The following is a 72,089-nucleotide window of genomic DNA, read 5'->3' on the forward strand; positions in this document are numbered from 1 at the left end:
AAGAAACGGCAGACCTCAGATATGATTGGCTGGCTGGGAAGCCGTGCAGGCCGTGGTATGTAAATTTCAGGGCTAAGTGTCTCAGTCCTCACAGAGGATTGGCTGCCTGGGGACCTGGCAGTAATATATAGAAATAGTATGATTAAGCAGAAATACTATAAAAAGCAGAAATACTATAATTTTACAGAAATACTATAATTTAGCACAAATACTATATTGTCACGGGGGTGTGGGGAAGGAGGACCCAGGCGCAGTGCTCTGTGTATAAACAGTGCGTTTATTTACAGTGTGTGGAAATAACAACAAATTCCCGTGCTTTCCCCAGACTCCCGTGTTGTGTCTTCTCCCACTGTTTGTGCTCTCCGCTCCCGTGTCTCAGCACTCCCCGTGCTGGCTGCTGTCTGGCACTCCACCCCTCTCCTCTGGACACAATAGAAGCAGCCGTCAGGACACATACAATCGCGGGCATACACACACACTAACCAAGCACAACTGGATGACTGACGTGGAGTCTCACGCAATGATCCCGCGTCGGTGGGAGCTCCAAGACTCTCTTAAGTAGCCAGAACCAAAACAAGCAAAAACAACAAACAACAAACCCTCCCAGGTCACAGTCCCAAAGTCAGACCGCGCATCCCGCAGCGGCGCATCCCGCTCGCCGATCTCCCCCGGCTGCGGCGCGGGCTCCTCCCGCTCGCCGAGGTCCCCCGGCTAGGGCGCGGGCTCCACTCGCTCGCCGAGCTCCGGCGCGGGCTCCACCTGCTCGCCGAGCAGCGGCGCTGGCTTCTCCTGCTCGCCGAGCAGCGGCGCGGGCTCCTTTGGCAGCGGCGCTGGCTTCTCCTGCTCGCCGGGCAGCGGCGCTGGCTCCACCAGCTCGCTGAGCTCCTCCGGCAGCAGCGCTGGCTCCACCGGCTCGCTGAGCTCCTCCGGCAGCGGCGCTGGCTCCACCGGCTCGCCGAGCAACTGCTCGGGCAGTGCGAGCTCCACCGGCTCGCCGAGCTCCTGCTCGGGCAGTGCGAGCTCCTCCGGCTCGCCAAGCTCCTGCTCGGGCAGGGCAGGTCCGGGTGGTGACGTAGCAGCCGGTGAAGAAGATGGCAGAAGGGTGACTGCAGGCGGATGAGATGACGGCGGTGCCACAGCTGCAGATGTTGAAGCAGCGAGTGGTGTGGAGACCTCTGACCGAGGTGATGTTACCTGCGCTGTCGGCTCGTCCACTGCAGACACAAAACCAGATGGGGAGGGAAATGGAAAATTGTCCGTACTACTCACCACAGCCGACTCTTGAGAAGTTCGTGGATTAGGCTGCGGTGAGGAAAGCCGGTGGAGCGAACGTCGTTTCCGTGTAGACGTCAGGGCCGGCATCTCAGGCTGTGAATCCACCAGCGGTCCGGGCCGGTGAGCAGCCTGAGGAGGAGAGTGGAGGTGGAGGGTGGAAAGCAGGAAGTCCAGGACAACTGGATTGAGGGAGTCCACCAGCCAGGGGAATTTAACAAGCTTCTCCACATATGTACAAGCATAGAGCAAAAGGGGAAGCAACACCAAAAATACATAAGATATAACTAGTCCATAACTGCTCATGGATCCTGGGTTGCTCAGACGAAGAACCCTGACATATATTAAGCACAAATCCTATAAAAAGCAGAAATACTATAATTTAGCAGAAATACTACATTAAGCACAAATACTATATTAAGCACAAATACTATAAAAAGCAGAAATACTATAAAAAGCAGAAATATTATAATTTAGCAGAAATACTATAATTTAGCAGAAATACTATAATTTAGCAGAAATACTATATTAAGCACAAATACTATATTAAGCACAAATCCTATAAAAAGCAGAAATACTATAATTTAGCAGAAATACTATATTAAGCACAAATCCTATAAAAAGCAGAAATACTATAATTTAGCAGAAATACTATTAAAAGCAGAAATACTATAAAAAGCAGAAATACTATAATTTAGCAGAAATATTATATTAAGCACAAATACTATAAAAAGCAGAAATACTATAATTTACCAGAAATACTATATTAAGTAAAAATCCTATAAAAAGCAGAAATCCTATAAAAAGCAGAAATACTATAAAAAGCAGAAATATTATAATTTAGCAGAAATACTATAATTTAGCAGAAATACTATAATTTAGCAGAAATACTATATTAAGCACAAATACTATATTAAGCACAAATCCTATAAAAAGCAGAAATACTATAATTTAGCAGAAATACTATTAAAAGCAGAAATACTATAAAAAGCAGAAATACTATAATTTAGCAGAAATATTATATTAAGCACAAATACTATAAAAAGCAGAAATACTATAATTTACCAGAAATACTATATTAAGTAAAAATCCTATAAAAAGCAGAAATCCTATAAAAAGCAGAAATCCTATAAAAAGCAGAAATACTATTAAAAACAGAAATACTATAATTTAGCAGAAATACTATTAAAAGCAGAAATCCTATAAAAATCAGAAATACTATAATTTAGCAGAAATATTATATTAAGCACAAATACTATAAAAAGCAGAAATACTATAATTTAGCAGAAATACTATATTAAGTAAAAATCCTATAAAAAGCAGGAATCCTATAAAAAGCAGAAATACTATAAAAAGCAGAAATACTATTAAAAACAGAAATACTATATTAAGCAGAAATACTACAAAAAGCAGAAATACTACAAAAAGCAGAAATACTATAAAAAGCAGAAATACTATTAAAAACAGAAATACTATATTAAGCAGAAATACTACAAAAATCAGAAATACTATAAAAAGCAAGAATACTTTCATTTAGCAGAAATATTATAAAAAGCAGAAATACAATCATTTAGAAATACTATAACACACACACACACACAGAAAGAGAGAGAAGCAAGTTTTTAGGTCAGTCAAGCAGCCTGGGAGCTGCTAAATTTGAATCCACCAATCAGAGAGGCTGTGTACTTTTTCCCGCCAAAACAGGTGCAGCCGTTTTTACACACGCAGCAGAGAGGCAGGATTTTTGCAGTCTATTTCTCATAGTGAGGACTAAACTCAAACAAATGACCATAATTTCCTAACCGTAGGGGCTAGAACGGTCATTCTTACACCGTTTTGTTCAGAAGAGATGGGGGAATCTTCAAGTGTTGACAATTTATCATTAAAATATGAATTATTAAAGATATTTGACTTGTAATGCACCATAACTGAGTAGAGGCGAAGCGAAAACTGCCTTGACCTGCCCTCAAACAACGCTTTGTAACTCTAGATCTATTTGGAGTATCAATATCATTCTTTCACCGTAAGAGACAGCAGGCTTTGGTGAACAGTCATGGAAATTTTCAGGTCTCTGTGGAAATCCAAAAAAAAGATATGACGAGAGAAAAAAGTGGTTCATTTCCAGAGTTTGAAACCTGAAGAAATCTGAGCGAAGGAAGAATTTCCTACCCTCAAACAAGTCTAACTCATCTCAGAACAGTAATAGGTGAGAAAAAAATTCTTGAATTGTGAGCGTCAGGAATGTCTGAAGATATACTGGGACAAGCCTCATGTTTTAACTTCGCTTCGTTGGGGAGATATGACGATTCGAATATGCCTCTCATTACAGAAATCAAGCGGTGATTTTGAAGAAACTCTCCATTGACTTTCTATGGAGAGTTTTGAGACTTTGTGTTGGTCTGAGGAGATTTGCTAAAATCCTATAAATCCCACAACAATGATAGTGACATTTTCTGAAAGCCAGCAAAAATACCTACGTTTTGATGTATAATTTGTGGAAGTTGAGTGAAAATTGAGCAAGTAGCAAGAAGTTGTTTGGACATGAAGAGAAGACTGCGAAACCTTCAGTGTCTCACTTAGAACCAAGTGCATAGCAACCATAACAACGCATGTATTTTGTGAAAAATCACAATTTTGCAACTCAAAACTTTAAGAGGGATAAAAATAAAATGGTAAAAGATTTGAAAAAGCTGATTTATACCTGAATAGCCCAATAATTTGAGAACATTTTAAAGTTTGAATGGTCATTCTAAGTGAAAATATGAGGAAGTAGTTAAGTTTCAAAAACAAGCAAGTTTTAGCAGAATTGCGGAAGTTTCCCATTCATTTCAATGGGACAAATTAAAGGAAAAAAGCTTAATATTTTAAAAAGTATAATAGTGAAAAATACCAAAAGATATAGCCGGAAAGAGCAAAAATAGCAGAATAGTTGAAAATTTGAATGGTGAAAATAGCACAAAAATTGTGGAAGTAGTTAAGTGCCAAAAAGTGTACGGAAGCAACTAGAATAAAGTATAAAGAATAAAGAGAAACAGGAAAACAATAGTGTGGATGCCTTAAAGCATCCACACAATAAAGAGAAACAGGAACTCAATAGTGTGGATGCCCTATGAGGGCATCCACACAACTAGAAAGCCAAAATTTCAGAAGAAATTTTAAGTGTGCCTATGCCGCTGCAAATCAGTGTCGTTTGCCATTCAAACGGCTACAGAGAGCAAAACTCAGCAGAGCAGCCATTCTCCACCATGAACTATGGTAAAAACAAACACCGCTCGCGCCTCACAGATGACAGCTTACAGTTTTGTGTAAAGATGAGGTGACTTCGTACAGCCCCGATTTGCAGACGCTGTGCACAGAGGTTCATGAGCAGAAGTCCCATTGTACCACGGCAGACCCGACAATGTTTGCATGAACACGCTTTGTAGCATTACTTTATTGACCACTTTTCACACATGGTTGCTGTACCCACACAGCTGGCTGTAGCTTTTCATCTCACAGCCCGACACACACCAAAAAAAACACCCGAGAGAGCACAGACTTTACGCCTCAGAGGCGTGATTGCAGATGCCGCTAAGGTGGGTCCACCTCTCCTGCAGCGGCACTGCAGACCACGCCCCGCCAAACACATCAAACACGTAAAATAAATATTTATCCACTTTTGCATTCACTTGTTGTTATTTTTACACAGTGTTCTGAATGATTAACAATGGTCTACAGCCAATCTTGTGTATTATTATACAAACTTTGGTTGTAAGATTCAGATAACCATTTAATAAAAGCTAAATATTTTATATGAGAGTAAGAAAGAAAAGTATTTCTTTGTGCCCCCCTTTCCCTGTTAATGCCCTACCTGGCCCCCTGGCAAAAGCTTTGCTAGATCCGCCCCTGCACAGTTACCAGCTGTCAGCTACGTAGAAAAGGATCCTGGTGTTATTTGTCTCTCAGAAACAGTTCATAACTTCAATTCATTCATGTCACCTAAAAGGTAAACCTGTTTCTCCATCACCAGTTCAGCTCTGATGATTCAGTAAGGACATCTCCTGGTTTGGACCAGCCCTTTCTTTCAGCTGTGGCTCCAGCAAACATCAGCTGATACTAGAAATTAAAATCAAAGGAATTCTAACAACAGCTGATCAACCTTAAACGTGCTGCTGTTGTTTAGCGCGATAAACAAACAAGAGAGAAAAGCAGACCATTGATCAGTTTCATGACTGAAGTTTCAACAAGCGAGAGAATGACAGGAGAGGCTGTCATAAAGTTCAACATCAGTAACTTAGCGCGCACACAGCTGTATAGAAACTCCATCATGCTACAAATAAACTACACCTAAACTCGGTTTATATCTGACCCAAATAGAGTGCAGTTCATAACTTCTTACCTGAAATTCAGTTCACCTCACGCTCCGACCGGCAGCCGCCTGCTTCTCCTGCCTTCGGTTTCCCTTATCCATGACTGAGCTCCGCGTTAGCCACCACCGGTTGATCGGCGGCCACCTCGCCGCCTCGTATGCCTCTTTCCCCGCATGCCCTTTCTGTCATACACCGATGGCTAGCTGCCCTTTGTTGTAGCTCCGCGTTAGCCACCACCAAACAACTGTTATTTTTTCCACATCGACATGCATCTGGACAACCACCTTTCACTGTTTATACCGTTACTAAAATGAATAAATGAATCATCGGCCCATATAAACGAAAAATAAGTCCAGCCGAGACACAGACTATTTATGAGCGATCGGGGGTGAAACGAGTGTAAGCCGCCTCACTGCAAGCCAAGACCGGATCCTTTTGAGCAAAGCGGCGCTAGCCGTCAAGCCGCGCTAGCTAGCTAGCCGACTAGCCGCGCTAGCTGGCTAGCAGCAACATCGTGAGAAAACTGTTGCTAATATGTGACTTCTTGATAAAACGAGCAGATATTTGAAGTTTAAGTCCAGCTGAGAAAGAGTCTCTTGGTGAGCGATCGGGTGGTGAAACGAGTGTCAGCCACCTCACTGTAAGCCAAGTCCGGGTGCTTTTTAGCGAAGAGACGCTAGCCGCGCTAGCTACTTAGCCGCGCTAGCAGCAACATCGTAAGTTGCTAATATGGGATGTTTTGACAAAACGAGCAGATATTTGACGTTTACACACCTACATTCTCACCTGAAAATATCTTAAAAGTTTATTTTGTGACCTAGAAAAAGTAATAAAAGCAATATATTAAACGAAGTGGTGGCCGCCATTGTTTCATTCGGTAAAGGGCGTGCTATGAATTGTGGGATATGGAGTGTTCCACCAAGCATACACCCTTGAGGTTACCGTAACTATTCAATGGTTCGCGCAACCTTAAAAATTCAAATGGTTCCTGAAAGCAGCGACGCTGTTCGCGCCGTTGACATTGTCGTCATTACGGTAATCCAAATACGGGTAGACAGGCCGTACTACCCCGACATACCACTAGAGAGAGCCAACACACCACAAATGAAGTTTGAAATCTGTTTCTATGGGGCCAAAAGTTGAATCTTTCTCATGGGCCTAGAAATGGGCCAAAATTTGCACTAAAATCTAAATATTTAAAAAACTATAAAAGTCATAAACACCAAAAGTCATAGCATACTAGTCCAGACTCAGCCGCACAAAATGATATATGATATGTAACCCTTGTCTAAAAACTGTGTGACACATAAGCGCGGGAAAATTTTCACTAAAATATTAATATTTAAAAAACGATTAAAGTCATAAACACCAAAAGTCATAGCACACCATTCCAGATCCAGCCGCACAAAATGATATAACATATGTGAACCTTGTCTCAAAACTACGGGGTGAGTTACGCTGCAAAATTTTAGGCGGAAAAAGGAAAATAATAATAATAATAATAATAATAAGAATAAGAATAATAAATCCGACGAATAGTAATAAGTGTGCCTCTTGGCATAGGCACACTTAACTAGAAAAATTTGCACGCTGAAGACGTCTGCTGAAAAAAGCTGAAAAGAGTTGAAAGTGGAAAAAACATTGCCCTAAGCAGGATTTGAACCTGATCCTTCTGGTCTCAAGGCAGCCACTCATCTCAGTGAGCCAAACTCATTCTCACAAAGAAGAGGTGGAGAGACTGACAATTCTGATGAAATGAGAAGAAGCTGCGGAGAATTGAGCTGATAAGAGGTGAAAAGGCTGAAAATTTTGCTGAAAAGAGTTGAATGAGCAGAATTTCTGCTGAAAAGAGTTCAATCAGCAGAATTCTGCTGAAAAGAGGTTTTTGCTGAAAACAGCTGAAAAAGCTGGGATTCGTGCTTAAAAGTAGTGAAAAAATTTAAAATTCTGCTGAAAAGAGTTCAATCAGCACAATTTCTGCTGAAAAGAGTTAAAAACGTTTAATTGTTAACTGAAAGAAATTTTGCCATAAGCGGGATTTGAACCCCGGCCTCCCAGTCTGAGAACGGATGCTCATCTCACTGAGCTAAAACACAGGTCAACCCGGCAAGGAAAATCAGTGAGGCCACTGATAATGTGGCAGAAAAGGGCAAAAAATATTGCAAAAAAAATTCAATATCTCAAAAAGTATAGAAGTTATGAGCACCAAAAGTCATAGCTGGCATTAGCAGAAAGAGCAGAATTTTTTAAGATTTGAACGGTGCAAATAGCACAAAAACTGAGGGAGTAGTTAAGCGCCAAAAAGTGTACGGAAGCAACCAGAATAATAAAGTAGGATAATAAAGAATAAAGAGAAACAGGAACTCAATAGTGTGGATGCTTTTGAGGGCATCCACACAATAAAGATTAAAGAGAAACAGGAATGTGTGTGGATTTATTGTGTGGATGCCCTATGAGGGCATCCACACAATAAAGAGAAACAGGAACTCAATGGTGTGGATGCCCTTTCAGGCATCCACACAATAAAGAGAAACAGGAACTCAATGGTGTGGATGCCCTTTCAGGCAAATTTGCATTTCCTGCGAAAATGCAGTGTGGATGCTTTAAAGCTGAAGCTGTCTGCAAAAACTATCTGAAAAAGCTGAAAAGTTGCAGAAATTGTAAAAGGAACTTTGCTAAAATGTAATAACTTGGCAGAACTGCAATATCTTAGAGGAAACATAATACTTGGCAGAAATACAATAGCAAAGCAGAACTTGGCAGAAATACTGTAACTTACCAGAAACATGATAACTTCTCAAAAATACAAGAATTTAGGAGAAATAGTATAAGATAACAGAAAGAATATATTTAGCCAAAAATACTTAAACATTACAGAAACACTATGTTTTAGAAAAGTAGTACAACATAGCAGAAATACTGTGATTTACCAGAGACACTGTGATGAACTATGAATATTGTAATTTTAAATTAATACTTTGTTTTAGCACAGATACTATAATTTGACAGAAATACTATCATTTGGCAGAAATACTATGTTTCAGCACAAATACTCTGGTTTAGCACAAATATTCTAAGATAGCAGAAATACAATTATATAGCAGAAATGCTATATTTAGAAAGAAAAATATGATATAGTAGAAATAATATGATTTAGCAAAAATACTGTAATCAGCACATATACTGTAACATGACAGAAATTCCTCCACTTAGTAGTAATACTATAACATAACACAAATGTTATGATTTGGCACAAAAACCATGATTTTGCAAAAATACTATGATTTAGTAGAAATACTATGATTGAGCAGAAGTACTAAGATGTAGTAAAAGTACTTTGATTTAACAGAAATACAATTATGGAGGAGTAACACTTTAAAATAGGAGAAATATTGATACACACACACATACACAGAGCCTAAAGGGAACAGTATGTGCCATGGAGTGTTAACAAGAATCTGAGGTCCATATTAGAAAAGCTGGTAAAATGATAAAAGTTTGCAGAATTGTAATAAATGATGAATATGAATTACTGGTCTGTGATAGTGTATTAATTTGTAGGGAAAAAAACAATGACCTTTGGCTTGCAGACCCATGTCACTACCAACTGCGCCACTGGGAAAGAGAGCAAACGCCTGGAAAAACAGGGTGATGAGCAGTCAGAATTAGATCGCGGTGAGAGGCAAAAAACGCAGTTTTTTGGAGTTACAAAACATCGTGTAACTCAAAAATTAGGTGGACTAGAAGCATAATTCTTGTACTGGGTGAATCAGCGGACTTTGGTGTACTTTGACTGCGATTGTCATTGCTCTTTGTACAACCGTCGCGGAGATATGACAAGAGAAGAAACGGCAGACCTCAGATATGATTGGCTGGCTGGGAAGCCGTGCAGGCCCTGATTTGTAAATTTGAATGAGTCAGTCCTCACAGAGGATTGGCTGCCTGGGGACCTGGCAGTAATATATAGAAATAGTATGATTAAGCATAAATACTACATTACTAAAAATTGGCAGAAAAACCATGTCAACACATTTATTTTCTTAAAAAAAAAATCATCATGAAATTGGTGCACCTTACTCAATGCAATTGGGATATGCATTTCTCCTGAGATGATTGGAACCATGATTCCAAGTGTATTTTCAGTGTTCTGACACCCATGTCTGAATACCGGGATAAAATGTTTTCATCAGTACAAATCACACACTACCCTGAATCGAATGATAAGATTTATTACCACACACTATTCACTTAGAAGATTTCACGTCTAATGATACATGTGGAGAGAGCAATTAGAAGCATCAAGGCGATCAAAATATTTGACACCATTATCCCTCTGAACGGTGCTGGCAGTGCACACATCTGCTTCCTAAGTATTATCAGAACAAACCCCTGGTTAAAACTTTGGCTAAAGATGTCACTGTCAGTGAAGTTGCACAGTTCACTTGGCATTTAGATTGCTCATCTGGTAGATAGGGCACCTCATATACTAAAGCTACGAGACCTCTGCAGCAGCTGTAGTCTTGTATTCATTCCACTGATTGAATACAACAAAATGTTTTAAAAAGCTGCACCGCTCAGACCAGTGCTTGTAACTGCACTATTTTTATAGTAAATAGTTTTATATTGGTTCAGGTAGATTATATATGATGTAAATGATTAGAGCTCTAATTATTGATAACAAACAACAATTTTTAACAAGTAAATGTAAAAAATGGTTTTAATAAAATTCAGATTTTAGTGATTGTAGCCCCTCAAATGTAAATATTGGAACTATGCTTTGGCTATTTTAGTAATGTTTACATAATCACATTTATGAATTGCACTGATTTACACTTGGATATATGTTTTTCCTGCCAAGAATAAAGAAAACCTACATTTATTTCAACATATGCACAGCTAATTATGCAACCAAGCACCCTGTTGATTTACCATTAAGATTGCATTAGATGAGAAGAAGAAACTGTAGAGTGCATGTGTGTGGTGTGACCAACATACTGAACATTTAACTTGGCATCTTTAAATCACCTGTACTTTTTTAAGACCACACAATAGAAATCAAATTATTTTTAAGAGAGAAGTGCATCAGTGTGTGAACATGAAAGTAACACCAGTCCCTGCTCTCTCTGATGCTGCTGTTAACTTTGTGTCAACATAGTCATTACAAGTGACTTTTACAGAGAGACAAGGTGCCATTCTTAGTTGAAGGTATCTGAAGTGAACATAATTCCTCACATAAAGACACTTTATCTCAAGCAGTCCAAACGGTGGCTGTGAAGATGGATCAAAGATCAACCCATCTGGTGAGGAACCAAGCCAGGGAGTGTCAGGGTGGACAACGAGGCCATGAGGCCTATAGTTAAAGTTTTTCAATTTGCAGTTTTCTCCAGCTGCGTTAAACTCCATGTCTGTCCATGTGCTCACGTCTGCAGTCTGTCTCGTTCCTTTGAGGATTCTCTCTGCACAGTTTCACCCCTCATATAACAAACCTCTTAAACATGAAGATGTAATCTTGGCCTGTGGAGCTGATGCCACTCCTGGTCAGCTGCCTGTTCTCCTGTTGCTGTCTCAATCTTATTTGCCATGTCGTCTGTGCTTTCAAGGTGGAAGAGTTCATCCTCACTGCAGACATGCACACACTCTGTGGGGTCCAGCCTGTACTCACAGTGTAGAGTAGCAGTGGCAGGTAAAGAGGAGGATCTTGGGAAATGTTTACAGATGTTGTGGCTCTTTTGGGCTGCTGGTAAGAAAGCATACTCACCAATGCTGTCTCAACACAGGTTTTCTCATCACTGATGCCCATGGTTGCTGTTAGAGGTCAATCTGTTACATCAAAGTCTTTGCATGATTCTCCAGTGTTTAGCAAGGAGATGTGAAGTGAGGAAGTGTGAAATTTAATTCTATAAGTTTAATATGTTTCAAACAGGATTCTTTGAATTTGAAATAATGGTTAAAAGACATAAATAAACACAAGGTCATTATGTTAAAATGTACTTTATGATGATAGATTTATTTAACTGACTGCAGTAATAAGAACAGTCTTCTTCTGAACACCAACACCAAGGAGCTGGTGTTGGTGATCGCCTAAGCATCCTCACAGTAGGAGCTGCAGAGGCTCATCTCACTCCACTGCAGGACTCAAGAGGTTCAGGAAGTCCCTTAACCCCACTGCCATGAGACTTTTTAACAGCGACTCCTGACATGTTCATTGCACATTTGTTTCTTTTATTTATTCTTTTATTTTATGTGTTTAAATTAATACTATGTTTTAGCACAAATACTATAATTTGACAGAAATACTATCATTTGGCAGTAATACTATGTTTCAGCACAAATACTCTGCTTTAGCACAAATATTATAACATAGCAGAAATACAATTATATAGCAGAAATGCTATGTTTAGAAAGAAAAATATAATATAGTAGAAATAGTATGATTAAGCATAAATACTACATTTAGTAGAAATACTATGTTTTAGCACAAATACTATAAAAAGCAGAAATACTATAAAAAGCAGAAATACTATAAAAAGCAGAAATACTATATTAAGCACAAATACTATAAAAAGCAGAAATGCTATAAAAAGCAGAAATACTATAAAAAGCAGAAATACTATAATTTAGCAGAACTACTATAATTTAGCACAAATACTATAAAAAGCAGAAATACTATAAAAAGAAGAAATACTATAATTTAGCAGAAATACTATAATTTAGCAGAAATACTATAAATAGCAGAAATATTATAAAAAGCAGAAATACTATAATTTAGCAGAAATACTATAAAAAGCAGAAATACTATAATTTAGCAGAAATACTATATTAAGCACAAATAGTATAAAAAGCAGAAATACTATAATATAGCAGAAATACTATGTTAAGCAGAAATACTATAATTTAGCATAAATATTATAATTTAGCAGAAATACTATAATTAAGCACAAATACTATATTAACCACAAATCCTCTAAAAAGCAGAAATACTATGATTTAGCAGAAATACTATAAAAAGCAGAAATACTATAATTTAGAAGAAATACTATAAAAAGCAGAAATACTATAATTTAACAGAAATAGTATATTAAGCACAAATACTATATTAAGCACAAATCTTATAAAAAGCACAAATACTATAATTTAGCACAAATCCTATAAAAAGTAGAAATACTATAAAAAGCACAAATACTATAATTTGACAGAAATACTATCATTTGGCAGAAATACTATGTTTCAGCACAAATACTCTGGTTTAGCACAAATATTATAACATAGCAGAAATACAATTATATAGCAGAAATGCTATATTTAGAAAGAAAAATATAATATAGTAGAAATACTATGATTTAGCAGAAATACTGTAATCAGCACATATACTGTAACATGACAGAAATTCCTCCACTTAGTAGTAATACTATAACATAACACAAATGTTATGATTTGGCACAAAAATCAGGATTTGGCAAAAATACTATGATTTAGCAGAAATACTATGATTGAGCAGAAGTACTAAGATGTAGTAAAAGTACTTTGATTTAACAGAAAAACAATTATGGAGGAGTAATACTTTAAAATGGGAGAAATATTGATACACACACACATACACAGAGCCTAAAGGGAACAGTATTTGTGCCATGGAGTGTTAACAAGAATGTGAGGTCCATATTAGAAAAGCTGGTAAAATCATAAAAGTTTGCAGAATTGTAATAAATGATGAATATGAATTACTGGTCTGTGATAGTGTATTAATTTGTAGGGAAAAAACATGTTGCCCTAGCTGGAATCGAACCTACGACCTTTGGCTTGTAGACCCATGTCACTACCAACTGCGCTACTGGGAAAGAGACTGGGTACTTGGAAAACAGGGTCATGAGCAGTCAGAATTAGATCGCGGTGAGAAGCGAAAAATGCCGATTTTTGGAGTTACAAAACGTCATGTAACTCAAAAATAGGTGGACTAGAAGCATAATTCTTGTACTGGGTGAATCAGCGTACTTTGGTGTACTTTGACTGCGATTTTCATTGCTCTTTGTACAACCGTCGCGGAGATATGACGAGAGAAGAAACGGCAAAACTTAGATATGATTGGCTGGCTGGGAAGCCATGCAGGCCCTGATATGTAAATTTCAGGGCTAAATGTCTCAGTCCTCACAGAGGATTGGCTGCCTGGGGACCTGGCAGTAATATATAGAAATAGTATGATTAATCATAAATACTACATTTAGTAGAAATACTATGTTTTAGCACAAATAGTATAAAAAGCAGAAATACTATAATTTAGCAGAAATACTATAAAAAGCAGAAATACTATAATTTAGCAGAAATACTATATTAAGCAGAAATATTATATTAAGCAGAAATACTATAAAAAGCAGAAATACTATAATTTAGCAGAAATACTATATTAAGCAGAAATACTATGAAAAGCAGAAATACTATGATTTAGAAATACTATAACACACACAGAAAGAGAGAGAAGCAACTTTGTAGATCTGTCAAGCAGCCTGGGAGCTGCTGGATTTGAATCCACCAATCAGAGATGCTGTGTACATTTTCCCGCCAAAACAGGTGCAGCCGTTTTTACACACGCAGCAGAGAGAAAGGAATTTTTGCAGTCTATTTGTGTGGATGCTTTAAGGCATCCACACTATTGTTTTCCTGTTTCTCTTTATTCTTTATTATTATTATTATTATTATTATTCTAGTTGCTTCCGTACGTTTTTCGCCGTTTAACTACTTCCACAATTTTTGTGCTATTTTCACCATTCAAATTTTAAACTATTCTGCTATTTTTGCTCTTTCCGGCTATATCTTTTGGTATTTTTTGCTATTATACTTTTTAAAATATTAAGCTTTTTTCCTTTAATTTGTCCCATTGAAATGAATGGAAAACTTCCGCAATTCTGCTAAAATTTGCTTGTTTTTGAAACTTAACTACTTCCTCATATTTTCACTTAGAACAACCATTCAAACTTTAAAATGTTCTCAAATTATTGGGCTATTCAGGTATAAATCAGCTTTTTCAAATCTTTTACCGTTTTATTTTTATCCCTCTTAAAGTTTAGAGTTGCAAAATTGTGATTTTTCACAAAATACATGCGTTGTTATGGTTGCTATGCACTTGGTTCTAAGTGAGACACTGAAGGTTTCGCAGTCTTCTCTTCATGTCCGAACAACTTCTTGCTACTTGCTCAATTTTCACTCAACTTCCACAAATTATACATCAAAACGTAGGTATTTTTGCTGGCTTTCAGAAAATGTCACTATTATTGTTGTGGGATTTATAGAATTTTGGCAAATCTCCTCAGACCAACACAAAGTCTGAAACTCTCCATAGAAAGTCAATGGAGAGTTTGTTCAAAATCGCCGCTTGATTTCTGTAATGAGAGGCATATTCGAATCGTCATATCTCCTTAACGAAGCAAAGTTAAGACATGAGGCTTGTCCCTATATATCTTCAGACACTTCTGACGCTCACAATTCAAGAATATTTTTCTCACCTATTACCATTTGGCCATGAATTACGTTTGTTTGAGGGTAGGAAATTCGTCCTTCGCTCAGATTTCTTCAGATTTCAAACTCTGGAAATGAACCACTTTTTTCTCTCGTCATATCTTTTTGATGGATTTCTATAGAGACCTGAAAATTTCCATGACTGTTCACTAAAGCCTTCTGTCTCTTACGTTGAAAGAATGACATCGAAACTCCAAATAGATTTAGAGTTACAAAGCGTTGTTTGAGGGCAAGTCAAGACAGTTTTCGTTTAGCCTCTACTCAGTTATGGTGCATTACAAGTCAAATATCTTTAATAATTCATATTTTAATGATAAATTGTCAACACTTGAAGATTCCCCCATCTCTTCTGAACAAAACGGTGTAAGAATTACCGTTCTAGCCCCTACGGTTAGGAAACTATGGCCATTTGTTTGGAGGGTAGTCCTCACTATGAGAAATAGACTGCAAAAATCCTGTCTCTGCTGTGTGTGTAAAAACGGCTGCACCTGTTTTGGCGGGAAAAAGTAGACAGCCTCTCTGATTGGTGGATTCAAATTCAGCAGCTTCCAGGCTGCTTGACTGACCTAGAAAGTTGCTTCTCTCTCTTTTTGTGTGTGTTTGTGTGTGTATGTGTGTGTGTGTGTATTTCTGCTTTTTATAGTATTTCTGCTTAATATAGTATTTCTGCTAAATTATAGTATTTCTGCTTTTTATAGTATTTCTGCTTTTTATAGTATTTCTGCTAAATTATACTATTTCTGCTTTTTATAGTATTTCTGCTTAATATAGTATTTCTGCTTAATATAGTATTTCTGCTAAATTATAGTATTTCTGCTAAATTATAGTATTTCTGCTTTTTATACTATTTCTGCTTAATACAGTATTTCTGCTAAATTATAGTATTTGTGCTTAGTGTAATATTTCTGCTAAATTATAATATTTCTGCTTTTTATAGTATTTCTGCTTTTTATAGGATTTCTGCTTTTTATAGTATTTGTGCTTAATATAGTATTTCTGCTTTTTATAATATTTCTGCTTTTTATAGTATTTGTGATTAATATAGTATTTCTGCATAATATAGTATTTGTGCTAAATCACAGTATTTCTGCTAAATTATGGTACTTCTGCTTTTTATAGGATAAAGCAAAAATCCTGTCTCTGCTGTGTGTGTAAAAACGGCTGCACCTGTTTTGGCGGGAAAAAGTACACAGCCTCTCTGATTGGTGGATTCAAATTCAGCAGCTCCCAGGCTGCTTGACTGACCTACAGAGTTGCTTCTCTCTCCCTCTGTGTGTGTGTGTGTGTGTGTGTGTGTGTGTGTGTGTGTGTGTGTGTGTGTGTGAGACAGAGAGAGAGAGAGGGAGAGAGAGAGAGAGAGAAAGCCTTTTAATATAGGATTTCTGCTTTTTATAATATTTGTGCTTGATATAGTATTTCTGCTTAATACAGTATATCTGCTAAATTATAGTATTTGTTCTTAGTATAATATTTCTGCTAAATTATAATATTTCTGCTTTTTATAGTATTTCTGCTTTTTATAGTATTTGTGCTTCTTATAGGATTTCTGCTTTTTATAGTATTTGTGCATAATATAGTATTTGTGCTAAATCATAGTATTGCTGCTAAATTATAGTATTTCTGCTTTTTATAGGATTTCTGCATTTTATAGGATTTCTGCTTAATATAGTATTTCTGCTAAATTATAGTATTTCTACTTTTCATAGTATTTCTGCTTTTTATAGTATTTCTGCTTAATATAGTATTTCTGCTAAATTAAAGTATTTCTGCTTTTTATAGTATTTGTGATAAAACATAGTATTTCTACTAAATGTAGTATTTATGCTTAATCATACTATTTCTATATATTACTGCCAGGTCCCCAGGCAGACAATCCTCTGTGAGGACTGAGACATTCAAATTTACAAATCAGGGCCTGCACGGCTTCCCAGCCAGCCAAATCATATCTGAGGTCTGCCGTTTCTTCTCTCGTCATATCTCAGCGACGGTTGTACAAAGAGCAATGAAAATCGCAGTCAAAGTACACCAAAGTCCGCTGATTCACCCAGTACAAGAATTATGCTTCTATTCCACCTAGTTTTTGAGTTACACGACATTTTGCAAGAATACTGTTCCCTTTAGGCTCTGTGTATGTGTGTGTGTGTATCAATATTTCTCCCATTTTAAAGTATTACTCCTCCATAATTGTATTTCTGTTAAATCAAAGTACTTTTACTACATCTTAGTACTTCTGCTCAATCATAGCATTTCTGCTAAGTCATAGTATTTTTGCCAAATCATGGTTTTTGTGCCAAATCATACAATTTGTGTAGTATTTGTGCTAAAACATAGTATTAATTTAAAATTGCAATATTCATAGTTCATCAAAGTGTCTCTGGTAAATCACAGTATTTCTGCTATGTTGTACTGTTTTTCTGAATCATAGTGTTTCTGTAATCTTTAAGTATTTTTGGCTAAATATATTCTTTCTGTTATCTTATACTATTTCTCCTAAATTCTTGTATATTTGAGAAGTTATCATGTTTCTGGTAAGTTACAATATTTCTGCCAAGTTCTGCTATGCTATTGTATTTCTGCCAAGTATTATGTTTCCTCTAAGATATTGCAGTTCTGCTAAGTTATTACTTTTTAGCAAAGTTCCTTTGCTTCTGCAAAGTTTTTACAATTTCTGCAACTTTTCAGCTTTTTCAGCTAGTTTTTGCAGACAGCTTCAGCTTTAAAGCATCCACACTGCATTTTCGCAGGAAATGCAAATTTTTCTAGTTCTAATTGTGACGACTACCGTCCAAACAAATGGCCATAATTTCCTAACCGTAGGGGCTAGAAGTGTCATTCTTACACCGTTTTGTTCAGAAGAGATGGGGGAATCTTCAAGTGTTGACAATTTATCATTGTGTGGATGCTTTAAGGCATCCACACTATTGTTTTCCTGTTTCTCTTTATTCTTTATACTTTATTATTGTGTGGATGCTTTAAGGCATCCACACTATTGTTTTCCTGTTTCTCTTTATTCTTTATTATTCTTAGGACTTCCGTACGTTTTTCGCCGTTGAACTACTTCCACAATTTTTGTGCTATTTTCACCATTCAAATTTTAAACTATTCTGCTATTTTTGCTCTTTCCGGCTATATCTTTTGGTATTTTTCGCTATTATACTTTTTAAAATATTAAGCTTTTTTCCTTTAATTTGTCCCATTGAAATGAATGGGAAACTTCCGCAATTCTGCTAAAATTTGCTTGTTTTTGAAACTTAACTACTTCCTTATATTTTCACTTAGAACAACCATTCAAACTTTAAAATGTTCTCAAATTATTGGGCTATTCAGGTATAAATCAGCTTTTTCAAATCTTTTACCGTTTTATTTTTATCCCTCTTAAAGTTTTGAGTTGCAAAATTGTGATTTTTCACAAAATACATGCGTTGTTATGGTTGCTATGCACTTGGTTCTAAGTGAGACACTGTAGGTTTCGCAGTCTTCTCTTCATGTCCGAACAACTTCTTGCTACTTGCTCAATTTTCACTCAACTTCCACAAATTATACATCAAAACGTAGGTATTTTTGCTGGCTTTCAGAAAATGTCACTATCATTGTTGTGGGATTTATAGAATTTTGGCAAATCTCCTCAGACCAACACAAAGTCTCAAAACTCTCCATAGAAAGTCAATGGAGAGTTTGTTCAAAATCACCGCTGGATTTCTGTAATGAGAGGCATATTCGAATCGTCATATCTCCTTAACGAAGCGAAGTTAAAACATGAGGCTTGTCCCAGTATATCTTCAGACACTCCTGACGCTCACAATTCAAGAATTTTTTTCTCACCTATTACCATTTGGCCATGAATTACGTTTGTTTGAGGGTAGGAAATTCGTCCTACGCTCAGATTTCTTCAGCTTTCAAACTCTGGAAATGAACCACTTTTTTCTCTCATCATATCTTTTTAATGGATTTCCACAGAGACCTGAAAATTTCCATGACTGTTCACCAAAGCCTGCTGTCTCTTACGGTGAAAGAATGATATCGATACTCCAAATAGATTTAGAGTTACAAAGCGTTGTTTGAGGGCAAGTCAAGGCAGTTTTCGCTTCGCCTCTACTCAGTTATGGTGCATTAGAAGTCAAATATCTTTAATAATTCATATTTTAATGATAAATTGTCAACACTTGAATATTCCCCCATCTCTTCTGAACAAAACGGTGTAAGAATGACCCTTCTAGCCCCTACGGTTAGGAAATTATGGCCATTTGTTTGGAGGGTAGTCCTCACTATGAGAAATAGACTGCAAAAATCCCCTCTCTGCTGCGTGTGTGTAAAAACGGCTGCACCTGTTTTGGCGGGAAAAAGTACACAGCCTCTCTGATTGGTGGATTCAAATTCAGCAGCTCCCAGGCTGCTTGACTGACCTACAAACTTGTTTCTCTCTCTTTCTGTATGTGTGTGTGTGTTATAGTATTTCTAAATTATAGTATTTCTGCTCAATTATAGTATTTCTTCTTTTTATAGTATTTCTGCTTTTTATAGGATTTGTGCTTAATATAGTATTTGTGCTAAATTATAGTATTTCTGCTAAATTATGGTATTTCTGCTAAATTATGGTATTTCTGCTAAATTATGGTATTTCTGCTTTTTATAGTATTTGTGCTTAATATAGGATTTCTGCTTTTAATAGGATTTGTGCTTAATATAGTATTTCTGCTTTTAATAGGATTTGTGCTTAATATAGTAATTGTGCTCAATATAGTATTTCTGCTTTTTATAAGATTTGTGCTTAATATAGTATTTCTGCTTTTAATAGGATTTGTGCTTAATATAGTATTTCTGCTTTTAATAGGATTTGTGCTTAATATAGTATTTCTGCTTTTTATAAGATTTGTGCTTAATATAGTATTTCTGCTTTTTATAGGATTTGTGTTTAATATAGTATTTCTGCTAAATTATAGTATTTCTGCTTTTTATAGGATTTGTGCTTAACCCTTTAAAACCGGTCGGAGCGGGCACGCTGTGTTTGGCGTAACTATTTTAAAATCCCGGTAGCTCTGCAACCACGTGAGCTAGCGCAATAATTTTTTTTGCATATGAAACCGGAGGAGTTGTACTTACATCTTATGCCATCAGCTTGTCCTAGGTCACAGTTTCCTTCCACATATAGCTTTGCAAAAACTGCATAAAAAGCGCTTGCAGCAACAAAAACATAATATTCCAGAAACACGCTTTGCCGATCCGATCAGCTGTTCATAACACTTCCTACATTGGATTAGACGTCAGCGCGAACTATCGCATGTCCGCCATGACCTGCCCGAAATCGGAAGTGACGTCATTTTCGCGGAAATGTAGTTTTTTACCGCCCGGGCCTCAATGAGCCTATACTGGTGTTTTTAAAAGTTATGTTTGACTTTATGACTTTCTGTGTCGTTTCTAGGATGCTTAGGACTCATATTGCACTGCTGGAAATAGTTTATTTTGATGCATATGCTGCTGTTTTGCAAATTTGCACTATAATATTTATTTTTGTTTTTCCTGCAGTGTATAAAAATTGGTGTATTTCAAAAATAAAACTATGAAGGCACTCAAAATAAATTTCCTTTGGTGGGAAACTAGTTTGTGCAACTTTTTTGTATTTACAGTTTTGAGGGATAAGCCTCTTAAATTTCTCTAACTAGAAATATATGTTAAAAAAACAAAAACGATTTTCAATTTTTTTGTAGTTTATTGCACTTTTTTGCAATTTATGTAATCACTATGCACTTAATTCATACATATTATTAAAATCTAGGATGTAATGGTTGTATTGATGTATAGCAACTTGAAATGCTCCCAAAAATGGCACTACAGCATGTAAAAATATAATATAAGCTCTGGCGGGCTTGGTTCTATGGTAGGTCTTAAAGGGTTAATATAGTATTTCTGCCAAATATAGTATTTCTGATTAATTATAGTTTTTCTACCAAATCATAGTACAGTATTTTTGCTTTTTATGGGATATTTATATTGCTTAATATAGTATTTCTGCTTTTTATAGGATTTGTGCTTAATATAGTATTTCTGCTTTTCATATTATTTCTGCTAAATTATAGTATTTCTGCTTAATAATAGTATTTCTGCTAAATTATAGTATTTCTGCTTTTTATCGTATTGGTGCTTAATATAGTAATTGTGCTTAATATAGTATTTCTGCTAAATTATAGTATTTCTGCTTTTTATAGTATTTGTGCTAAAACATAGTATTTCTACTAAATGTAGTATTTATGCATAATCATACTATTTCTATATATTACTGCCAGGTCCCCAGGCAGCCAATCCTCTGTGAGGAGTGAGACATTCAAATTCACAAATCAGAGCCTGCACGGCTTCCCAGCCAGCCAATCATATCTGAGGGCTCAGGCATTCAAATTTGCATATTGGGGCCTTCACGGCTTGAAAGCCAGCCAATCCTATCTGAGGTCTGCCGTTTCTTCTCTCGTCATATCTCAGCGACGGTTGTACAAAGAGAAATGAAAATCGCAGTCAAAGTACACCAAAGTCCGCTGATTCACCCAGTACAAGAATTATGCTTCTAATCCACCTAGAAGCATAATTCTTGTATTATGAAGAATTAATACAGGCTACTTGACTGACCTAAAAACTTGCTTCTCTCTCTTTCTGTGTATGTGTGTGTGTGTGTGTTATAGTATTTCGAAATGATAGTATTTCTGCTTTTCATAGTATTTCTGCTAAATTATAGTATTTCTTCTTTTTATAGTATTTCTGCTTTTTATAGTATTTGTGCTTAATATAGTATTTCTTCTAAATTATAGTATTTCTGCTTTTTATAGTATTTGTGCTTAATATAGTATTTCTGCTTAATATAGTATTTGTCCTTAATGTAGTATTTCTGCTTTTTATAGTATTTGTGCTTAATATAGTATTTCTGCTAAATTATAGTATTTCTGCTTTTTATAGTATTTGTGCTAAAACATAGTATTTCTACTAAATGTAGTATTTATGCTTAATCATACTATTTCTATATATTACTGCCAGGTCCCCAGGCAGCCAATCCTCTGTGAGGAGTGAGACATTCAAATTTACAAATCAGAGCCTGCACAGCTTCCCAGCCAGCCAATCATATCTGAGGTCTGCCGTTTCTTCTCTTGTCATATCTCAGCGACGGTTGTACAAAGAGCAATGAAAATCGCAGTCAAACTACACCAAAGTCCGCTGATTCACCCAGTACAAGAATTATGCTTCTAGTCCACCTAGTTTTGGAGTTACACGACGTTTCGTAACTCCAAAAAACGGCGTTTTTCGCCTCTCACCGCGATCTAATTCTGACGGGTCATCACCCTGTTTTCCAGGCGCTTGCTGTCTTCCCCAGTGGTGCAGTTGGTAATGACACGGGTCTGCAACCAAAAGGTCGTGGGTTCGATTCTACCTTTATCAACCTGTTTTTCTCCCTACAAATTAATACACTTTCACAGACCAGTAATTCATATTGATTATTCATTACAATTCTGCAAACTTTTATCATTTTACCAGCTTTTCTAATATGGACCTCAGATTCTTGTTAACAGTCCATGGCACAAATACTGTTCCCTTTAGGCTCTGTGTATGTGTGTGTGTGTGTATCAATATTTCTCCCATTTTAAAGTATTACTCCTCCATAATTGTATTTCTGTTAAATCAAAGTACTTTTACTACATCTTAGTACTTCTGCTCAATCATAGTATTTCTGCTAAATTATAGTATTTCTGCTAAATTATAGTATTTTTGCTTTTTATAGTATTTCTGCTAAATTATAGGATTTCTGCTTTTTATAGTATTTCTGTAATACTGGAATTTCCTACTACCCGTGAACGCCTCATCTTTTACCTGACTGGCTGACATCCGCCTCTCTGCACACTTTGACGAGTCCGCTCTCGGTGAGTGCTGCTCCTCTCTCCTAAATGTCTATACTCTGTTTGCGCGATTTAACGAGTTCTTGTTAGTGATTTATAAAGCCAGTCGAGGTATAACTCATATTAAAGTAACACAATGGTTGGTTTTTAGTGAAAAATTGTCATTTTTGTATGTAAAAGCAGTGTTTGATGAGCTAACGCTAACAACCCAATGCTAACCCCTAGCGCTCTTATGAGCCCAGTGTGAAATGAAGATAATTCATTTGACTGTAAACCACAGTTATTGTGTTGTTTTATTAATTACATTTGGTGTGTTCGTGTTTTTCAGTCTGTTAAATAAGGTGCAGTTAGCTCTCTTCACAAATCAGTTGGTTAAAACAGCCTCGTTCTTTAGGCTGTAACGTTTTTAACGAACCCACATAGATTCAGTTTCAGCTGTCGGCAAGATCAAAGGAGCCATTTTACCGCCTCTGACCGAACACGGGATTAAAAGAGTCACATTTGTCCAGGTCTTGTGGGTTAATTAAGAGAAAGGAGGGAGGGAGAAACTCAGGATTAAACGTAGGCTATGTCCCCACGTACATGGGTATTTTTGAAAACTGAGATTTTCCGTTTTACAAAACGATCCCTTCCACACGTAAATGCAGAAATGAAGGAAAACGCTGCTAGCAACATGCCAAAGCAACAGGTGGCGATATATTCCTAACCTGTAGAAATGTTGGCCAATCAGAAGTCTAGAAGCCTCGGTGGGAAATGGCAAACAAAGATGGGGCATAAAAGCAGAACAAAGTCATATGTGTGGGGGGACATTAACTGTGTGTATATGTAAGCATTTAAACACTGCAGAGAGTACAATTAACAGTATTGTAGAAATGCATTTCACCGAAACAATAACGTGGCGCACAGTGTGACGTCAAAAAGGCGCTGAGTTTTCTCTGTTTTCCTGTCCACACATAAATGTAAAAACGGAGTTTTCGAAAATATTCTGGCAAGCGCTTTTAGAAATCTCCATTTTCAGTCACCGAAAACGCCGTTTAAGTGTGGACGAAAGGTGCAAACGCATAGAAAAATCTCCGTTTTCAAAAGTACCTGTGTACATGTGAACATAGCCCAAGAATAATAAGAACTCCTACACAGGAGACTTTAATTTGTAAGAACTGTTTAACAAAGGCTTGTTTGTGCCAACCTAAATCTGCAGCACAGTTTAAATTCTCACTTTGTGGAAAATTAATGAAATAAACAACAGCCCACCTTCACATAAATAAAATATGGCAGTATATTATTATTAGTATGGTACATAGATATTTATTTTAAAACTACATCATATTTAATGATACTATGTGCAGTTGATAATATTTTAGGAAGTTGAATTTGAATGCAGACCACCTCAAACATTAAAGCCTTAAAAATATATCGTGTAGTTTTTCATCTATGAGTGTTATTGCAATCTTAAATGAGATGTAGACCAAAGAAAACAGAGGAGAGTTGTTGTTTGTATTCCAGCTGTAGTAAACAAAGAAGTTTAGTGAATCTTTTTGACAACAGAGAGTGATGCAGTATTGATGCTAATTTGAGTTTTCTGATCCTGTATTTTTGCTCTTTGTCTTTTGTTACACAGAGTGAAATAGAAGCTTGGTTTTGCCTGTGCTGGTAAGTAAACAGTGATTGTAACTGAAGCAATATGAAATTGGGATTGTGTAACATGTTACACAATTTACATACATTAGTTTGGCTTTTTGTGATATCTTGCCATTTGCTCATGGACAAAAACACATTTAGGATTTATAAGCAGTAAAGCCCCCCCACTAGACCTCTGAGTGTCCCTAAAAATGTCCCTGAAGTTTAATAGGCCATTTATGTCTAATTTTAATTTTAAAGGCTTATCAAAGCATTTCTGTAGTAATTAATGTTTTTATTACACATGTTAAGGCCATTTGAGACTCTGCAATTAAATTTTACCCTCTTTAGACCCCTCTGAGTTCATTTTGTCTGAGGTACAGTGCTGGGAAAAGTCTTTCTTCCTTGCAGATTTATTTTGTTCATGCTTTTTTGTCACATGTTTCAAATCATCTAACAGGGATGATATGAATAAATATAAAAAAGCATTTTTAAAGTGATTTCACATATGAAGCAGAGAACACCAAACCAGAGCTATCTGTTCTAATGTGAGAACATGCTGGTCTCTAATTGACCCTGTGCACGAGAAAATGCTAACTTCCTGGTTTGAGACCGGATGTGGGGTTGTACATTTCCGGTAGCTTTACTTTGCGGTCAATCGCTAGTGCGAAGATATACTCCAAAATTTATGTCCAAAACTCAAAAACGGAAAGATCGCGTTAAGTTACAAAGAGGGGAAGGTGGGAACACTCACCACTGTTGTGTCATAAAAATCTAATGATCAATTTTGACGTTTAAAGAGTTTAAATTGATCAGTTGTTTACATCACTCAACACAAGCAGAACTGCATCACTGCAGCAGAAGACACATCGTCCACATTCAGAAGCACATCTCTGTATAGTGACTGGTCTTATGATTTAAACAGGCAAATGTTCAGCATTCAAACTACAGGTGAACAATAGTCAAACCAGATGTTTCCGTTATGTCGATATCAGCTAGTCAAGTACACACGTACACAGCATGTTAACGAACTGTGAAAAAAGCCACACAAAAAATGAACGATTGCTGGTAAGGGTTTCTATACATTAGTATTTACGAAGGGTATGTTGAGACTTACCTTCAAAATTACAGTGGTCCCTCGCTATAACGCGGTTCACCTTTCACCTCGCTGTTTCGCAGATTTTTTTAGTGCAAGTTTGCATGCTTTTTTTTACGTCCTGTCCTGATCGCTGCAGACTATCTCCTCCGTGACGTCTCTCCTGTACAGTACAGAATCGCTGCATTGATCGCTAGCAGTGTGACTCTGAAGTGCAGGGCTGTATGTCCACGAAACGTTTGCACCGTCAAAAAATAAAATTGGCTAATTGATTTCACCTATCACTGGTTATTTTTAGAACATAACACCCGCGATAAACGAGGGACAGCTGAGAAATATAAAATTTGAATCCATTTTCTCTTTTGCTCTGAGGCACCGGGGAAAAATATCGACAAGTCGATGAACATCATTTACAGATATATTGGGTAAATGCCCGAGACATCTATAGAAATGTAAATCGCTGCTTTATTTATTTATTTATTTGCTCAACTTGTTTTGGACCTTAAACAGGGCGCGAATAGGACACCAGAAACAAAGCTCCCCACAGGAGTTTCCGCACCGGAAGTAGCATATGCTAACGTGCACATAGTCAATACCCAGCTGTGGAAGCCCTGATAGCAAGACCTACCATCAAGCATTTATAGTATCAAGTATCATTTGTGATTCTTGCATGCTTTGAAACTGTGATGTTATCATTTGATCAAGTGTGCAGTGCGAGCAAATCATTGCTTGTGGTATCTGCTGTGTTATGTAATAGCACCAAAGTATTAGAGCTTTACGTTAATGAGGAATTTTTGTGGCTTATTGCAGATGGATAAAATGACACATCACCTTAGTAAAGACAGAAATCTTTAATAAGGTGCAGAAAGAGAAGATGGGGTGTTTATAGTAAAGCTGTTGTAAACAAAGAATTTAACAGATTTTTTTTTCTCTACAGATTGTGATGCAGTATTGACTCTGATGCTGATTTCAGTTGTCTGATTCTGTGTTTTTGTTCTTTTGTTACACAGAGTGAAACAGAACTTCGGTTTTGCCTTTGCTGGTAAGTAAGCAGCAATTGTAACTGCAGTAATATGACATTGTCACTGTGTAACATGTTTAGCAACTTACCTAACGTAGTTTGGTTTTTGTGACATTACCATTTACTGATGGGCAAAAACAAATGGTCAGAATTTATACCTTGTAGCAGCAAAGTCCCCACACATGACCTCTGACTGTCCCTGAAGTTTAATAGGCCATTTGTGTCTGATTTTTATGTTTGAACACGAACAACTGTTTTTATACAGTTGTTCGTGTTCTCCGTTTGTTTGTGGATTCACATAGCAGACACAACTATGAACGCATTTTAGGTGAGTTAGTGTAAGTGGTAGCTTAAACACTTAAGAGCACCACAGTTGTTGATTTATATCTTCACTCATATTCTGCTTATGTATTACATTAAAGTCAGACCACTATACAAGTATTTTTGCCTGAGTGAATAGAAGTGGTAGGTTAAACATTTAAGCAATAATAAAAAACTAAGCAAACCAGAGTTGTGAGTAGGCAATGTTGTGTATGTTAAAGCCTGTGTGTAATTTATATACACTAAGTTTAAGTTAGTTTCTTAATAATTTGCTTGATAAAATGTGTTTGAAAATTATATATAAAAGGGAAATATTGTAAAATACAAAAAGATTCCTGCCAACAGGTACAATGGAAGGACTTTTTATTATAATTTTTAAGAAATTCTAATTGCAAAAATGGTGTGCCACTGTTGTTGCTATGACATGTCAAAATTTACATGTATTTTAGGATTTACATATTCAGATCAAAACTAAAACCTGATGAGGTTTTCTGTTGATTCTATTTTTTTTTTTTTTTTTTAAATGGTATTCAACATTTTTAATCTGAAATGAGGTTAACAGTTGTGGTTTTTCCACACTTTATTAAGCACTGATAGAAAATGATGGAGCTAAAAAGCCATAATCTGTACCAACAAATACTGGTGCCTCTTCTTTGCACTTCTGTAGTATGCATGCCTTTATTACACATGTTATCGCCATGTGAGACTCTGTAACTAAAGTTTGTCCTCTTTAGACTACAGTGAGTTCATAAAGGCTTGAAGAAATTGAGGATTTTACTAGTTATTTAATGTCACAGTAAATTGGATTGTGTGTGAAGAGGTTCAACAGTCTAAGTCATTAAACAGTGATCTGATGTGTTGTTTCCTTTCTCTAGGATACTGATCTGATCGTCTCAAGTCTGGTAAGTAAAGGTTTTGTCTGCGGTACAGTGCTGAGAAAGGTCTTTCTTCCTTGCAGATTTATTTTGTTTATGCTTTTTTCACATGTTTCAAATCATCTAACAAGGATGACCTGGATAAATACAAAAAGCAGTTTTAAATTGATGATTTCATTTTTGAACCAGAACAACCTGGTCTAATGTAAAAACATGTTGGTCTCTAATACCCAGCTGTGGATTCCCTGATAGCAACAATTACCATCAAGCATTTACAGTAACTGGTAATGACTGGTTTACATCACTGGGGGATTTTGGTCCACTATAATTTCAGAATTGTCTTAATTAGATCCAAACAGGACAGGCAAAAAAAGAAAAGGAAAAAGTCGTAATTAAGGCCTAATATAGGGTTTTCAAGTCATACCAAGTATCTTAATTTCATTAAAGTCCAGACCAAAAGTTTTGTTTCATTCATTCAATTGGACTTGCTTGTGTGCTTCAGATCAATTTCCTGCTGCAAATCCTAAGTGTGATTAAACTTAAGCCCAGGACCTGATAAGTTGATGGTCCTGAAGGTCCTGAAGTAGTAAAGGAACTCTGGGACATCACAGTAACAGCACCATGTTTGACTTTAATGCTGGTGTTTTTCTCTCACTATAGATGATTCAGTTTAGTGCAGTTAGTCAGCACAGCTCTTGGTTATCATCAAGATATTATTAGGCAACTTCTTTTTGCCTTTTCAGCTACAACATCTGTGAGGGTTTTTGTTTTCTGGGGTCTCCAAATCCTTAGAAATCTCTTTGTAAACCTTTACAGAACTATATCAGTTTGTTTCACATTAGAGCAGCTCACGGCTAGCAGTTTAGGGACAATTAAATATTCACATAGGGCAGGGGTCTCAAACTCCACTCTTCAAGGGCCGGTATCCTGAAGCTTTTCCACGTGTCCCTGTTACAAAACACCTGAATAACATTTGTAGGTCATTAGTAAGAGTATAGAATTTGACTGTATGCTGAAGTGGCATCCCCTAAGACTACTAAAATTTAAGTAATTTAAGTGTTTGGAAAAATGTACTTCTAAAAGTACTTTCATTACATCATGTTCATTCACTCATGAGCTGCTATAACATGAATCAAATGGCTGAATTACCACCTCAGCATGTAGTCAAGTTCTGTAGAGTTTTGCTAATGACCTACTAATGTTATTCAGGTGTGTTGCAACAGGGACACACAGAAATGTTTCTGGACACCAGGCCTTAAGGACCAGAGTTTGAGACCACTGGTGATAGGGCATTGTGGATTTCAAAAGCTTTTTCCCTTAAATCACTGCCTAGAAACTGCTTTTTGTAATTTGTCATAATGACTTGCAAAATATAGGTGGGATGAAAACATAAACATAAGAAATTTTATAGTGGCCTGATATTTTTATCAAGACTGTTTTTGTTTTTTTTTAATAATCCTGCCCTAATTTACAAAAGATGAACTGTGTCTGAAAGTCATGTTTGTTTGTTTCTTTGTTTGTTTAAGAAATGTGGGAATCTCCAGCAAAGATCTTACATGCAACAGCTCAGATACAGCACTCACTTCTGTTCTTTTTATCATAAAATGATCTACAAAGAAATTATCATCATACTAAATTTTGCTAATTAGGCCTTAATATCAGCTATGATAAGTTTATCATAGATTTAGGGGAGTGCTTATTGCTGTGTATCAAACATGCCCCAAATGTCACTGAAATATGTAGAAACTGCTGCGTGGAAACTAGCTCTCTCCAAATTTCTCATTTTGCCAAAATTCATACAGAGTAAATTGTTTTATGTTTTATGTTAACGGAACCCCAGATATTATGATATACTGTTGTCCCAAGCAAGTACACACAGACACAGGGATTTGAGAATTTTAGGGATTAAGGCACGTTTTTTGTGGGATAAATGTAAGTTGAGTGGATCTGAAGTGTTTAAAGCAGGTGGCCTGAAACTGTCTGCTCTAACCTCAGTGTGTTGGTTTTGTTGGACCATATAATATTTACAGTAAGTGATTGTAGCAGCACATCTTGGTGTAAGTTTATAGACTCTGTTTGTTTTTATTGTGTTAATAGAATTTGAATGCAGGCCACCTCAAATGTTAAAGCCTACAAACATTCCATACAAGCTATCATTTGTGATTGTTGCCTACTTTTAAATTGTGACATCACCATTTAATAAAGTGTGCAGTGCTAGGTGTAGCAAATCATTGGTTACGATATCTACTCTCTTATGTAACTGAACCTAAATTTTGGAGCATTACATGACTCAAACTTGTGTGGCTTATTGCAAATGGATAAAACTACATATTACCTTTATGAAAATAATATTTATTAGGGTGCGGAAAAAGAAAACAGTGGAGAGTTGTTGTTTGTATTCCAGCTGTGGTAAACAAAGAAGTTTCCAGAATGTTTTTGACTACAGAGAGTGATGCAGTAGTGACTCTAATGCTGATTGGAGTTGTCTGAGCCTGTATTTTTGTTCTTTGTCTTTTGTTACACAGAGTGAACAGATCTTTGGTTTTGCCTTTGCTGGTAAGTAGACAGTAATGGTAATGTTTAGTAATTTACTTACAGTAGTTTGGCTATTTGTGTTATCTTGCCATTCACTCATGGGCAAAGACAAATAGTCAGGATTTAGAATCTGTAGCAGCAAAGCCCCCACACAGGACCACTGACTGCCCCTGAAAATGTCAATGAAGTTTAATAGCCCATTAATGTCTGATTTTAATTTTTGATGGCTTATCAAGTCCAAACATAGTTAAATGTCAGAGATATCTTTATGCAGTTGTTCGATTTCTCCTTATGTTTGTGGATTCAAGTGTGAGTATAGGTGGTACCTTAAACACTTAAGAGCACCACAGCTATCGATTTTTATTTTCTCTCTCATTCCACTTATAAATTAGCCAAAAAAGTCAAAACACTAGAAGTATTTTTGCCTGAGTGACGTTCACACTGCAGGCGAAAGCGCATCAAATCAGATTTTTTTTGTCATGTTGGTATCAGTGATGGTATCATGGTATGAAAGTGTGAACGGCACAAATCTGATATTTTCAAATCCGTCCTGGGTCACTTTCGTATGTGGTGCTGAATCCGAGACATATCTGATGTTTTAGAAAGCGACTGCTGTTTGAACGGTCATGTCGCATTAAATCCGTCTTTTACGTCACTGACACAAGACAGACGCCAATTATCAGCACCAGAGAAGCGCCTGAGAAGACATCGCGAACGCTTCCTGGCCATCCAGTGTAGATGTCAGTGAAACTGTTGGGAAGACAACGTGAACATTTTATTTGTACTGTATAATCTGCAGATTCTGACAGAAATCTGCAACTATCCTTTGAAGCACCGCTCCTCTAAAACAGCAATAAGGATATTTATTAGGTTATTTACATTATTATGTAAATAACAAAATAACTTAAAGCAAAAATTGGGAAACGTAAAGTCCGAAGTCTTTATACTAAGGTCATCAGTCAAACAATACTGTTTGCTCTGGGTCTAAACAGAGCGCGTTGTGTGTGACGTCTTCTTTTGCGCATGCGGGCCGCTTTGAGCGTTCACACTAGAGCACGTTTGCTGTCACATTTTATTTGTAGTGTGAACAAGCAGACAAAAAAATCTGTTTTGATCAAAAAATCTGAATTGAGCATTAAGACCTGCAGTGTGAACGTAGCCTATAAATGATAGCTTAAACACTTAAGCAATAATAAAATGTAAGAGAAGTACAGTTGTGAGTAGGTATATTAAAGCCAATGTTTTAAAATTAAATATAAATGTTGCCAAAAAGGGATATACTGCAAAACACATAAATATTGCTAGCAACAAATACAATGGAATGACCTTTTAGTGTAATATTTTAAGAAATTTTCATTAAAAAAAATGGTGCGCCACTGTTGTTGTTGTGGTTTTCTGTTGCTTCTGATTTAAATGATTAATTTGTATTCAACATTTTTAATCTGAAATTAGATTAAAAGTTGTCGTTCTTCACATGTTATTAGAGCTGACTTGTGATAGAAAATGTTGGCGCCACAAAGCTTCTGTGTACGAAATATTTGGTAAATCCTGCATTTGTGTCAACAAATATTGGTGCCTATTCTTTGCAATTCTGTAGTATGAATGTTTTTATTAAACATGTTAAAGCCATCTGAGACTCTAAAGTTTGTCCTCTTTAGACTACAGTGAGTTCATAAAGGCATGAAGAAATTGAGGATTTGACTAGTTATTTAATGTCACAGTAAATTGTGTGTGAAGAGGCTCAACAGTTTGAATCATTAAACAGTGATCTGATGTTTTGTTTCCTTTCTCTAGGCAACTGATCTGATCGTCTCAAGTCTGGTAAGTATAGGTCTTGTCTGAGGTACAGTGCTGGGAAAAGTCTTTCTTCCTTGCAGATAATTTTTTTCATGCTTTTTTGTCACATGTTTCAAATCATCTAACAAGGATGATATGAATAAATATAAAAAAGCAGTTTTAAAGTGATGATTTCATGTATGAAGCAGAGAAAACCAAACCACAGCTATCTGTTCTCTAATACGCAGCTGTGAAAGCCCTGATAGCAACAACTACCATCAAGCATGTATAGTAACTAGTAATGACTGATTTACATCACTGGGGGATTTTGGTCCACTTTAATTTCAGGTGTCTTAATTAAGGTCCAAAATAGTGTTTTGAAATCATTTCAAGGATCTCAATTTCATTAAAGTTGAGACTCTGATTAGTCTACACCAAGACATTCAGTTGGACTTGCTTGTGTGCTTCAGATCAATTTCCTGCTGCAAATCCCAAGTGTGATTAAACTTAAGCTCAGGACCTGATGAGTTGATGTAGGTCCTGAAGTAGTAAGGGAACTCTGGACAATCACAGTAACGGCACCATGTTTGACTTTAATGCTGGTGTTTTTCTGAAATATTTCTCTCACTTTAGAAGATTCAGTTTAGTACCGTGAGTCCGCACAGCTCTTGCTGATCATCAAGATGTTTTTAGGCAAATGTGAGAAAGTTTTTGTTCTTTTTGGCCATAAATAATTTTGAGTTTAATGGATATAAAGTGCTTAAAGCAGGAGGCCTGAGACTGTCTGCTGTAACCTCAGTGTGTGGGTTTATTTGGACCATATAATATTTACAGTATGTTACTGTAGCAGCACATCTTGGTGTGAGTTTATAGACTTAGTTTATTGTTTTAATAGAACACAAAAATGTCCTTATAACAGTTCCACCATCATTTGTTAAACATTGTCATTCTGTTCAGTCCAATAATTTACTGTAGAACTCTTTAGTATTTAAAGCCCTACATGTACTGTATTTTTGACATTATAAGGCATAATGTCAATAAACAAGTCTGTTTTTAAGGCAGATTAAGCCAAACAAAACAGTCAGATAAGTCAAACTTTATTCAAGTCATTCACAAACAACTCTCAACACAGTTGTAACACATAAAATACAGAACAATACACTCACTTTTTCAGTTCATTCCTCATCCACAAATCCATCAAACTCTTCATGGGTTGATCAGTTTGAAATCTGCTTCATAAGCATGTCTCTTAGCACGTGCCAGGTCCTTGTACACACACCATAATGTTATGTTGAAGCACCGTACAAATTACTCTGCGAGGGTCCTGACTATGGTAGCCATAATGCTCTGACAATACATCAAGCAGCGCAGCTTTGTAGCTTACAGAAGTCTTACTAAAATATTTGACAGAATTTGGATCGCTGTGTACCACAGAAATCCCGTTCGAGGTCAGTAAGCATAACCAGAATCGATACACTAGGCACATTGTATATTTTTGAGAAAATGACAGGATTTTGGGTGTGCCATATAGTCTGAAGAATATGGTAAATCCAAGCATATTGGAAATACGACTAATTCCAGGCCTTTTGTGTCTTACAGGTGACCTGCTGCAGAAGATCCTCTCTCTCTCTCTATCATTATAAGCAATTCTGTCTATCCTATCACTCTCCCGACTCTATCTAATTTGACAGCCATTCCATCTTGTATCCCTCTATCCCTACTGCTCTATCTAATTTGACAGCCATTCCATCTTGTATCCCTCTATCTCTACTGCTCTATCTAATTTGAGAATCCCAGTTTTGAGAATCCAAGTTTTGAGAAATCCAAGTTATCAGTACTTGATCTATCTGTTACAGAATTCTGAGAGATCTCTGCTCTTACTGCTCCTTCTTTCCTGTCATTAAACTCTCACATTCAGTCATTTTGCTGGAAATTACAAGTAGAAAGTTAAATATACAGTAGTAGAATTACAGTAGAACTTATAGTAGAAACTACTTACACAGCCCTACATTTGTCATTTTAATTTTGCATTAGACTTTGGAATTAACACTGCTAGTTTGGCTTACTTTGATCAATTATATAAAATATCACCTTTTTAAAAGTTTATTTGTAATAAGATAATCTGGTTATTTTGTAATACATACATTCAGATAAATAATAAATTAGATCCAAATACATTTTGCTTGTCTGTTTCATTGGCTATAACATTTGACTGCAACTTTATAGTATTATTATTTAAGGACAAACCCATTTTGTCACTCAGTGTAAGTATTCAGTTAGTATTGTCATCGAGAAGCGCCTGAGGACCTGTTTCCTGACTGCTGCAGAACATCCAGCTGAAGAATCCTCATCGCCAGTCATCAAAGCTCCATATATTTGATTTAAATTTTAGATATCTGAAAGATTTACATAAACTCCCTAAGAGCTAAGACTTTTATTATAGCCTGTTGATTGTTGAGATTTATTTTGCATATCATTTTACAGAAGTTGTATTTATTTACCAGTCTGGTTAAAAATATATAAGAAGTAAAATTATACAGTTTCTAAAAGAGCTACAATAAAACCGACCAAATTGTTTCCAGAGAACTTTGAATTTCCTTTATTTTGAGTTTGGAGTACAAATCAGCTTTTTAACATCTGTTTATATATTCATAAAAACATTTTAAAGTAGTATAATAGTACATTTCTCAGATTTAACAGTAACTTGAGGAGTTATACGTTCTTCTGTGTTTCAAGGTTGAGTTTTGTTTACATTTGTGTATAACCACATATAAGCTCCAGGTTGTACTTCAGCAAAATGCCAAGAAAAGGTCACAGTCCCAGAAGCTTAGACGTCAGAAGGAGAAAGAACAGGTGAATGTTTCTCAGAGCAGTGAGCAGGTAAAGGTGTGTGTTTCAACTTTTCCCAGCACAGAAGTGCAGAGCAGTGTTCAGACAGTCACAGTGTCTTATGCAGATGTGGTAAAGAGAGGTGTTCCCTCAGTGTCTGTCCCAGAGCCTGAAGTTATGCAGGTAATCCAGACTGAACCCCAGGTAACTGTACAAACACAGCATGATGGAGAAGGTCCAGGACCGTCTCATGTAGAAGTTACAAACACTGAAAGTCATCCACGAGTGAGTAGTATCTGTGCATCCCGAAGCCAGGCCTCTCCTAAGTATGGAAAGTACCGGAATCAGCAATGCATGGCTAATAGTTTGGTTTTCCTGTCATTCTTACACGAGGATGAATTCATTACCAAAGCAGATCTTAACCGTGTGTTGGACAAAGGCCATGCAGTGTACTCAGATGCCAGAAAGAGGTTTGTGAACAGCGTGTTTCTAGCCTGTGATGAGCTTCCCTCAGTGGTCACCAGCCGCAGACACGAGTATCAAGTGGACATGTCTCAGTTTGCTCGTTATGGCACATTTGATGGTACAGATCATCTTCCGAGTCTTGAACAGGGACTACAGTGTTTGGTTTCAGACGTTCGCTACGCTTTGCTAGTCATGGGAGGAACAGTCATCGCAGTTTGCAGGCTGACTTCTGGTGAATATGCATATTTTGACCCTCACCCACGTAAGTCTACAGGAATGCCATTGTCGCTAAGTGTAAGTGGTGGAACTGCAGTTATGTTGAAATTCACACGTCTTAATGACATGATTGACAGGATCAAACGTTTGTACCGAATGTTTAGCATCGCACCAACCTGCACCTATGAGCTACAGCCCATCGAATTTCACAGTGAAAACGCTGCTGACCAAAGAGATGCTAATCAAACAACCGAATACAGACAAACAGCTACAAGTGCACCAGCACCAGCTTTAAATGAACATGTTCATGAATTAAAGTCCGAAATATACACTGAGCAGACACAGAAACCTGTGACCAAAGATTTAACCAGTGAAGTAATGTCATCCAGAGCCGATTCTTCAAATGAGACAGCTGCTCCCGGAAAAAAACATCATCCTTCTGATTATTTTGAAAAGGAAACCTCTGCATCTTCTGTGAGAGAAACTCCGGTAACACCAGATTCTGTTCCTCAGAATGATTCAAGCACTGCCTCCTGTTCAACTAAGATAACAGAGGAACTCTCAGATAAACTGCTGAAACGTAATAAACAGGAAAGGCAAAAAATGAGGAGAAGATTATTGACCCAACAAAAAGTACCACAACGAAAGGAAAATCAGAAGATGAAAGAAAGGCAGATGTACAGGTTTGATGAAAGCTTCAAGACAAAGAAAAAAAACTCAACTAGGAAGTCTAATGATCCTGATCACAGACAGAAAAGGAGTCTGTACAAAAATGAACTGTATAAATTAAATGCTACCTATAAGGAGAAACACAGAGAACATTTGAGAAAGATGTATAGAGAAAGTGCTAAAATTAGAGAGAGAAAAAGAGAATGTGTCATAAGGAAATATAAAGACAATCCCCTATTCAGAGATAAGCAGAAAGAGCGTATAAGAAGAACATACAGAACTTGTGCTGGATTCAGAGAGAAACATAAAGCTTACATGAGGACATATGTATATAACCTATATAAAGAAAGCGAAGAATTTAAAAAGAAAAAACGATCTTACATGACTAAGCGTTATGGAGAAGAGAAACAATTTCAGCAACAACACAAGGACAACATGAGAGAACAAATGAGAGTAAAATATTGGAACGTTTTTTCTTTCAGACAGATGCATAATGTCAGATGTGCAATGAACATAAAACGAAAATATCGCCAGAAGCATCGACCAGCTGAGAGTTTACAGTGTCATCCAGATAACACTTTAATGAATGAGGCCATATCTCGTTTCAGATCAAACATTAAGTCAGCACCATCTTATGTTTGTACTGTTTGTCTAAAAGCGTCTTTTCCTAATCAGGTGAAAATCTGCAAAAGAGAAAATTACTCAAAACACCAAACTGTAGCTCAGCAGTGTCTAACTGGTAAATTTGTTCATGTGTGTGATGAAGCATGTCATGATCAGTGCAACTTTCCTGTTGAGAGAAAAAAGGAGTATATCTGTCACACGTGTCACAGTTCACTCAAAAGTGGATGCATGCCCAGGCTTGCTGCTGTCAATGGTTTAGAACTGCAGGATATTCCAGCTGAACTGTGTGATCTCAACATTCTGGAGAGACATCTGATTGCCAAATGCATACCTTTTGCTAAGATTATTCCTCTTCCAAAGGGCAGACAGAGACTCATACGTGGTAATGTGGTGTGTGTACCATCTGAAGTCCAACAAACAGTTGAATGTTTACCCAGACTCAGAAGCCATTCACAGATAATGAGGGTGAAATTGAAAAGACGACTGTGCTACAAAGGCCATCAGCTGTTCCAGACTGTCACCTGGTCTAAACTCATTGAAGCTCTGCGTAAACTCAAACAGATTCACCCACAGTACACAGATGTTGTTATCAGAGATGATGCATTGCTTTGTGATCCAACGTTACCTGATGATGACAGCAGTGATGAAGCCAGCATGGGAAGTGATGATTATGATGAAGCAGATTTAATGGAAATTGACAACTATGAAAAAGATGCCCTTTTGTGCGAAAGTGAGTCTGAAAGTGAACAAGATATTAATATGCAATCCTGTGATGAACAACCAGAGGGACAAAATCCAGATGAACCAGAAAGTGATTTGAACAATGGAGGTTTTGCTCTAGAAAGTTGTCTGCAGCCTGTAGACATTTCAGAAGAGATTCTCTGTTTCACTGATAACACATATTGTGTGGCTCCTGCAGAAAGAAACAATCCTGTTAGCTTCTTCAGAACTCCTCATTTGGAAGCCATGGCATTTCCTGTGCAGTTTCCTACTGGTCAGAATACACTGGATGAAAAGAGACGTCTCAAGCTCACACCGAGTGCTTACTTCAAGTCAAGGCTTTTCAACATTGACGCAAGATTTGCTAAAGACACAAATTACCTGTTTTTCTCACAGTTTGTCACTGAAATACACTTGGCTAATTCCAGCATGACAATACAGCTAAGGAAAGGTAAAACTATGACGAAAGATGGACGCAAAATCACATCAGGAATGTTACAAAGTAAGACAGAAGTAGAGAAGCTGGTAAGAAATAAAGATGCAATCAGATTTATGCAGCCACTCAGAGGAACTCCAGCTTACTGGCAGAAAACTACCAAAGATTTATTCAGTATGGTTCGTCAAATAGGAACACCTCAGTTCTTTGTCACTTTCTCTGCTGCTGAGATGAGATGGCCTGAAGTGATTCAAGCAATAAAGAGACAGCAAGGTGAAGAGGTTGATTTTGAAGCCCTGGACTGGTCAGAAAAGTGTGAAATTCTAAGATCAAATCCAGTAACCACCATGCGAATGTTTGATAAGCGTGTTGAGGCTTTGTTCAGAGATTTGCTTTTTTCTCCTGCACAGCCCCTTGGTGAAATCATTGATTACTTTTACAGAGTTGAGTTCCAGCACAGAGGTAGTCCACATATACACATGTTGCTGTGGATTCGAGAAAAGGTAGAAGTAGATGTGGATGATGACCAAACTGTATGTGACTTTGTGGACAGATACATCTCAGCTCAACTCCCTGATCCAGAAAAACAACCTGAACTGCACAAAAAGGAAACTGAACTACAAAAGCACAGCAAAAACCACACAAAAACATGCTTTAAGAGTGTGAACTCTGGTTGTAGATTTGGGTTTCCAAAACCACCAGCCACAAGAACAATGATTGTGAGACAGGATGAGGATTCAGACACTGAAGCTGCAAAAGCCAAACTCAGACCTTTGTTGAACCTGCTGAAGGAACCTGAAGCTGCTTCCCTCACCATAGAGCAGATTCTGTCACGATGCAACTTGACAATGAATGAGTATGAACAATGCCTCCAAGACATAAACAAGAAAACAGCGCTGATTCTGAAACGTGACCCAAAGGAGTGTTGGATCAACAATTACAACCCAGACCTGCTTGAAGCCTGGAACTCTAATTTAGATGTCTCATTAATTTTGAATGCCTATTCGTGTATAGAATACCTCTGTAAATATATAACGAAGAAAGAATCTGGCCTCTCTGAATACCTGAAGACAGTCCTTGATAACTCTGCAAAGAACACGGTCAATGAATGTGATGAAATGAGAGCTGTGATGCAGGCTTACTCAAAAAAGAGAGAAATCAGCGCACAGGAGTGTGTGACTCGAGTCTGTGGCCTAAAAATGAAAAAATGTTCCCGCAGTGTTGTATTTGTACCAACAGATGATAACCCAGTAAAAATGAGTCGCCCGATGAGCTACCTGGAAAGCACAACACATGACAGTTGTAATATTTGGATGACAAGTTTGAGTGATAAATACAAATGCAGACCTGAGACACCAGAATATGAGGAAATGTCACTTGCTGATTTTGCTGCCCTGTGCAGGTTGGTGAGTGGTCCAAATGAAGGAAAAGATGTGCTTCCTCTTCTAAACCAGCTTGGATTTGTACAAAGGCGAAAGAATGATAAACCAGCTATAATCAGATATTACCACTGCTCACAAGAAAAAGATCCTGAGCAATATTGTGGTCGACTGTTGAGGCTTTACCTTCCACACAGATCAGAGCAGGAACTGAAACCACAAGGGTTCCAAACCTATCAGTCCTTCTACAACTCAGGTTGTGTACGACTTCCATGTTCAGACCACAGTGAGTCTGTGAAAAGGATTGTAAAGAGAAATAAAGACAAGTATGAGAAGAACTCTGAGGATATTGAGAGTGCACTGGAAGAGTTTGAACAAAATAGGGACGTTGTGATCGATGAATGGTGTAATCTTGCTCCTGAATCTGAAGTTGTGAGGTTGCAATGTGATGAGAATCTTCCTGAGAGACATTCTGATGATGAGAACGAACAGGAGAATGTTCCCGACTACAGTCGTCAGTCTGATGCTGTAACAGAGATCAGAGCCATCAGAGAACAACCTGCAGTAGATCCAGCTGTGGTACGCGTCATGTATCAGAATCTGAACCAGAAGCAGGCCTGCGTGTTCTATGCTATAAGAGACTGGTGTATTCAGCGAGTTTGTGGTTTGAACCCAGATCCATTTTTCTTCTATATCAACGGTGGTGCAGGAACTGGAAAGTCACATCTGATTAAGTGTATTCACTCTGAAGCATCAAAGATCCTGAGCAGACTGCCTTCTAATGCAGAAGAAGCTGACATATCAAATCCAACTGTTTTACTGACGTCATTTACCGGTACAGCAGCTTTTTCTATCAATGGCTCTACATTACATTCTCTACTGAAACTACCGAGGAGTCTGAAACCACCCATTCAAGGACTTGGTAATCAACTGGATGAAGTCAGATCTGAGCTTATAAATGCTGAAATTATTGTTATTGATGAGATTTCAATGGTTTCAAAACCCCTTTTTGCTTATGTGGATGCAAGACTGAAACAAATCAAAGGCACTCAGAGACCTTTTGGTGGAATGTCAGTTTTAGCTGTTGGAGATTTTTACCAGCTGCCACCAGTGCGACAGTCTAAACCTCTCTGTGTTTACGATCCAGAACAGATTGACCTATGGCAGGAACATTTTCAGATGATCACTCTAACCGAGATCATGCGTCAGAAAGATGATGTGGCCTTTGCAGAGATGTTGAACAGGATTAGAGTCAAAGAAAAGACAGATGAGCTTTCTCAGTGCGACAGAGATTTGTTGTCACAGGCTGTGACTGCACCAGAAGAATGTCCAACTGAGGTCTTACACATTTATGCCACCAACAAGAATGTGGAATCCCATAACACAGATACCCTGAAGAAGCTTCATTCAAACATCATAATCATCACTGCAGACGATTTCCAGAAGGATAAATGTACAGGCAGAATGGCACGAAGAAACAAACCATTTACAGGTGGGCGAAATAATTTACCTGACACTCTGAACGTTGCTGAAGGAGCTCGAGTGATGCTGACCAGAAACTTGGACACACTAAACGGTTTAGTCAATGGTGCTTTTGGTATACTGGTAAAGGTGGTGAGATCTGAAAATGATGGACAAATAATTAAACTGGGCCTCAGAATGGACAACCGGCAGTCTGTAAGAAGCAACCGCAGTGCTAATGCAGCATCTGATGATCTGGTTTACATTGAGAGAGCAGAGGAGAGTCTGAAGTTTAAAGGAGCGGTACGCAGACAGTTTCCTGTAAAGCTAGCATTCGCCTGCACAATTCACAAAACTCAGGGTCTTACAACACAGACAGCTGTAGTTTCAATGAAGAACATTTTTGAACCAGGTATGGCTTATGTTGCTCTCAGCAGGGTGACGTCTCTCAGTGGACTCTATTTACAGGACTTGGATGAGAAAAAGATTTACGCCAATCCTGAGGTAACTGCAGCGCTCCAAACCATGAGACAAGCAAGTGTTGAGGAAATGATGCCTCTTCTTCAGGTCAGAGAAACAGCCAGCAGACCTGACACTCTTACACTGATCCATCACAATACGGAGGGTTTGCCATCTCACATCAGTGACATCAAGAGTCATCATGAAATGTGTTTAGCAGATGTTTTGTGTCTCACAGAGTCTCACCTCCAAGGCTCCTTTGTTGCAGATAGTCTTCATTTGGACGGCTACACCATGTTCAAACGCAACAGACATGTGTCCTACACAAACTTTCCTCACATGGCCAGCAGAAGTGGTGGTGGAGTTGTTGTGTATTTGAGGAATCATTTTCAGGTTCAGGTAAAACAGTATCTGCATAATGTCACTGATCTTGAGTTTTTAGTGTTGAAGGTTCAGGCTCCATTCCCTGCGCTCATTGCTGTTGTGTACAGACCCCCTGACTACAGTTTGACACCATTCATGCAAAACCTGGTAAGTCTTTTAGATTCACTTGAAATAATGGACTGTCACCCAATAATTGTGTGTGGAGATTTTAATGAGAACCAGTTACAGAGTGGAAGAAAACAGATTCTGGAGCAGTTTCAGTCGAGAGGGTATTCACAGCTGATCACTTCTGCCACTACAGACAAGAACACCCTGCTTGACCTCATTTTTATTTCTCAGCCACAGAAAAGCCTCCATTCAGGTGTCCTGAGAACATATTACAGTTACCACAACCCTGTGTTTTGTGTCCTGTCCTTGAGCCAATCATGAAGTCGTCTGGTGAGTTTTGAAACAATTACAGATCATGTTTGTTACAGAGTTTACTGATTGTAGAGCATGTAAGAGATTTTTCATTGAAAAAAGTGTCTTCCCTACTCTGTCTGTCAGAAGACCCTTGCTTATTGCAATGTTATTAATCATTTCACCAAATCATTGGCTGAACTTCATGCAGAGCAGGGAACATCTGCTATCATGCACCTGTGATCTGAAATGTGCTGCAACATTTATTAAACCAACATAATTTTTTTTATTCTCATGTTTTAAATGACTAAATCTTTTTACTGTGACGTATGTAGCTCAACAAACAAGACCTTCCCCTCCAAGGGCTTTAAAATATGAAATAGTGAATAAGTAAATCCCAGATAAATGCAGGTATTTATTATGGGTCACATGAATAAATACAGACAATTATATTTTCTTGATTATAGTAGATTTTGTAGAATCAAAAGTTTTTGTGATGAATGAGTTTTTACTTATCATGTTTTACAGGTAAAAAAATGTAAAGGTTTTAAACTATCTTTAGGCTACCAGAGATGTCTATAATGATACATTATGTAGAGAAAAACATTTGTACAGCTTACAGAATATGTATAAAAACTGATTTAGAAGTAAATGGATAGTTTTCTGAATGTTCCCGACTACAGTTTAACACCACCCACCCAGCTCAGCCCCCAAGTGTCTATGTAATGCTGGTATGGTGTGTGAGTTTGACTTGGCCTTTATCCGGGTGGGTTTGGGTTTGGGTGGATAAAGGCCAAGTCAGAATTCTCTGAGCAGCTGGAAAAAGCTGCAAATAAACAAAGACATCAGAAAGTGTGGGCTTTAGGTGTAGCCCACGCTTTCTGATGCACTAATTAGACTTAGTAACCCCATACCAGCATTACATAGACACTTGGGGGCTGAGCTGGGTGGGTGGTGTTAAAAGCACTTGTTTTGTAGATGTATTTTTTCAGACAGAGCACAGTCTCCTTTGTGGCAAAACCTTCAAACTTCACCATCCTCAGCTGAAACAACAACATCTTAACACCATCTTCATGAACTGCTGAGCCAAACCTGATCCATCAGTGCTGGACTGCACAGATAACTACATGCCACAAGGAGACTGCTGTTTTATGAACTGCCATACCAGTGTGTCTTCAATGGAGAAGATGACACACCCATCACCTGACCTCCTGCCTGATCTGGAGACCATCATCATGCTGCCACACTACACACCTCTGAGACCATCAATTATGACTGATACTGAGGAAACTGTATTTCCTGTCAGAGATGCTCAGTGATCCTCAGAGCAGAGAGAGGTATGATTCTTTATCTTTGATAAAAAATGTCGGTGCTTTTAATTCAATTAATTTATTTAAATCCTGTTTATTGCATAAGTAATTCCACACTCAAATGATTATACTTGTTGACACTTTTTGAGTTTTAATTCACATTATGGATTACAAATCTATGCTTTTTCTACTCTGTCTCTCTGTGCAGGTATTGCTGTCTTCTGAGTTCTTCAGTGTCCCAACTGAGACATTCAAACCTCATTGCAGAGCTCATGTCTTTCCTCACCATCATGTGAGTGTGAGATTGCTCTGGATTCTGGTTATGTGGCCTGCAGCACCTATAAGGTATTTCAATATTGTTCATTGTATAACTTATTTGTAGTTTTTAGGCCTTAACACAAATAAAATGTTCCTTTTTCTGTATTTTTTAGAACAAGCTCGTCCAGTGTGCCAGCATTCCAGCTTCTTAGACTCTACAAAAGTGGACAGAGTATAAGTGTTTGGCCACTCTTACAGACACCGACTTCTGTCAACTTACTGATCAGGCACCTCACTCCAGGAAGACAGAGGGCTGCAAGCCTGTCATCATTTCCAGTGTGGCTTTGTATTCTTGGGGTAGCATCAGATTTTTCCCACAAATATTCAAAGGTAACACTTGTTTTAAGCTTAGTTATTAAATCAAAAGTCTTCCCTTGTGTTATGTCTGTGAAGGTTCTCATGGTGTCTTTTGATGTAGTCTCTCTCTTCACTTGCATACCCACTACAGAGGCAGTGGAGACTGTCAGAAAATGACTACAAGAAGACAGCTCCTTGGAAGACAGGACCAACTTCACACCTGATCAGATTTGCACACTGTTAGACCTCTGCCTCACCACTACATATTTCAAATACAACGAGGGTTTCTACAGACAAAAACATGGCTGTGCCATGGGCTCCCCTGTGTCACCTATTGTAGCCAACATTTGCATGGAGGAAGTGGAAAGGAAGGCTCTTGGCTCTTTCAAAGGAAGAGTACCCAGCCACTGGTACAGATATGTAGACAACACCTGAGTCAAAATCAAAACACAAGAAGTGGAATCCTTCACTGCGCACATCAACGCCATGGATAAAAACATCAAGTTCACCAGAGAAGACACAAAGGACGACTGTTTGCCTTTCCTGGACTGCGCTGTGCACATTGAAGAGAACGGCAACCTCAACATCGAAGTTTACCGGAAGCCCACACACACGGACCAGTACCTCCTCTTTGACTCCCATCACCCTCTGGAACACAAACTTGGAGTAATTAGGACCCTACCCCCCCGGGCAGAACATGTTCCCTCTAAGCCTGAAGGGAAAAAGAAGGAACACACACATGTAAAGGAAGCACTTAAAACATGTGGCTATCCTAATTGGGCGTTTATAAAGTCAGCAAAGATGCACAGAAAAGAAGATCAGACACCAGCGAGGGAGGATAAGAAAGACAGATGCAACAACATTGTCATCCCCTATGTAGCCGGTGTATCAGAGAAACTCAGGAGAGTTCTCTCCAAATACGACATCCTAGTGTACTTCAGACCCAGTAACACACTCAGACAGAAACTGGTTCACCTGAAAGACAAAACTCCTAAACACAAACTTAACAATGTGGTGTACGCTGTACAGTGCAGCGAGGAATGCCCAGACCTCTACATCGGAGAGACCAAACAGCCACTTCACAAGCGCATGGCACAACATAGAAGAGCCACCTCCACAGGACAAGACTCAGCTGTCCATCTGCATCTTAAGGTCAAAGGTCACTCTTTCGAGGATGCCAATGTTCACATTTTGGACAGAGAGGACAGATGGTTTGAAAGAGGAGTGAAAGAAGCCATTTACGTCCACTGTGAGCGACCATCTTTGAACAGAGGCGGTGGTTTACGACACCAACTCTCTGCCATCTATAATCCAGTTTTGAGATCCCTTCCCAGACACCTTAACGCCCACTCACATCCTGGGCCATCTGACCTCAGGAAATCACATGATAGGGTGGGGCCAGGTTTCACAATAAGCTCACCCGAAACCCTGGCTGATTGGGACCCACACCCACTTTCACACCTTGGCTCATGTGATTGGGTAGAGGATCATCAGGGGGTCCTTTGTCCCTTTTTGGAGGGAAACTCCCACTGGGTTTAAATCTGGGACTCTCCACCATTTGACCCTTAGAACTGAAGAAGCTTCTCAGATCAGAGGTGAAACGTCTTCAAGCAACTCAAATAAGTCCAGACGCTTTTCTTTCCAAGCTCATTAGACTTCCCTTGTGTTAATTACATTTTATTTGTTGTTGTTTTCTTTTAGATTTATATGCAGTGATTGGATGTGATGGAGCTTTGTTAACTGTGTGGAAAACATCTGTTTGTGATGATATTTACAATGAGGCTTTAAGGTGACAGTTTCCATGTTATTTCAATCCTTTTACTAAGCAAAAACATGTTTGCAATTAACATATTTTTTCAGTTTTGTCTTTTGGATTTATGGTTAACATTCCTCTGTGACAGCAAATACTAAACTGGCCCAAGTAACCAGCATATCATTGGTCAAAGGCAAAAAGGACCACATGTCACATTAGCAATGAATTTTTGACTGTGTTTGTGTTAGTATAGAGTAGGTCTAACAGTGGTTTTCCACATCTGCTCTAATATATATAGATAATGGGTCAGAAATATAAAGTCATTTTGAAAAGTTCATAAAGGTCACATGTGTTCCTCTTTATCATTTTATATCAGGTCACACTGCTGACTTGAGTTTTGATCAGAGTAGAACCATAACAGTCATGCTAATGGTTCTACTGTTTACAGTTACTTTATGATGGATTTCACCCTGGTCACAGCAGTATGTGAAAAGCTGTTAGAGGTAAAGTTAAGCCAATTAATACCTCATCATAAGTCACTCTCTAATGAAGGGTAGTGATTATTTTTCACTGTAATTTATTCCACAACAATGTTCTTTATTTGATTCTTTAAATATGCATATCGATTGTTCAGCTGTGTGACTCTCCACACCTGAAATATATCACAATGTGGACTTCATTTCGACAGTATTTTGTAGATTGGTACCATATTTATCATCAAATCATCTTGTGCATTTATTACCTAAATGTTGTTTGTGGGTTTTTTTTTTGTTTTTTTGTTTGTTTGTTTGGTTTTTTTTTTTTCTGCAATTTTTACATTTCACCAGCTGTGTAAACTCTGCAATTTTACCTTGGTTTTGTTCCACATCAGTTTATCTGCTGCCTGGTATTCCTGTCTTCCTTCTCTCACCCCAACCGGTCGCAGCAGATGGCCGCCCCTCCCTGAGCCTGGTTCTGCCGGAGGTTTCTTCCTGTTAAAAGGGAGTTTTTCCTTCCCACTGTCGCCAAAGTGCTTGCTCATAGGGGGTCATATGATTGTTGGGTTTTTCTCTGTATCTATGAAGCGCCTTAAGGCGACTTTTGTTGTGATTTGGCACTATATAAATAAAATTGAATTGAATTGAATTGGTTTTCTTCCTTTTCTAATGTTTCTGGTAATTTTTCACAGTTAAACAAGTAACTTTGAGGTTACTTCAGCGTTTTCAGCTGTTATCTGTTGACAGTTTTGCCTAATTATTACATTTCTGCAAAATTATAGCAGTTCTGGTAAGTTGTAATATTTCTGCCAAGTTATTAGTTTTCTACTATATTATATAATTTCTGCTAAGTTATGTTATTCTAAATTAATACATTTCTGCTAAGTTGTAGCTTCTGGTAAACTACAATATTTCTGCTGAATTGTTATGTTTCTTCTAAGTTATTGCATTTCTGCTAAGTTATTACATTTTTGTTAACTTGATGTTGTTCTGCAAAGTTATTAAAATTTTAACAACTTATTAAACACTGACTTTGATTTCTTCAGCTATTTTCAACTATTTTCAGCAGATAGCTTCAGCTTTAAAGCATCCACACTGCATTTTCGCAGGAAATGCAAATTTTTCTAGTTATTCTAGTTGCCACTTTTTGTGCGTATTTTGGCACTTAACTACTTCCACAATTTTCAGCCGATTTTCACCGTTCAAAATTTAAACTATTCTGCTATTTCTGCTAATGTGTGCTATATCTTTTGGTATTTTTCACTATTATACTTTTTAAAATATTAAGCTTTTTTCCTTTAATTTGTCCCATTGAAATGAATGGGAAACTTCCGCAATTCTGCTAAAATTTGCTTGTTTTTGAAACTTAACTACTTCCTTATATTTTCACTTAGAACAACCATTCAAACTTTAAAATGTTCTCAAATTATTGGGCTATTCAGGTATAAATCAGCTTTTTCAAATCTTTTACCGTTTTATTTTTATCCCTCTTAAAGTTTTGAGTTGCAAAATTGTGATTTTTCACAAAATACATGCGTTGTTATGGTTGCTATGCACTTGGTTCTAAGTGAGACACTGTAGGTTTCGCAGTCTTCTCTTCATGTCCGAACAACTTCTTGCTACTTGCTCAATTTTCACTCAACTTCCACAAATTATACATCAAAACGTAGGTATTTTTGCTGGCTTTCAGAAAATGTCACTATCATTGTTGTGGGAGTTATAGAATTTTGGCAAATCTCCTCAGACCAACACAAAGTCTGAAAACTCTCCATAGAAAGTCAATGGAGAGTTTGTTCAAAATCACCGCTTGATTTCTGTAATGAGAGGCATATTCGAATCGTCATATCTCCTTATCGAAGCGACGTTAAGAGTTGAGGCTTGTCCCGATATATCTTCAGACACTCCTGACGCTCACAAATCAAGAATTTTTTCTCACCTATTACCATTTGGCCATGAATTACGTTTGTTTGAGGGTAGGAAATTCGTCCTTCGCTCAGATTTCTTCAGCTTTCAAACTCTGGAAATGAACCACTTTTTTCTCTCGTCATATCTTTTTGATAGATTTCCAGAGAGACCTGAAAATTTCCATGCCTATTCACCAAAGCCTGTTGTCTCTTACGGTGAAAGAATGATATCGATACTCCAAATAGATTTAGAGTTAGAAAGCGTTGTTTGAGGGCAAGTCAAGGCAGTTTTCGCTTCGCCTCTATTCAGTTATGGTGCATTACAAGTCAAATATCTTTAATAATTCATATTTTAATGATAAATTGTCAACACTTGAAGATTCCCCCATCTCTTCTGAACAAAACGGTGTAAGAATGACCATTCTAGCCCCTACGGTTAGGAAATTATGGCCATTTGTTTGGAGGGTAGTCCTCACTATGAGAAATAGACTGCAAAAATCCTGTCTCTCTGCTGCGTGTGTAAAAACGGCTGCACCTGTTTTGGCGGGAAAATGTACACAGCATCTCTGATTGGTTGATTCAAATCCTGCAGCTCCCAGGCTGCTTGACTGATCTATAAAGTTGCTTCTCTCTCTTTCTGTGTGTGTTATAGTATTTCTAAATTATAGTATTTCTGCTTTTTATAGTATTTCTGCTAAATTATACTATTTCTGCTTTTAATAGGATTTGTGCTTAATATAGTATTTCTGCTTTTTATAGTATTTGTGCTTAATATAGTAGTTCTGCTTTTTATAAGATTTGTGCTTAATATAGTATTTCTGCTTTTTATAGGATTTGTGCTTAATATAGTATTTTTGCTTTTTATAGTATTTCTGCTAAATTATAGTATTTCTGCTACATTATAGTATTTCTGCTTTTTATAGTATTTGTGCTTAATATAGTGTTTCTGCTAAATTACAGTATTTCTGCTTTTTATAGGATTTGTGCTTAATATAGTATTTCTGCTAAATTATAGTATTTCTGCTTTTTATAGTATTTGTGCTTCATTTAGTATTTGTGCTTAATATAGTATTTCTGCTAAATTATAGTATTTATGCTTTTTGTAGTATTTGTGCTAAAACATAGTATTTCTACTAAATGTAGTATTTATGCTTAATCATACTATTTCTATATATTACTGCCAGGTCCCCAGGCAGCCAATCCTCTGTGGACTGAGACATTTAGCCCTGAAATTTACAAATCAGGGCCTGCACGGCTTCCCAGCCAGCCAATTATATCTGAGGTGTGCCGTTTCTTCTCTCGTCATATCTCAGCAACGGTTGTACAAAGAGCAATGAAAATCGCAGTCAAAGTACACCAAAGTCCGCTGATTCACCCAGTACAAGAATTATGTTTCTAGTCCACCTAGTTTTTGAGTTACACGACATTTTGTAACTCCAAAAAACGGCGTTTTTCGCCTCTCACCAGAATCTAATTCTGACTGCTAATCAACCTGTTTTCGAGGCATCCGGTCTCTTTCATAGTGGCGCGGGTGGTAGTGACATGGGTCTACAACCAAAATGTCGTTGGTTCGATTCCACCTTGGTCAACATGTTTTTTTCCCTACAAATTAATACACTATCACAGACCAGTAATTCATATTGATTATTTATTACAATTCTGCAAACTTTTATGATTTTACCAGCTTTTCTAATATGGACCTCAGATTCTTGTTAACACTCCATGGCACAAATACTGTTCCCTTTAGGCTTTGTGTATGTGTGTGTGTGTGTATCACTATATCTCCCATTTTAAAGTATTACTCCTCCATAATTGTATTTCTCTTAAATCAATGTACTTCTACTACATCTTAGTACTTCTGCTCAATCATAGTATTTCTGCTCAATCATAGTATTTTTTCCAAATCATGGTTTTTGTGCCAAATCATAACATTTGTGTTATGTTATAGTATTACTACTAAGTGGAGGGATTTCTGTCATGTTACAGTATATGTGCTGATTACAGTATTTCTGCTAAGTCATACTATTTCTACTATATTATATTTTTCTTTCTAAATATAGCGTTTCTGCTATATAATTGTATTTCTGCTATGTTATAATATTTGTGCTAAACCAGAGTATTTGTGCTGAAACATAGTATTTCTGCCAAATGATAGTATTTCTGTCAAATTATAGTATTTGTGCTAAAACATAGTATTAATTTAAAATTACAATATTCATAGTTCATCACAGTGTCTCTGGTAAATCACAGTATTTCTGCTATGTTTTTCTAAATCATAGTGTTTCTGTAATGTTTAAGTATTTTTGTCTAAATATATTCTTTCTGTTATCTTATACTATTTCTCCTAAATTCTTGTATATTTGAGAAGTTATCATGTTTCTGGTAAGTTACAATATTTCTGCAAAGTTCTGCTATGCTATTGTATTTCTGCCAAGTATTATGTTTCCTCTAAGATATTGCAGTTCTGCTAAGTTATTACTTTTTAGCAAAGTTCCTTTGCTTCTGCAAAGTTTTTACAATTTCTGCAACTTTTCAGCTTTTTCAGCTACTTTTTGCAGACAGCTTCAGGTTTAAAGCATCCACACTGCATTTTCGCAGGAAATGCAAATTTTTCTAGTTAAAATATGAATTATTAAAGATATTTGACTTGTAATGCACCATAACTGAGTAGAGGCTAAGCGAAAACTGCCTTGACTTGCCCTCAAACAACGCTTTCTAACTCTAAATCTATTTGGACTATTGATATCATTCTTTCACCGTAAGAGACAGCAGGCTTTGGTGAACAACCATGGAAATTTTCAGGTCTTTGTGGAAATCTATCAAAAAGATATGATGAGAGAAAAAAGTGGCTCATTTCCAGAGTTTGAAATCTGAAGAAATCTGAGCGAAGGACGAATTTCCTACCCTCAAACAAACGTAATTCATGGCCAAATGGTAATAGGTGAGAAAAAAATTCTTGAATTGTGAGCGTCAGGAGAGTCTGAAGATATATTGGCACAAGCCTCATGTCTTAACTTCGCTTCGTTAAGGAGATATGACGATTCGAATATGCCTCTCATTACAGAAATCCAGCGGTGATTTTGAACAAACTCTCCATTGACTTTCTATGGAGAGCTTTGAGACTTTGTGTTGGTCTGAGGAGATTTGCCAAAATTCTATAAATCCCACAACAATGATAGTGACATTTTCTGAAAGCCAGCAAAAATACCTACGTTTTGATGTATAATTTGTGGAAGTTGAGTGACAATTGAGCAAGTAGCAAGAAGTTGTTCGGACATGAAGAGAAAATTGCCAAAGGTACAGCAGCTCACTTAGAACCAACTGCATAGCAACCATAACAACCCATGTATTTTGTGAAAAATCACAATTTTGCAACTCAAAACTTAAAGAGGGATAAGATAAAAACGGTAACAGATATGAAAAAGCTGAATCATACATGAATAGCCCAATAATTTGTGAACATTTTAAAGTTTGAATGGTTGATCTAGGTGAAAGTATGAGGAAGTAGTTAAGTTTCAAAAACAAGCAAGTTTTAGCAGAATTGCGGAAGTTTTCCATTCATTTCAATAGGACAAATTAAAGGAAAAAAGCTTAATATTTTAAAAAGTATAATAGCAAAAAATAGCAAAAGTCATAGCGATCATTAGCAGAAATAGCAGAATAGTTTAAAATTTGAACGGTGAAAATCGGCTGAAAATTGTGGAAGTATTTAAGTGCCAAAAAACGTACGGAAGCAACTGGAATAATAACTAGAAAAATTTGCATTTCCTGCGAAAATGCAGTGTGGATGCTTTAAAGCTGAAGCTGTCTGCAAAAACTAGCTGAAAAAGCTGAAAAGTTGCAGAAATTGTAAAAACTTTGCAGAAGCAAAGGAACTTTGCTAAAAAGTAATAACTTAGCAGAACTGCAATATCTTAGAGAAAACATAATACTTGGCAGAAATACAATAGCATAGCAGAACTTGGCAGAAATATTGTAACTTAGCAGAAACATGATAACTTCTCAAATATACAAGAATTTAGGAGAAATAGTATAAGATAACAGAAAGAATATATTTAGCCAAAAATACTTAAACATTACAGAAACACTATGATTTAGAAAAATAGTACAACGTAGCAGAAATACTGTGATGAACTATGAATATTGTCATTTTAAATTAATACTATCTTTTAGCACAAATACTATAATTTGACAGAAATACTATCATTTGGCAGAAATACTATGTTTTAGCACAAATACTCTGGTTTAGCACAAATATTATAACATAGCAGAAATACAATTATATAGCAGAAATGCTATATTTCGAAAGAAAAATGTAATATAGTAGAAATAGTATGATTTAGCAGAAATACTATAATCAGCACATATACTGTAACATGACAGAAATTCCTCCACTTAGTAGTAATACTATAACATAAAACAAATGTTATGATTTGGCACAAAAACCAGGATTTGGTAAAAATACTATGATTGAGCAGAAATACTATGATTGAGCAGAAATACTATGATTGAGCAGAAGTACTAAGATGTAGTAAAAGTACTTTGATTTAACAGAAATACAATTATGTAGGAGTAATACTTTAAAATGGGAGAAATATTGATACACACACACACACACACACACACACATACACAGAGCCTAAAGGGAACAGTATTTGTGCCATGGAGTGTTAACAAGAATCTGAGGTCCATATTAGAAAAGCTGGTAAAATGATAAAAGTTTGCAGAATTGTAATAAATGATGAATATGAATTACTGGTCTGTGATGGTGTATTAATTTGTAGGGAGAAAAACATATTGACCAAGGTGTAATTGAACCCACGACCTTTTGGTTGCAGACCCGTGTCATTACCAACTGCACCACTGGGAAAGAGAGCAGGTGCCTGGAAAACAGGGTGATGAGCAGCCAGAATTAGATCGCAGTGAGAGGCGAAAAACGCCGTTTTTGGAGTTACAAAACGTCGTGTAACTCAAAAACTAGGTGGACTAGAAACATAATTCTTGTACTGGGAGAATCAGCGGACTTTGGTGTACTTTGACTGCGATTTTTATTGCTCTTTGTACAACCGTCGCTGAGATATGACGAGAGAAGAAACGGCAGACCTCAGATATGATTGGCTGGCTTACAAGCCGTGAAGGCCCCAATATGCAAATTTGAATGCCTGAGCCCTCAGATATGATTGGCTGGCTGGGAAGCCGTGCAGGCTCTGATTTGTAAATTTGAATGTCACAGTCCTCACAGAGGATTGGCTGCCTGGGGACCTGGCAGTAATATATAGAAATAGTATGATTAAGCATAAATACTACATTTAGTAGAAATACTATGTTTTAGCACAAATACTATAAAAAGCAGAAATACTATAATTTAGCAGAAATACTATATTAAGCACAAATACTATAAAAAGCAAAAATGCTATAAAAAGCAGAAATACTATAAAAAGCAGAAATACTATAATTTAGCAGAAATATTGTATTAAGCACAAATACTATATTAAGCACAAATACTATAAAAAGCAGAAATACTATAATTTAGCAGAAAAACTATAAAAAGCAGAAATACTATAAAAAGCAGAAATACTATAATTTAGCAGAAATATTGTATTAAGCACAAATACTATATTAAGCACAAATATTATAAAAAGCAGAAATACTATAATTTAGCAGAAATACTATATTAAGCAGAAATACTATAAAAAGCAGAAATACTATAAAAAGCAGAAATACTATAATTTAGCAGAAATACTATAATTTAGCAGAAATACTATATTAAGCACAAATACTATATTAAGCACAAATACTATATTAAGAACAAATCCTATAAAAAGTAGAAATACTATAAAAGCAGAAATACTATAATTCAGCAGAAATACTATAAAAAGCAGAAATACTATAATTTAGCAGAAATACTATAATTTAGCAGAAATACTATATTAAGCACAAATCCTATAAAAAGCAGAAATACTATATGAAGCAATATAAATATCCTATAAAAATCCTATAAAAAGCAAAAATACTGTACTATGATTTGATAGAAAAACTATAATTAATCAGAAATATTATATTTGGCAGAAATACTATATTTAGCACAAATATAGAGCTCCTAAATTTGAATCCACCAATCAGAAAGGCTGTGTACTTTTTCCTGCCAAAACACGTGCACACGCAGCACAGAGACAGGATTTTTGTAGTTTATTTCTCATAGTGAGTATTCCCCTCAAACAAATGACCAGAATTACCTAACCGTAGCGGTTAGAGCGGTCGTTCTTAGATCATTTTGTTCAGAAGAGATGGGGGAATCGTCAAGTGTTGTCTATTTAAAATAAAAATGTGAATTTTAAGAGATATATGACATGGATGACTGCTTGGCTTACAAGCCGTGAAGGCACCAATATGCAAATTTGAATGCCTGAGCCCTCAGATATGATTGGCTGGCTGGGAAGCCGTGCAGGCTCTGATTTGTAAATTTGAATGTCTCAGTCCTCACAGAGGATTGGCTACCTGGGGACCTGGCAGTAATATATAGAAATAGTATGATTAAGCATAAATACTACATTTAGTAGAAATAATATGTTTTAGCACAAATACTATAAAAAGCAGAAATACTATAATTTAGCAGAAATACTATATTAAGCACAAATACTACATTAAGCTCAAATCCTATAAAAAGCAGAAATACTATAAAAAGCAGAAATACTATAATTTAGCAGAAATACTATAATTTAGCAGAAATACTATATTATGCACAAATACTATATTAAGCACAAATCCTGTAAAAAGAAGAAATACTATAATTTAGCAGAAATACTATAAAAAGCAGAAATACTATAATTTAGCAGAAATACTATAAAAAGCAGAAATACTATAATTTAGCAGAAATACTATAAAAAGCAGAAAAACTATAATTTAGCAGAAATACTATAAAAAGCAGAAATACTATAATTTAGCAGAAATACTATATTAAGCACAAATACTATATTAAGCACAAATCCTATAAAAAGCAGAAATACTATAAAAAGCAGAAATACTATCATTTAGAAATACTATAACACACACAGAAAGAGAGAGAAGCAAGTTTGTAGGTCAGTCAAGCAGCCTGGGAGCTGCTAAATTTGAATGCACCAATCAGAGAGGCTGTGTACTTTTTCCCGCCAAAACAGGTGCAGCCGTTTTTACACACGCAGCAGAGAGACAGGATTTTTGCAGTCTATTTCTCATAGTGAGGACTAAACTCAAACAAATGACCATAATTTCCTAACCGTAGGGGCTAGAATGGTCATTCTTACACCATTTTGTTCAGCAGAGATGGGGGAATCTTCAAGTGTTGACAATTTATCATTAAATTATGAATTATTAAAGATATTTGACTTGTAATGCACCATAACTGAGTAGAGGGGAACAAAAAACTGCCTTGACTTGCCCTCAAACAACGCTTTGTAACTCTAAATCTATTTGGAGTATCGATATCATTCTTTCACCGTAAGAGACAGCAGGCTTTGGTGAACAACCATGGAAATTTTCAGGTCTCTGTGGAAATCCAAAAAAAAGATATGACGAGAGAAAAAAGTGGTTCATTTCCAGAGTTTGAAAGCTGAAGAAATCTGAGCGAAGGACGAATTTCCTACCCTCAAACAAACGTAATTCATGGCCAAATGGTAATAGATGAGACAAAAATTCTTGAATTGTGAGCGTGAGGAGTGTCTGAAGATATATCGGGACAAGCCTCATGTCTTAACGTCGCTTCGTTAAGGAGATATGACGATTCGAATATGCCTCTCATTACAGAAATCAAGCGGTGATTTTGAACAAACTCTCCATTGACTTTCTATGGAGAGTTTTCCGACTTTGTGTTGGTCTGAGGAGATTTGCCAAAATTCTATAAATCCCACAACAATGATAATGACATTTTCTGAAAGCCAGCAAAAATACCTACGTTTTGATGTATAATTTGTGGAAGTTGAGTGAAAATTGAGCAAGTAGCAAGAAGTTGTTCAGACATGAAGAAAAGACTGCGAAACCTACAGTGTCTCACTTAGAACCAACTTCATAGCAACCATAACAACCCATGTATTTTGTGAAAAATCACAAAGATGAAACTCAAAACTTAAAGAGGGATAAGATGAAAATGGTAACAGATATGAAAAAGCTGAATCATACATGAATAGCCCAATAATTTGTGAACATTTTAAAGTTTGAATGGTTGTTCTAGGTGAAAGTATGAGGAAGTAGTTAAGTTTCAAAAACAAGCAAGTTTTGGCAGAATTGCAGAAGTTTTCCATTCATTTCAATGGGACAAATTAAAGGAAAAAAGCTTAATATTTTAAAAAGTATAATAGCAAAAAATAGCAAAAGTCATAGCGCACATTAGCAGAAATAGCAGAATAGTTTAAAATTTGAACGGTGAAAATCGGCTGAAAATTGTGGAAGTAGTTAAGTGCCAAAAAACGTACAAAAAGTGGTCACTAGAATAATAATAATAAAGTATAAAGAATAAAGAGAAACAGGAAAACAATAGTGTGGATGCCTTAAAGCATCCACACAACTAGAAAAATTTGCATTTCCTGCGAAAATGCTGTGTGGATGCCTTAACGCTGAAGATGTCTGCTGAAAAAACCTGAAAACGTTCAAAAGTTGCAAAAAGTTGCATGGCGGTGAAGAAATGTAAAATTCTGCTGAAAATACGTGAAGAAGCAGAAAATTTTGTTGAAAAGTGGTGAAAAGCAAAAAATTCTACCGAAAGGGGCAAAGACGGATAAATTTTTGCTGAAAAAAAACAGCTGCCCTGAGCAGGATTCGAACCTGGCCCTTATGGTCTCATGCCGGCTACTCATCGCACTGAGCCAAAGTCATTCTCACAATGAAGAGGTGGAGAGACTGACAATTTTGCTAAAATGAGCAGAAGTGGCTTAGAATTGTGCTGATAAGAGGTGAAAAGGCTGAAAACTTTGCAGAAAAGAGGTGAATCAGCAGAATTTCTGCTGAAAATAGGTAAAGAAGCAGAAAGTTGCACTGAAAAGAGATGAAACAGCAGAATTTCTGCTCAAAAGAGTTTTTCTGAAAACAGCTGAGATTTGTGCTAATAAGAGGTGAAAAGGCTGAAAATTTTGCAGAAGAGGTGAATAAGCAGAATTTGGACTGAAAAGAGATGAATGAGGAGAATTTCTTCAGAAAAGAGTTCAATCAGCAGAATTTCTGAGGTAGGGTAAAGTGTCTTGCCCAAGGACACAACCACCAGGACAGTGAAAGCAGGAGGATCGAACCGGCAACCTTCCGGTTACATATAAGCTTCCCAATCCCCTGAGGCACGGTCGCCTGTTTCGACATATTGGTGCTATCAGTGTACCAGAGCTGGGAATCTATTATAAAGTAACTGTAAAGTCATAGACATGAAACTTAAGTTTACATCACAGTGCAACCATAAGTCAGCAGTGTTTCCTCAAAAGAAATGATAAACAGAAATGCATATCAATAGATATGAACTTTATGCACTTTTCATCAGCTACAGGGGATGGTTAATCATGGTCTGACAAGCAGGGGTTCATTTTGAAACAGACTTTAGCATTAAGATCCTGCAATTTGTATGAGCAACTACCTACATATTAGAATAAGAGAATGTGGAAAAGCAGTGTTACACAAGTTTTGTATTCATTTACCTATTGACACCCCATGTTAAAGGAAGATTCATACAAACAGTGAGATGTAATGATTTATCCTGTGAAATATGCATTTTTTTGTCACATTTCACAGTAGAAAAAGTATGAGAATGGATCAGTACAGTATTTTTTCATTCTCTACAAGAATTACATGATCAGTATTGTGTACTCTACAATTCAAGACTGGAAGATTATAAGCTGTTTGTAGGAATACAGCCTGCAATTGTTGAGTTAAAAAAAATGTGAATCCACTATTTCCCCAAACAAGTTATATGATTTGGGTAAATAGATTACCCAATAGACAGTCAAGACACAATAAAAAATAATCCACATTTGTTGAAAGTTCATTTTTATATGTCTGATATTGTTTGTTAGTTCTGGTGATATAAACTGATTCAAAGATTGGCTGCAGCCCTCTCTCTTCCTGGACCAAGGTGTTTGATCAGTAGCAATGAGGTCACAGAAGAAGGTCACTATAAGAGTGTTCAAAACAGTAACACTTTGAGTACCTTGTAATGTCTAAGCTGAAATGCAGTTTTACAAAATAAGCATGTTTTGAAAAGTACATTGAAAATCATGTTCTAGGTGTTAAGGACTAAGAACTACAGAAAAGTTAAACAATCAATAATTTTAAAATACCTCATATGTGTTCCAGGCCACATAACCAGAGTCCAGAGAAATCTGACAGTCACATGATTTATTTATTCTTTATTAACCTTTATTTAACCAGGAAAATCCCATTGAGATTAAAAACCTCTTTTTCAAGGGAGACCTGGCCAAGATAGGCAGCAGCAGGTGTCTCACGGTTACAGAAATTACTCAAACACAGGCAGCAACAACACACATGCAACAATAAGTGAAAGAATACAAATAAAATAAAATAAAATTCAAATAAAAATAAATAAAAAAATAAAAAAATCAGTTAAAATGACAATCAATCTAATTGAAACAGTTGCATGTTATGGACTTGGCCTCAAGGATTCGTAGTTTAGATTTAAAAGCACTTAATGAAATTAATTCAGTCATTTTCCATTCCTTCTGCAGTTTGTTCCAAGCCGAGGGTGCTAAATGGACAAAAGCTCAAAAGTTCAGTTCGGGCAAATGGAACAGAAAGCAACAAGTAACCATGCGGACGAAGAGAATACCGACCAGCATGTTTCATTACAAGCAGGGAACATATATAAGAAGGCAGCAACCCAAGTATCGCCTTATATATAAAACTGTATAAATGAGAGTTCCTCCGACTTACCAAAGCAGGCCATCCTATCTCAGAGTATAACTCACAGTGGTGAGTCTGAAATTTACGGTTAGTGATGAACCTCAGAGAAGCACGATACACAGAATCAACCATTCAAAGACATTGAGCAGAAGCATTCATATATAGAATATCACCATAATCCAGCACAGGCAAGAATGTTGCAGCAACAAGCCGCTTCTTTGTATTAAAAGAGAAACACAACTTATTTTGAAAATAATATCTCAGTTTTAACTTCAGGTTTTTCACAAGATTCTCTACATGTGGTTTGAAGGTAAGCGAGTCATCAATTAAGATTCCCAGATATTTATAGGTGTGAACCAACTCTATTATATTACCTTCAAGAGTGGTTACTGATGGGATTGTTTGGGCTCGTCTCCTTGATTTGGAAAACAACATGAGCTTTGTTTTGTCTGCGTTGAGAACAAGTTTTAGCTGAAGTAATGAGTGCTGGACAGCAAAAAAGGCTTTCTGCAAGGAGTCAATGGCTTGGACAAGAGTTGAACCACAGCTGTAAATAACTGCATCATCTGCATAGAAGTGCAAGATTGCATCTGGCACATGTAGACTAAGATTGTTTACGTAAATGATAAATAGAAGGGGACCTAATACAGAACCCTGTGGCACTCCGTTGTGCACTGTAACAAAGTCAGAACATAAACCGTCAGATTTAATGCACTGAGTCCTGTTACTGAGGTAGTTTGAGAACCATGCCACTGCTCTCTCAGAGAGTCCTGACTGGAAGAGTCTAAGTTTTAAAATACAATGATCAACAGTGTCAAATGCTTTTGACAAATCAATAAAAAGGGATGCACAGTGTTGTTTTTTATCAAGTGCAATAGTAATATCATTTACCACTCTAATTGCAGCTGTGATAGTACTGTGATTCTTCCTAAAGCCTGATTGATATTCAGATAAAATGGCATTGGTGTGTAAAAACTCCTTTAACTGCTCACACACAAGAGCTTCAAGAACTTTGGTCAGCACCGATAGATTAGATATTGGTCTGTAATTAGTTAACACTGCTGGGTCGCCCCCTTTTAATAGTGGAATAACAAAAGCTGATTTCCATACTGAGGGAATATTATTCGTATCCAGTGTGAGGTTGAAAAGTGTTGTGAGAGGCTCTGCCACAAAATCAGCTGCCAGTTTCAAGAAGTAAGGATCTAGTAAATCTGGCCCTGGAGATTTTCTAGGATCTAACAGTTTAAGAGCTTTACAGACCTCCTGCACAGAGAAAGGAACAAAGGTAAATGGCTGACCAGTGTACACCGGAAGGTTTGTGCCAGATTTTACAGAGACTGGGTTCAGAGAGTCAAACAAAGAGCCAGAAGATATAAAGTGCTTGTTAAAGCAATTCATAATCTCCTTCCTATCATAAACAGGAACAGAATCCTTAAAAACATAGGTGGGTAGAGCGTGGGAGCTTTTACTCACTGAAAGAGACTTAATGATTTGCCAGAACTTCTGTGGATTATTTAGGTTGTCAGTGGTGACAGACAGATAACATTCTGTTTTAGCTTTCTTAATAGAGGAAGTACATTTGTTTCTTAGTTGTCTGAAAAGAAGCCAATCACTGGGGTAGCCTGTTTTCCTCGCTTTGGCCCAAGCCAGGTTGCGCTCATGAATGATATCTGCCAGCTCTGGGGAGAACCAAGGGTTTTCACGACCTTTTATCCTATATCTTCTTAATGGAGCATGTTTATTCACAATTTGCATAAACCCATCCCTAAAGAATGCCCACGCTAATTCTACATCAGGGATCAATCCTATTTTCTTCCAGTCATAGTTTGACAAATCATGATAAAATGCTCGTTCATTAAAATGTTTAAGAGTTCTTTTAAAAATAATATGATGTTGTGACTTGGCCACTTTAGTATTTCTAATAGCAGCAACAACACAGTGGTCACTTAAGTCGTTACAAAAGACACCCAAAGATGAAAATTTATGAGGAACATTTGTCAAAATCTAGTCAATCAAGGTAGACTTTTGGGAATTTATTCCATTTGACAGACTAGTTACACAATATGGGATCAACAAGAAAAGATTTTTAGAATATCAACAAATTAAATCCATAGTAAAAAAGAAATTTAACCTCAGTCAAGTTGAATTACAAACACCACCAAGTGTGGTTCAATTTCTTACTCTTAAATCCCCCAAACTATTATCTAAAATATACAGAACACTTTCTAAAATAGATGAATCAATATCCCTTCCTATTGCAAAGTGGGAAGCAGATTTATCAGTCAGCTTAGACCAAAACGTCTGGTCTCAGATGTGCTTAAAAACCTTTAAATTGATTAAAAATCCCAATCTGCAATTAATACAATACAAAATACTGCATAGAGTGCACTATACAGGTCATCGAATGTTCAAGATGGGCTTTACATCCGCCAACAACTGCTCACACTGTCAAGGCAATACACCAGACAATTACATCCACGCTCTTTGGTTCTGTCCACCAGTGCAGAAGTTTTGACACGAGATATGTGAAGACTTATCAAAGTGTCTGAAATGTAAAATTCCAACCTCCCCTTTAGTATGCTTGTTGGGAAATTTGGATGATGTCACTACAGAAACTAATACAGTCCACATGGTTTTTACTGCCCTATGCATCGCCAAGAAAACGGTCCTCATGAACTGGAAAAATAAAAATAATCTTAATTCTAGCCAATATAGAAACTATCTAATAGATCACATTAGTCTCGATATAGCCTCTGCCACCACATTAGATCAATCCCTCTGGGCTCCTTTGATCGGCTCCATCACCTAGCGGGGTTGGGGGGTCGTGGTTTGGTCCCGCCTTGGCTATTGTGGTTGATGTGGAGGTTGGGATGGGCTTAGGGCACCTGGAGGACCCCTAGAGACGTTATCCCTGGAGGGCTTAACCCGGGGGTTGTGTTCATAACCTGGTTAGTGGCTCTGGTCGCTCTCAGAGGTTGTTCCCCTCGTGGCCGCGTGCAGCGGGGCTGGAGGATGGTCTGTGCTGGCGGACGTAGGTTACTGGCCTGGTGGCCTGGCTGCCCCTGAGTGGATTCGGGGCGGGCGGGGGGGTTTGGGGTTCGGGGGTGCTTCGCCTCCGTGCTGGGGCTCTGGCTGGGCCTTGGGGGCTTCGGTCCTCGTCGGTGTGTCGCCGAGGTTGTGGGCGGGTGGATGCACGGGGGCTCAGCCCTGGCGCAGGGGGCCTCTTGTGCATCGGCCTAACCGGGGGGCTCTTCAACTGGCAGGGAGGTTGTTCCATCTTTGCAGGAGTCCACTCTGCAGGTGGGGGAGAGACATAGGAGAGGTGGAGAATAAACTTAACCTGGGTGTCTGTGTCTTGTGTAGTCTGGGAGATGATTGAATGTTGGGGTGGGTACAGTTTCCTCTGTGGTGGGGTGGGGTGGGCTGCCCCGGGTCCTGTGGGGCTTGGCGGTGCTGCTGCCGTAGGCCCCGGTCTGGATGGGCCTGGGCTTCCTTGCCTTGGTGGATACCAGAGGACGGGGGTGCCTATTGGGGTCAGCGGGGGAGCTGGCCCTAGGGAGGGACACCCTCCCCTCCCTTCTTTTCCTCCCCATCCCCGGCTGCCTCCCTCTTCCCGCTCCACCACACCCACCCACACAGGTAGGGCTTTGGGGTGCGGGTGTGTCACCAGGGTGCAGGGGAGACATTCCCCCCCCCTCTGTCCTCTTCTGGCCACCTGTGCCTCAATTTTATCTCACAACTTAGACATCCACATTACTTACACTGTCATAACACACACACACACATATGTATGTGTATGTATGTATATATATATATATATATATATATGTAGGTGTATGTATGTATGTATGTATATATATATATATATATATATATATATATATATATATATATATATATATATAGGGCCTTGAGGGTGGGCACGCTAACGGCATCCAGTAGACGGTCTGTGTATTCAGACCTACCTCTGGCGCCGGTGCCCACCTCTCAATTTTAAATCCATGTAGACATTGAGGGTTCTCGGGAGGGGCCGTGCTAACACCTGCTGCTCTCTGGCAGCAGCACCATGCCCTCCCTTGTTTTAAATACACTTTAGAGCAACACGCAGCAACACTACACTTGAGCGAGAGGAGGAGGGTATGGGGTCTTAACACACCCCCGTTCTCTGCTAGCCATCGGGGCAGGGGGGCTGGGAAGAGATGCTGGCTGTCCGATTGGCCTCCCTGCTGCTGCAGAGCCTGGGGCGGTCTGCTTGCCTCCACCCCGGAGGGAAGGGTAACATCTCTTGGGTCTGGGTGCCGTTTCCCCCTCTGGGGGCGAGGATACCTGGACCCGGGGTATAGAGTATGTTTGGGGAGTGTGATTGTGTGTACATGTCCATTTACATTTATTCCTACGTTGGGTGAGTGCTGAGTGTTTGTATATGTGTGCATGAGGGTGGGAATGCATGTCTGTGTCTGTGTGTGCCTGTTTGTCTGTGTCTATATGTCAGGTCGGGTCTTAGACTCCACCTCTCTGGGAACTCCCAGGCCCTCCAAGTGTGGAGGCCTATCTCCCCTCACCACACTCCCTGCCGGTGACTGATGCCCTCAGGGGTCGGTGCATTGTTGGTTCTTGGTGTCTGGGGCTGGGCGCTCAGGTCATGTGCCAGCTCACTCCCGGTGGCTACTTGGCGGGGCCTGGCGCCTGCTGCTCGGTCAGGCCTCTTCCGGGGCGCGGAGGGCCCTCGGGCCTCCGGCCTCTGTGCCTGCGGCTCGGTTCACTCTGGCACAGCTGGCTGCCGGCGGAGCCGGCGGGCACGCCGGTGCAGCCCCCTCTAGTTTCTGCCTGGTGACTACTGGGTGACCCCTCGTCTGGGGATCCTCAGCCCTTCCCATGAAGGTGGCACGGATGCCCCTCCGGTGGTCCTCCTTGGGCTCTTGCACTCTGGGGCCTCTGGATGTCTGGGGCCTGGATCTCCCCCATGCCTGCTTCATGCCCTGGGGGACAGGGCTATGGCTCTCTACATCCTCTTGCAGACCATTACATGGGGAAACCATTTGAATACAAGCGCGCCGATCCACACAGGTGTGCACACAGGTGTTCGCTGTTCGTAGACTTGAATCACACCTCTCTTGGCTGCTACTTCAAAGCACATTGTGCTGCACAACAACGTTCAATATTTGGTATTTGCTGCTGTTTACACTTAGCTAGATTAATGCGATGGTGTTGTGTATAGTATGTTGCTTTGTTTTGTTTTGTTTTTTTGCTTGTTTTCTACTCTTTTTCTCTCAACAGGTGATCCCGGAGATATTTTTTTCCCCCCCTTTCTCACTGTCCCTCTCCCCTTCTGTTTTTCTTTTCCTTCCTCTTTCTTTCTCCCTTTCCTATCCTTCACTCATGTCTGTCCCATCTGTAACAACTGAAAATAAAATAAAATAAATAATAAAAACAAAGGTTGATCAAATGGACCAATACGGCAATGCCATGATGATCCATTTGGCAAAATAAATCCATTGGGTATCCTTGTTGGTCTTCAGACAACAATTCTGACGGCTAAAGAACCAAATGGGACAGGCAAAAAAAAAAATAAAAAAATAAAAAAAAAAATACAGAAAGACATCAAAAAATTCACACTCACATTGCCTATGAGCAATGTAGAATCTCCACTTAATGTTTGGACTATGGAAGGAAGCCATGGTACCTAGAGAGAAACCTTTAAATTTCCTTTAATGCTTTAATCTGTAACGGATGCTGGAAAATAAACTGAACATATTTAAACACAAAAAAAAAAAAAAAAAAAAAAAAAAAAGGTAGACTTTTGGGGGCTTTTGAGATTCGGCCGAGTGGGTAAATTGACCAGCTGGGTAAGATTGATAGAATCACAAAAAGATTTAAAATCATCTGAAACAGATGCCAGTTAAAGTCACCAGCTAAAACAAGCTCACCATAATTTAGTCTGGACAGCAAAAGGTTTAAAGAACGCAGAGTTTCTGTGGAGGCAGAAGGGGGTTGATAGCAACAAGCAACTGTTATGCAAAGACCCTTTGCAACATTCACATTCAGAGCCAAAAATTCCAATTCTTTGCAAATTGATTCTGTTAGAACTATTGTAGCATCAAATTTTGACTTAACATAAGCAGCAACACCACCACCTTTCTTAAGCCTATCGGTGCGATAGATATTGTAGCCAGCCATGCTAACATGTTCATCAGATATATATTTAGACAACCAAGTTTCAGAAATGAGGGCAATATCTGCATCTGTTGATTGAACCCAGATCTTGATCATATCCATCTTGGGTAACAAACTGCGCACATTAAGGTGAACTATCTTCAGCCCAGGTGAGGATTTAAATTCAGATGGTGTCTGACTACATTGCAGCTCAGGGCCTGGGTTAGGTTGTACATTACCAGATAAGAGCAGTAGTAAGACGATCAGAAGTCTCTGCTTTGTACTTATTGATTTTGACTTGTGAAATGTTGAAACAAAGCAGGATTTTTCATAACTAATTTTGTAATTGTACAAAGCAAGAAGGTTTTGAAGGTGAGGTAAATCTTTCTGTAGTTCAAATGATAAATTAATGTCCTGTTCCAAATACATTGGAAATTGTACAGGATGTATAGCAGCAGTGACGCATGTAGATCTGGGAACCATGTCTCGCAGAATGGGGACACTGTTAAATGTTCTCATCTTAGAAAAGTTGAGTGTCCAAAAGTCCCCCACGGCCAATAAGCAAAGTAAAGTTCTTAAAAAAGCCATTATCCAAAACACAATGATTGTTGATGCTGAATTAAATAGGCTGCACAAACCTAGGATGGCAATTAAGGCGCCAGCCAGAAGTTCAGGTCCTGGTGGCTTGCTAGCATAGGGCTTCTGCTAGCACATTCACCAATGTGGTGTAGAAGGCTTCAATCAACAGCACAGCGCCCGATGTATTGCAGATGAGCTTTTCGAGCAGCACAGGCCTTGGTGTGGTGCTGATGTCTTCCACTAGCAACACAGATGCAGTTGGTTCATCCAGCAGCAAGGCCCTGGTGTGCTGCAGACGGCCCCAGCCGGCAGCACAGGCCCTGGGGTGGTGCCTTTGGGTCCAGCCGGCAGTACAGGCCCTGGTGAGGCTCAGTTGGTTTATGCTAGCAGCACAGGCCCTGGTGTGGTGCCTATGGATCCAGACAGCAGAACAGGCCCTGTTGCGGTGAAGATGGCCCCAGCCAGCAGCACAGGCCCTGGTGAGGCTCAATTGGTTTAGCAGCACAGGCCCTGGTGTGGTGCCTATGGGTCCAGCTGGCAGTACAGGTCTTGGTGTGGTGCCTATGGGTCCAGCCGGCAGTGTGGGCCCTGGTGAGGCTCAGTTGGTCTATGCTAGCAGAACAGGCCCTGGTGTGGTGCCTATGGGTCCAGCTAGGCCCTGGTGCGGTGCAGATGGCCCCAGCCAGCAGCACAGGTCCTGGGGTGGTGCAGATGGATCCAGCTGGCAGCACAGGCCTCGGTACAGTGAGATGGCCTCAGAAAACAGCACAGGCCCTGGTTGAGGTTCAGTTGGTTTATGCTAGCAGCACAGGCCCTGGTGTGGTGCAGACAACTTCTGGTAGTAGCAGAGGTCCCCCCCCCCCCCCAAAAAAAAGACCATTTTCCAAGAATTTACAGAATAGTTTAAAATAGTCTTAAAAAGCTTGTTAGAAAAAACTAAAATCCATTTAAGATAGTAAAAAAATAAATAAATAAATACCCCAAAAATTCAAGGCAGACATTCAACAAGGAGACATGCTGCTGCCATCTTGGCTGCTGCCATCTTGTATTACGGTCGTCTATGGTTAAGATAGATGAGCTCTGTGATGACGTTTTAAGGTGTCAGTTGTGAAATGGAAGAAATCACATGAGAACAATAGCTGAAGAGAGAGACAAAGGAAAAGAAAACCGATTAGTTTTCCATAATGTTAAAAAAAAAAAAAACTTGAAAAGTGCCTACAAGTTCAATTGTTTGAGTAAAGAATCATCCATAAAATAAAGAGGAAATGGATTCCAAGTGCAGACATGACTTTTTTTTTAATGAAAGACAACGAATCATACCTGTCTCTGGTCTCAGGATTACTGTAGTATGGCATGAAGTACAGCGGTGATGGTTTCAGAGGTGTGGAGTGTCATCACATGGTGATGGTCTGCAGATTAATTGGCAGGTAATGGACAGGTGATGGGTGTGTCATCTTCTCCACTGAAGACACACTGGTATGGCAGGTTATAAAGCAGGAGTCTCTATTTGGCATGTAGTCTCTGTGTTTCCAGGGGTGATGGATGAGGTTGGGATCAGGAGTTCATGAAGATGGTGTTATGATGTTGTTGTTTCAGCTGAGGATGATGATGTGTGAAGGTTTTGCCACAAAGGAGACAGGACTGTGTGTGCCCTGTCTGAAGAAAATGCATCTACAAAACACAAAGTGCTTTTAACACCACCCACCCTACTCACCCACCCACTCACTCAGCCCCCAAGTGTCAATGTAATGCTGGTATGGGGTGTCAGTTAATAAATCTAAATAGTGCATCAGAAAGTATGGGCTACACCTAAAGCCCATGCTTTCTGTTGTCTTTGTTTATTAGCAGCTATTTCCAGCTGCTCAGAGAATACTGACTTGGCCTTTATCCACCCGAACCCAAACCCACCCAGATAAAGGCCAAGTCAGAAAAAGGATTTACAAATTGTACATTTACATTGAAATCAGTTTTCATATTTATTGCCTGTAAAAATATTTTCCTCCACTAAATAAATGATGATAGAAATCCTTGGTAGCCTAAAAATACTTGAAGAGTTGTTACATTTTAGGTAGCTGTAAAACGTAATCAACAAGATTAATTTATCCAAAAACTTGAGTCTATAAAATCTACTGTAATGAAGAAAACATATAGATCTGTATTTTTTTTATATGACCCATAAGAAATACTTGCATTTATCCCAGATTTATGTATTTGTTATGTAATAGAAAGCCCTTTAAGGGAAAGGTGTCATTTCAACAGTATTGAGATAAATATGTCAGAGTAAAATAAAGTATAAACAAAAAAAGATGACAATTAGCAATTGTTTGTTGCAGCATATTTCAGATGTGAGGTGCATGAAAACAGAATGCAGATCTTCCCTGCTCTGTATTTATTTAAGCCATGATTTGACAACAATGTGCTGACCAATCCAAGAAGCAAGGTTTGATAAATACTAAGGTAGCTTTTGCAGAATGGTCTTGTTACAGACAGAGCAGGGAAGCCAATATGTTGGAACTCATCTGTTATCATCGAAAAATCTTGTTTTCAACCCTACAAACAGCAAATTCTCTAACAAACATGATCTGTAATTGTTTCAAAACTCACCAGACGACTTCATGATTGGCTCGAGAACAGGACACAAAACACAGGGTTGTGGTAACTGTAATAGGTTCTCAGGACACCTGAATTGAGACATTGCTGTGGCTGAGAAAGAAAAATAAGGTCAAGCAGGGTGTTCTTGTCTGTAGTGGCAGAAGTGATCAGCTGTGAATACCCTCTAGATTGAAACTGCTCCAGAATCTGTTTTCTTCCACTCTGTAACTGGTTCTCATTAAAATCTCCACACACAATTATTGGGTGACAGTCCATTATTTCAAGTGAATCTAAAAGACTTACCAGGTTTTGCATGAACGGTGTCAAACTGTAGTCAGGGGGTCTGTACACAACAGCAATGAGCGCAGGGAATGGAGCCTGAACCTTCAACACTAAAAACTCAAGATCAGTGACATTATGCAGATACTGTTTTACCTGAACCTGAAAATGATTCCTCAAATACACAACAACTCCACCACCACTTCTGCTGGCCATGTGAGGAAACTTTGTGTAGGACACATGTCTGTTGCGTTTGAACATGGTGTAGCCGTCCAAATGAAGACTATCTGCAACAAAGGAGCCTTGGAGGTGAGACTCTGTGAGACACAAAACATCTGCTAAACACATTTCATGATGACTCTTTATGTCACTGATGTGAGATGGCAAACCCTCTGTATTGTGATGGATCAGTGTAAGAGTGTCAGGTCTGCTGGCTGTTTCTCTGACCTGAAGAAGAGGCATCATTTCCTCAACGCTGGCTTGTGTCACGGTTTGGAGCGCTGCAGTTACCTCGGGATTGGCGTAAATCTTTTTCTCATCCAAGTTCTGTAAATAGAGTCCACTGAGAGACGTCACCCTGCTGAGAGCAACATAAGCCATACCTGGTTCAAAAATGTTCTTCATTGAAACTACAGCTGTCTGTGTTGTAAGACCCTGAGTTTTGTGAATTGTGCAGGCGAATGCTAGCTTTACAGGAAACTGTCTGCGTACCGCTCCTTTAAACTTCAGACTCTCCTCTGCTCTCTCAATGTAAACCAGATCATCAGATGCTGCATTAGCACTGCGGTTGTGTCTCATAGGCTGCCGGTTGTCCATTCTGAGCCCCAGTTTAATTATGTGTCCATCATTTTCAGATCTCACCACCTTTATCAGTATACCAAAAGCACCGTTGACCAAACCGTTTAGTGTGTCCAAGTTTCTGGTCAGCATCACTCGAGCTCCTTCGGCAACATTCAGGGTGTCGGGTAAATCATTTCGCCCACCTGTAAATGGTTTATCTCTTCGTGCCATTCTGCCTGTACGTTTATCCTTCTGGAAATCGTCTGCAGTGATGATTATGATGTTTGAATGAAGCTTCTTGAGCGTATCTGTGTTGTGGGATTCCACATTCTTGTTGGTGGCATAAATGTGTAAGACCTCAGTTGGACATTCTTCTGGTGGAGTCACAGCCTGTGACAACAAATCTCTGTCGCACTGAGAAAGCTCATCTGTCTTTTCTTTGACTCTAATCCTGTTCAACATCTCTGCAAAGGCCACATCATCTTTCTGACGCATGATCTCGGTTAGAGTGATCATCTGAAAATGTTCCTGCCATAGGTCAATCTGTTCTGGATCATAAACACAGAGAGGTTTAGACTGTCGCACTGGTGGCAGCTGGTAAAAATCTCCAACAGCTAAAACTGACATTCCACCAAAAGGTCTTTGAGTGCCTTTGATTTGTTTCAGTCTTGCATCCACATAAGCAAAAAGGGGTTTTGAAACCATTGAAATCTCATCAATAACAATAATTTCAGCATTTATAAGCTCAGATCTGACTTCATCCAGTTGGTTACCAAGTCCTTGAATGGGTGGATTCAGACTCCTGGGTAGTTTTAGTAGGGAATGTAACGTAGAGCCATTGATAGAAAAAGCTGCTGTACCGGTAAATGAAGTCAGTAAAACAGTTGGATTTGATATGTCAACTTCCTCTGCATTAGCAGAAAGTCTGCTCAGGATCTTTGATGCTTCAGAGTGAATACATTTAATCAGATGTGACTTTCCAGTTCCTGCACCACCGTTGACATACAAGAAAAATGTATTTGGGTTCAAACCACAAACTCGCTGAATACACCAGTCTCTTATAGCATAGAACACGCAGGCCTGCTTCTGGTTCAGATTCTGATACATTACACGTACCATGGCTGGATCGACTGCAGGTTGTTCTCTGACGGCTCTGATCTCTGTTACAGCATCAGACTGACGACTGTAGTCGGGAACATTCTCCTGTTCGTTCTCATCATCATCATGTCTCTCAGGAAGATTCTCATCACATTGCAGCCTCACAACTTCAGATTCAGGAGCAAGATTACACCATTCATCAATCACAACATCTCTATTTTGTTCAAACTCTTCCAGTGCACTCTCAATATCCTCAGAGTTCTTCTCATACTTGTCTTTATTTCTCTTTACAATCCTTTTTACAGACTCACTGTGGTCTGAACATGGAAGTCGTACAAAACCTGAGTTGTAGAAGGACTGATAGGTTTGGAACCCTTGTGGTTTCAGTTCCTGCTCTGATCTGTGTGGAAGGTAAAGTCTCAACAGTCGACCATAATATTGCTCAGGATCTTTTTCTTGTGAGCAGTGGTAATATCTGATAATAGCTGGTTTATCATTCTTTCGCCTTTGTACAAATCCAAGCTGGTTTAGAAGAGGAAGCACATCTTTTCCTTCATTTGGACCACTCACCAACCTGCACAAGGCAGCAAAATCAGCCAGTGACATTTCCTCATATTCTGGTGTCTCAGGTCTGCATTTGTATTTATCAGTCAAACTTGTCATCCAAATATTACAACTGTCGTGTGTTGTGCTTTCCAGGTAGCTCATCGGGCGACTCATTTTTACTGGGTTATCATCTGTTGGTACAAATACAACACTGCGGGAACATTTTTTCATTTTTAGGCCACAGACTCGAGTCACACACTCCTGTGCACTGATTTCTCTCTTTTTTGAGTAAGCCTGCATCACAGCTCTCATTTCATCACATTCATTGACTGTGTTCTTATCAGAGTTGTCAATAACTGTCTTCAGGTATTGAGAGAGGCCAGATTCTTTCTTCGTTATATATTTACAGAGGTATTCTATACATGAATAGGCATTCAAAATTAACGAGACATCCAAATTAGAGTTCCAGGCTTCAAGCAGGTGTGGGTTGTAATTGTTGATCCAACAGTCCTTTGGGTCACGTTTCAGAATCAGCGCCGTTTTCTTGTTTATGTCTTGGAGGCATTGTTCATACTCATTCATTGTCAAGTTGCATCGTGACAGAATCTGCTCTATGGTGAGCAAAGCAGCTTCAGGTTCCTTCAGCAGGTTCATCAAAGGTCTGAGTTTGGCTTTCGCAGCTTCAGTGTCTGAATCCTCATCCTGTCTCACAATCATTGTTCTTGTGGCTGGTGGTTTTGGAAACCCAAATCTACAGCCAGAGTTCACACTCTTAAAGCATGTCTTTGTGTGGTTTTTGCTGTGCTTTTGTAGTTCAGAGACTTTTTTGTGCAGTTCAGGTTGTTTTTCTGCAT

General features: G+C 38.1%; 2 long non-coding RNA genes and 1 pseudogene across 2 annotated transcripts; 2 read left to right on the forward strand and 1 right to left on the reverse strand.

Moving 5' to 3' along the window:
• Positions 1–513: 513 nt before the first annotated feature.
• On the reverse strand, positions 514–1,377 carry LOC148094746 (uncharacterized; annotated as a pseudogene).
• Positions 1,378–24,616: 23,239 nt separating this feature from the next.
• Positions 24,617–34,771, forward strand: LOC102786258 (uncharacterized). Its single transcript, XR_015718429.1, has 6 exons — positions 24,617–24,649; positions 26,723–26,754; positions 27,930–27,956; positions 30,455–30,485; positions 32,259–32,285; positions 33,840–34,771. It is a non-coding gene; the product is annotated as an uncharacterized LOC102786258 (long non-coding RNA).
• Positions 34,772–43,290: 8,519 nt separating this feature from the next.
• On the forward strand, positions 43,291–44,605 carry LOC148094747 (uncharacterized). Its single transcript, XR_015718438.1, has 4 exons — positions 43,291–43,618; positions 43,800–43,936; positions 44,023–44,239; positions 44,358–44,605. It is a non-coding gene; the product is annotated as an uncharacterized LOC148094747 (long non-coding RNA).
• The last annotated feature ends 27,484 nt before the right edge of the window (positions 44,606–72,089 follow it).

This window comes from Neolamprologus brichardi, unplaced genomic scaffold (assembly GCF_056152115.1).
Source record: "Neolamprologus brichardi isolate AB-2024 unplaced genomic scaffold, ASM5615211v1 NODE_ptg000031l+_length_7269946_cov_1, whole genome shotgun sequence".
NCBI lineage: Eukaryota > Metazoa > Chordata > Actinopteri > Cichliformes > Cichlidae > Neolamprologus > Neolamprologus brichardi.